Source organism: Oryza brachyantha, chromosome 6, assembly GCF_000231095.2.
Source record: "Oryza brachyantha chromosome 6, ObraRS2, whole genome shotgun sequence".
NCBI classification, from domain to species: domain Eukaryota; kingdom Viridiplantae; phylum Streptophyta; class Magnoliopsida; order Poales; family Poaceae; genus Oryza; species Oryza brachyantha.
The window spans coordinates 5,465,725-5,536,898 of NC_023168.2; the positions used below are offsets into that span (position 1 = coordinate 5,465,725).

General features: G+C 40.4%; 7 protein-coding genes and 1 pseudogene across 7 annotated transcripts; 6 read left to right on the top strand and 2 right to left on the bottom strand.

The window, feature by feature from the left end:
- Window positions 1-6,774: 6,774 nt before the first annotated feature.
- Window positions 6,775-8,239, top strand: LOC107304334 (BURP domain-containing protein 9-like). The gene is made up of 2 exons (XM_015838042.2): window positions 6,775-7,022; window positions 7,195-8,239. Exons 1-2 carry the CDS (start codon window positions 7,019-7,021, stop codon window positions 7,950-7,952), a joined length of 762 nt encoding a protein of 253 aa, XP_015693528.2. The 5' UTR covers window positions 6,775-7,018; the 3' UTR covers window positions 7,953-8,239.
- Window positions 8,240-9,502: 1,263 nt separating this feature from the next.
- Window positions 9,503-21,180, bottom strand: LOC102706569 (benzoate O-methyltransferase-like). Its single transcript, XM_015838861.2, is given in 10 exon segments — window positions 9,503-10,271; window positions 10,647-10,866; window positions 10,965-11,045; window positions 11,047-11,271; window positions 11,273-11,380; window positions 12,181-12,265; window positions 18,174-18,315; window positions 18,407-18,547; window positions 19,063-19,325; window positions 19,732-21,180. Coding segments are annotated over 6 exon segments (1,074 nt in total). The 5' UTR covers window positions 12,259-12,265; window positions 18,174-18,315; window positions 18,407-18,547; window positions 19,063-19,325; window positions 19,732-21,180; the 3' UTR covers window positions 9,503-9,909.
- On the top strand, window positions 18,194-19,515 carry LOC102715400 (annotated as a pseudogene).
- A 3,865-nt stretch (window positions 21,181-25,045) lies between the features above and the next one.
- On the top strand, window positions 25,046-27,354 carry LOC102706848 (anthranilate O-methyltransferase 3-like). Its single transcript, XM_006655896.3, has 4 exons — window positions 25,046-25,135; window positions 25,293-25,709; window positions 26,353-26,622; window positions 26,726-27,354. The coding sequence occupies exons 1-4, from the start codon at window positions 25,061-25,063 to the stop codon at window positions 27,089-27,091; spliced, it is 1,128 nt and encodes a 375-aa protein (XP_006655959.1). The 5' UTR covers window positions 25,046-25,060; the 3' UTR covers window positions 27,092-27,354.
- Window positions 27,355-35,606: 8,252 nt separating this feature from the next.
- Window positions 35,607-38,766, top strand: LOC102715674 (anthranilate O-methyltransferase 3-like). The gene is made up of 4 exons (XM_006656773.2): window positions 35,607-35,746; window positions 36,048-36,467; window positions 37,468-37,737; window positions 38,206-38,766. Exons 1-4 carry the CDS (start codon window positions 35,663-35,665, stop codon window positions 38,575-38,577), a joined length of 1,146 nt encoding a protein of 381 aa, XP_006656836.1. The 5' UTR covers window positions 35,607-35,662; the 3' UTR covers window positions 38,578-38,766.
- Window positions 38,767-42,236: 3,470 nt separating this feature from the next.
- Window positions 42,237-46,501, top strand: LOC102715951 (anthranilate O-methyltransferase 3-like). Its single transcript, XM_015838043.2, has 4 exons — window positions 42,237-42,370; window positions 43,520-43,933; window positions 44,747-45,013; window positions 45,906-46,501. The coding sequence occupies exons 2-4, from the start codon at window positions 43,547-43,549 to the stop codon at window positions 46,290-46,292; spliced, it is 1,041 nt and encodes a 346-aa protein (XP_015693529.2). The 5' UTR covers window positions 42,237-42,370; window positions 43,520-43,546; the 3' UTR covers window positions 46,293-46,501.
- A 9,871-nt stretch (window positions 46,502-56,372) lies between these two features.
- LOC102716225 lies at window positions 56,373-63,181 on the top strand. Its single transcript, XM_006656775.3, has 9 exons — window positions 56,373-56,999; window positions 57,097-57,234; window positions 58,347-58,426; window positions 58,914-59,326; window positions 61,135-61,319; window positions 61,534-61,619; window positions 61,798-61,931; window positions 62,033-62,332; window positions 62,499-63,181. Exons 1-9 carry the CDS (start codon window positions 56,433-56,435, stop codon window positions 62,684-62,686), a joined length of 2,091 nt encoding a protein of 696 aa, XP_006656838.1. The 5' UTR covers window positions 56,373-56,432; the 3' UTR covers window positions 62,687-63,181.
- Window positions 63,182-63,647: 466 nt separating this feature from the next.
- Window positions 63,648-66,274, bottom strand: LOC102716509. The gene is made up of 9 exons (XM_040525554.1): window positions 66,190-66,274; window positions 65,928-66,097; window positions 65,749-65,811; window positions 65,571-65,590; window positions 65,421-65,465; window positions 64,806-64,873; window positions 64,566-64,705; window positions 64,216-64,304; window positions 63,648-64,065 (listed from the first exon to the last, which is right to left on the bottom strand). The coding sequence occupies exons 1-9, from the start codon at window positions 66,272-66,274 to the stop codon at window positions 63,948-63,950; spliced, it is 798 nt and encodes a 265-aa protein (XP_040381488.1). The 3' UTR covers window positions 63,648-63,947.
- Between the last annotated feature and the right edge of the window lie 4,900 nt (window positions 66,275-71,174).

Sequence of the window (71,174 nt, forward strand, 5' to 3'; positions counted from 1 at the left end):
AATGATACAGATAGTATATCCTTTCATGATCTATCTACAGGCAGCTCTTGATGATCACAGCTGCATGGTGACTGAGCGAGCAAGCAGAGACAGCAGGAAATGGGATACGTACGTGCCCTAGCTATCTATGTACTGTAGAATGATCAGTTTGCAAACGTACGCGCGTGATGGGCTGCCTGCCGGAGATAAGGAACTCATGCATGCAGGAGATAGGGTTACACAGTGCCCTAATTGTCCTGGTATGCCCTACTCCAAGGACATAGGATGCATCAACCTCACCGCTTCCTGTCCTTCAAACTTTACATGCATGAAAAAATGGTAATATTATGTGAAGTTTTAATATTCCTTCCATCTATGTTTCTATATATCTATTATATTATATTATATATATATATGTATATGTATATATATATATATGAATCAAATTCCTACTCTTCATAAATACCTGTTGGATTAAAGAGGGTCGCTTTACATCCTTGGTGTATGCAGCGAAACCTTATATATATTTAACTGGAGTACGAATTCTGTTAACTTGAGGCTAACTAAAGCATACTCGCTAGGGGCACTCACAGTGCAGACCCAAAGGTAGTTTCTATGTATATTTATTGCTATGCCGCGTAAGTAATTTGCTGATGTAACAGGTTATTTATTGTTGAAGAGAAAGAGATAAAAATAAAGAATCTGGTTCTAGATTATGACTCAGTGTCTTTATGTAAAATAAGACTGTATGAAAGAGAGAAGAATGGATTGTGTGATAACAAGATACAAAAGTTATATTATGAAAGATATTTTCTTAACACAATGTCTTACAGTATAGAAACTATAATAGTTTCTAGCATTAATTGTGAGTGCCCTAACCGAAATAACTAATCACTCTGACTGTATCAACGCGGAGCTTTAATTAAACCAAACATTTAATTAAGAAATTATTGATGGTAGGAATTTAGATATTTAACCAAATCTTATTTTAAACTATAAATATTTTTTACCGAAGTGAGCAGTTACATAACTAGAAATTAGTTTCGTCTCTCCAACCAGAGTACCAGCACTAGAGAAGTCAAAGCCTATATGCTTAGCCGTGAGCTACTTTCTCCATCCCTAAATATTCGATGTTGTTGATTTTTTATACATGTTTGATTATTCGTATTATTTAAAAAATTTACATAATTATTAATTATTTTTATATCATTTTATTTATTGTTAAATATACTTTTATGCATATATATATAGTTTTACCTATTTTTGAAAAATTGAATAAAATGAACGGTGGAGATGGAGGGAGTACTGTATACCAGCTAAATTGCATGCTTCTGAAGCGAAATTAAAATGTTGAATCGAAAAATAAGCCTCCACTAAGCGCTTGTTCTCTAAAAGATCCATCAATATTAGTTTTGAAAAAAAAAACCTCGGATGGTGCTATGTTCAATGAACAGGATGGTTTAATTAGAATAGATTGGAACTCCTAGTCTATTATCTTCGCAAGTTACTTGCCTTCATTGGCAAAAACGACATTAGATCCGGACGAAGTGTTTTGGGACATTACAATTGCTAGTAGATGGCTGTCATGTCACACTCTTTAATTAACATATGAAATAATTACTAAGGGCTTATAACAATAATGGTTCGATGGTATTATTGATCTCACACAATCATGTGTGCAGTATAATTATATTCCCTATATTCTATATATATATTGAATATTTGTAGCATTGTCTAAATTCATCTTTTCGTTTATGCTTATGCTTATAAGCCAAAATTTAAGTTTTTAACCTTAAATTTGGGGTTTTTTGGGGGAGGGGGGTTTTATTAAAGTTTATTTTCTAACATTGGCTTTTAGATTGCTAAGAATACATACATACACATACATATACATATATATATATACTTTTTTATTCATAAATTATTTTTCTTGCAAATATGATGTTTGGTTTTTTTTTATGAAACACCCAAATAATCAATTATACAATATATTTGATTCATAAATGTATCTAGATAACCTTTTGTGACATAAAATTTTATAGATTTTGAACTATTGATGTTTTACTATATATATGATGACATTTTTATGGCATATATATATATATATTTTTATTTATATATATATATATAACTGTATACTCTTGGTTATTTTAAAAATTGGCTTTCAACAGCCACAGGAGATAGATAGGATGCCTTTTGTCCCCTAGTAGGAGGGGTGCATCTCATCTGGAGATATGTATTTTTAAGTTGTTCCACGTATCTCGAAGATACAGTCTTATAGTTTCAGAAAATGTTATCAAAATCTAAACGGCTTAACATCTTTCGCTCACAAAATTTATCTAAATTTTCATGTCATTAAGTTCCCGTAGATCAACATAGATGGTTAATCTATTCAATTTTTTAACAAAATAGCTAGAAAAAATGCCCGTGCGTTACACCGAGTTAAGTAAATTTTATTTTTTTTTTCAAATTTAAATTTCTGATTATTGGTTTACTTTTGATTATAGTATATTTTTAACGTACAACGGAATAGTTTTATTTTTATAATATGTAAAGATAATGTATGTGTGTTATATCGGGTCAAGCGTCTCTAAGTTTAAATTGTATTTTGTTATTAAAGATCTAATGGGGTTAGGGGCCTTAGGCTCGTCTCAATCCTTTGTGTGGATGCATAGGTGGAACATCAGTGCCGCTTAGGGTAAAAAAACCAACACCAAATTAAGAGAAAGGAGCCGATCAACCAACAAGCCAACCAGACAACCATCTCTCGCCATCTCCATTTCTCTCTTTCTTATCGTTCGCCATAGCTTGATTCTGTTGGATACGTAACGGTGTGCGATGGCAGAAGTATTTTTATTTGTGATGTGGTTGTTTCTTCGTGATGTATTCGATAATTAATCCGAGTCATTCATTAAAAAGGTAATTTAGTACTCTGTTAATTAATTGATTAGTAGTATTTTGTAATTTAGATATTTTTTGTCAATAAAAAATATATTACATACATGTATTACGTTCGGGAGATTGGATGCTTGGCAGAGTAGATCGTTTCTGCATCATTGGTCGCGGCAGCGTTCGCTTCAGCATCCCGTGGTAGTGTTCGATTCGTCCGTGTGCCCATCTGTCGAAATATATTAGGTTATTTAGGATTACAATAAAAGAAACGATATTATTACTTTAAATTTTCTACTACAGCTAATATAATTGGTATTATAATTTAATCATAGTCATTCGATAAAAAAGATAAACGGAATTGATTAAATTATACCGACAGTAGAATGCACCGGAGAAGTACCCTAATTGAATAACTGAATCAAGGTGACTAGCTTGTTCTTCGTGATGTTAGTTGAATTATTGAATCATGTGGATGTGAATTTTAGGCAACAACTCAAACCATCGGCTCAATGAACTCGAGCCGGCCTCCCTTTTTGTTTAACTCAGGGGGACCCATCCATACATGCGTAGGGCAATCCTCTATAAATACTCGCATAAATGGCCAGCGAGAAACATCACAGCAAGGTAGAACAACACACTACTCTGTCTTGGTGTGTTACCAAAATATGAAAGCAATGGCCAGTGGCCTCCTGCCACTGATCTCATTTCTTCTCGTGCGTGAGCCCATAAATTCACTCACTTGCATATATAGCTTAACTGACATACATACATAGACAATTAATTAACTCTCTGAAGTAGTAAATTAGCGCAAATAATTAATTAAATAACTAACCATTATATAAATATATATATATATATATTTCGGTGGTATATATTTTTACTAGAGATATATAATAACTAATGTATGTAATAAAATTCAGATCCAGGTTGTGGTGGTGGCTGGAGGAGATGGCAGTGGTGGGTATTCGTTGGAGGGAGCTATCGCCAATCCAGCGGAGGTGAAGGCTTACTGGGAAGCAACACTGCCCAACACTCCAATGCCCCAGGCAATTCTTGACATCTTGGCGCCGCTACAAGGTACACCACTTCTCCTTTGCATTATACTCCGTCCGTTTTTTTTGACGTCGTTGACTTTTTTGATTTACGTTTGACCATTCGTCTTATTTAAAAATTTTGTCCAAATATACAAAATTATAAATCATGCTTAAAGCTATTTTAGTAATAAATCAAATTATAATAAAATACTCAATAATTATATAAACTTTTTAATAAGACGAAGGGTCAAATGTAGATAAAAAGTCAACGGCTTCAAAAACAAAATCGAAGGGAGTATATATTAATCGACAAAGAGTCAAAGATGTATGTGTGTTGGTTTAGATTTAGTTTATTACAGACACAATAGTGTTGGCCTAAAACTAGGAGACGTCGGCCTAAACTCGTGCGTGGACGCGTGTGTGTATATGAATCAGGTTATAAGTTTAGTTAGTGGTTAGTGATCGGTGTTGCCGGTGATTAGTGTTACTGTATTTCTATAAATACCAGTGTAACCAGTCTATCTAGTGTGGGATAAAATAAACAGAAAAAGAGTGCTACGCACTAGCAAACTATGTGTTCTAAGTCCTTGTGTGTGAGTGTGCCTGCGTTCTTGTCCTTGTGTGATTGCGGTTGTGTTTTCGTGCGATTGAGTGAGTCATTAGCTTTGATTTTTAACAAGTTGTATCAGAATTGGGTCCACAATCTTGATCCATGCACATTTAGGTGGTGTAGACCCAAAGCCCAATAGACCGTGAGTGCTTGTGAAAGGCCGGTCAATGTTGAGAGATATCAATGTGTGACGAGACAGATCGTTAAAATAGTCCCATATTGGAAGTTTAGGGAGAGTTGGGCTAACTTAAAAGTAGGGGAGCCCTTCACTTCTTGGACTAGCTTTTGGGGTGTATAAAGACTTACTCTTGGATTTAAGTTAGCTGTACTCCCCCTAAACTTTTAATATTGTGAGACTATTCTAACAAATAGGATATATTAATTTTCCTTTCACCCAAGATGTTCTTTCTGGATCAATGCTATACCAACAGTAGTTCTGTTATAAATATAAACTGGATCCGACCGTCAGCTGCGAAAGCAAAACATATTGCTTCTGTGGTTATTTTGAATACCTTTCGTCCATGTCTGGATTTTTAATCATAAGTTTTCAAGACCAATATTAATCTAGATTTGCTATGGTTTTTATAATCAATGTCCAGATTTAATTTTGCGGTAAAAATAGCCATCCATGAGATTAGAAGTTAAGTTAGTTATATTAACTAGCCATTAACCCATGCATTGCACACTTATTGTTACTGATGTTAAAAATATTCAAATTTGATTTGTATGCTGAATATCTTAGTTATTCTATAAAATATCTTGGGTATTTTAACACAAAATTTGAGTATTTTAACAAGTAACTAACTATAATTTTAGTTTTTTAACATAAAATGCGTAAATCCTAAAATATGAATATTGTAGTCAATTTTATGAATAAAAAAATTATTATGTTAATAGTCCCAAAATATAAAATAAGTATTTTAATTAAACACAAATTAATATATAAAGAACTGCTTGATCATACATATTTAAATAGAATGAATTCTATAGTTTATAATTACCACAACAAGAGTTCTAATTGTTAGTTCCAAATTACAAAAATCAACTTTGCTACTAAAACAACAAAGAGTTGAATCCAAAGATCTTTTCTCATAATTATAGATTTAATTTTTTTTCAGATTTTACATACATATTGTGTACATACTTATAGATTTATTTCTTTCTAGATTTCAATGATGGAAATGACCAGAAATTTAGCAAGCTTTTGTTCTACAACCAAGGGAAGAGCAATGATAGAGATGATAACAAATTGGAGAAGCTTTTGTTCTATAATAAAAACCAAGCCAATGTTGGAGATAATCATAAGTTGGGCAGGCTTTTGTTCTACAACCAAGGGCAGAGCAACGATGGAGATGATCGAAAGTTAGAGAAGCTTTTAGTCTACAATAAAGATGAAGCCAATGCTGGAGATGACGAGAAGTTAGGCAAGCTTTTGTTCTACAACCAAGGGCAGAGCAACGATGGAGATGATCGAAAGTTAGAGAAGCTTTTAGTATACAATAAAGATCAAGCCAATGTTGGAGATGACCATAAGTTGGACAAGCTTTTGTTCTACAACCAAGGGCAGGGCAACGATGGAGATGATCGAAAGTTAGAGAAGCTTTTAGTCTACAATAAAGATCCAGCCAATGCTGGAAATGACCAGAAGTTGGGCAAGTTTTTGGTCTACAACCAAGGGCAGAGCAACGATGGAGATGATCGAAAGTTAGATAAGCTTTTAGTCTACAATAAAGATGAAGCCAATGCTGGAGATGGCCAGAAGTTGGGCAAGTTTTTGTTCTACAACCAAGGACAGAGCAACGATGGAGATGATCGAAAGTTAGAGAAGCTTTTAGTCTACAATAAAGATGAAGCCAATGCTGGAGATGACGAGAAGTTGGGCAAGCTTTTGTTCTACAACCAAGGACAGAGCAACGATGGAGATGATCGAAAGTTAGAAAAGCTTTTAGTATACAACAAAGATGAAGCCAATGCTGGAGATGACCATAAGTTGGGCAAGCTTTTGTTCTACAACCAAGGACAGAGCAACGATGGAGATGATCGAAAGTTAGAAAAGCTTTTAGTATACAACAAAGATGAAGCCAATGCTGGAGATGACCATAAGTTGGGCAAGCTTTTGTTCTACAACCAAGGACAGAGCAACGATGGAGATGATCGAAAGTTAGAGAAGCTTTTAGTCTACAATAAAGATCAAGCCAATGCTGGAGATGACCACAAGTTGGGCAAGCTTTTATTCTACAACCGAGGGCAGAGCAACGATGGAGATGATCAAAAGTTAGAGAAGTTTTTAGTCTACAATAATGATGAAGCCAATGCTGGAGATGACCACAAGTTGGGCAAGCTTTTGTTCTATAACCAAAGGCAGAGAAACAATGGAGATAATCGAAAGTTAGAGAAGCTTTTAGTCTACAATAAAGATCAGCCCAACGCTGGAGATGCCCGAAAGTTGGGGAGTTTTTTCTTCAAGAACAAAGGCCAAGATAATAGTGGTGATGTCCGAAAGATGGGTGAGCTTGTCTCTTCATTCTTTGAATATAGTATTTTAATTAACACATGAATACCAAACATATACGTTGTTGCTGTGCTAATGCAATGGTTTGTGTGAAGCTAAATTTTATAGTAGTTTTCTTAACCTTACTGTGATTAACTTATTTATACCTCGAACACCTTTTTGATTAGGAGAGGAGCATAAGCATACTCATAGTCGCACACATGGCCATGGCCATGCTGATTTCCCAAAAGGAGCAGAAGATGTCTTCTTCTTCGAGGACAGTATAGCACCTGGAATAGTTCTCACCACTCGCATACTTTCCACTAGATCAAGCCCTATTTTTCTACACCGAGATACCAACGACCACATCCCATTCTCCATGAAGAACCTGACCGACATCCTCGCCATGTTCCCACGTGCGTCGCGCACCATGGCCGACGACATAGTGGCGACACTGCAGATGTGCGAGCACCCGGAGATGGTCCATGGCGAGAAGGCCGGATGCGCTGCGTCGATCGAGTCGTTTCTCGAGCTCGTCGTCTCCCTGCTCGGCACGCACGACGTCCGGGCGCTGTCCCCCGAAGCTCCCATGGAGGGCGTGCCGTCGGTAAGGTACACCGTGGCCTCCGCCACGCCGCTGACGACGAGCTCCTCCGAGACCGTCCTGGTGTGCCATGACATGCCGTACCCCTACAAGGTGTTCTTCTGCCACGCCGCGACGCCGGTTAGGGCGTACCGGATGTCGTTGGTCGTCGCCGGCGATGGCCGCCGGCGGCCAGCCGCCATGGATGCGTTGGCGGTGTGTCACCTCAACACGTCCCACTGGAGCCCTGACCACCCTTTCTTCCGCCTCAAGCATGTGAAGCCAGGTCAGACGACGGCTTGCCACTTCCTGGCCAGAGGCAACATCATGTGGCTGCCGGCAGAGAAAGAAGCAGCCCAGTAAAATCTGTGTTGTTCCCAGTGTGTGCAAGTGCACTTGGGTGTGTAATAATTAAGAGATGTTGTAGTGCTGGCTCTCTTCAGTGGTAGATATACCCTGAATAAATAATGTGCACAGCTGCACGTGTGATGGATGTTAATTATCAGGCCCTTGATGGTTTGGGGCTAGTTTGTTGCACTGTATTAATGTATGCTCTATATATGTTGTTGCTTGTCATGTCATCATGTGTATGTTCGTGTATATTACTGTGGTAAACTGGTTTGAACTATTTTTGCAACAAGTTGGATATGTACCGGTTCTCAGTATCGATTTTACAAAAATATCGGGGGTCACTGATATTATGGGAATTTCGGATATTGGATTAATATCGGCGATATCCAAATACAGTTTGGTTAAAATTTGTAAAAATAAATAGCTTAATTTGTTTAGGAAATCACGTAGACCATTTGGTGTAACAAACAACAAACATATAAGCTATAGTCGACATAATATCATAATTTTTCAGCACACAGTATATATTTCATTGGTTGCTCCGCTCTCCTTCTCAAGACAGCAGCCACGAGCTTAATGTGTGCGGCTGTACGGCAGCCGTGGCATCCTTGATGCGCGACAGCGATGGCAGGCTTCCAGCGCGCGGTGGAGGTGGCGGCTTTGCCGTGCGGCAAATCTGAATTTGAGAGGATAGGTTTGTTGGGGGCTGCGGCTGGGATGTTTTCAGCTAGGGTTTTGACCGGCTGTTGTGTTAGTGGGCTGGGCTTAGACGCGAATTCTAAGAAAGGCCAAATTTTTTGGCCGATACATTATTTTATCGGGCCCCACCGATAAATGGAAATACTATATATATCGACCGATATATCGGCAATACAGAAACCATGCTATGCACACATAATTGTCATAGGTAATCTTCACATGATGAGTGGAAAGGGGGGTCGGGCCCGGAAGATTGGTGGGTGGCCGAGCGCCGGAGGGGTCAGGCTGCCCCCCTCGGCATGCGGGTTGCACGTGCAGGGCCCACTATGCGTCATACGCGGCGTGTTCTCAACTCACAACCACCGCATTTATGGTGTTGGGAGGGCGCCTAGTATGCCGCGTCATCCTCATGATGAGCGCTGGCGTATGCCTGGCCGCATTAAATGTGATTGCAGGCGCACGCCCCCGTCTGCGTCCCTCCCCGAGAAAAAGCGAGGGGAGGCAAGTTAACTCTAACTGTGCGGTGACATCCCTGTCATCGTAGGGATGGCCTTTCTCCCTCCCATCATCATCGCATTAAATGTTGCAGACGACCGCGTGGGAGGAATGGCGGCTTCCTGTTCGGATCGTTGGGTCTAAGGGACGCCTCGACGTACTGATCGATGGGACCCAACAGTGACAGTATGGTGATTTGTTGACTAACGGTAACCTCCACAGTAGTCCTAAGAAGGATGATCTCCTGCACACTGCAGGTGGAAAAAAACCATGGCCGTTGTGTTGTCCCCATATAGTATAAAAGGAAGCTCTGGCTAATGGAATGAAGAACAACAGAAGATAAGTAAAACACTCCCACATAGGCTTGTAATGCATTTACTCTCATAGTGCATAAGCGACAGGAGTAAGTTATTACGTCTCACGGCGGCCTAAACCTGTATAACTCCTCTATGTCCGTCGAGAGGCCCAACCCCCTAAAATCTTTTTTGCTTTGCACTCTTTTTCTTTAACGAGGCTTTCAGGCCCTAACTCGCACCCCTGGGCCAAACTAAAAAGGGGTCCCCCGGTCGACGAGCTCACCCTCCGACAGTGTATATTGTGTATATTACTCTCAGTATTTTTGGATAATTCGTAAACACCATAAAAAACAAGTAAATGAGTGGTCTTATTACTATCGTACTATCTGACCATTAGACTGGATATACTCTGCTCCCGTGATGGATTATGCAGAGACCTTTTTGTGTGAAGAGAGAGGACATTCATGGACCAAGTTCTATTATATCTTCTTCAGTGACATGACGATGACTGCATACTTTGTCTTCTCCCTCGCAAGGTGCTTGGCCACGACACACCAAAACTCTTGAAACAGCTCATCGAGTATGGTTTCTCCGAAATGGCTTGCTATAATGGATTCCAGCACTGTCCTAATGCCCGTAGTGATATTCAGGCTGCTGCTGGAAATGTCATGAACAACATCACCTTCTGAATCGTCGAAAGGGTCCCAGTTTGCCTCGAATAGTTTGATGTGATCCAAGTCGAACATGTTGCTCTGCTGAAGTATTATTTCCTTAACCTCATCAACTGATGGCCCATAGACAGGTAGGTTGAAAGATTTCACCTTTTCCTTATTCACAATACCTGTTAAAATATTAATTAGTACTCGCATATCACTTCCCATTATGTTTATTAGGTATATACTCTCTCCATTTCTAAATGTTTGACGATGTTGACTTTTTTATATACGTTTGACTATTCTTCTTATTTAATTTTTTTTGTAAAATATGTAAATCTATATATATATATACATAAAAGTATATTTAACAATAAATTAAATGATACAAAAATAATTAATAATTATGTAAATTTTTTGAATAAGACGAATAGTCAAACATACATAAAAAAGTCAGCGTCAAATATTTAGGTACGGAGATAGTATATCTCTGCTCTTGTATACCTTGACAACAAGTGACTGTAGCGAGTCTGCAACAAATCCAAACAAATGGTTGAGATTACCATTGTACACATCCTCATCCTTCCTCCCAAGAAGTGCAAGCACCATCTGCCCACCTTCCACAAGTTCTTCATGGCGGAGCTCGAGGAAAAGGGACAAGTTCTTCCGGAATTGCTCTTGGAACAATTTCACCACCAATGGTGTTGTGTTAGACTTAGACCTGATGTATATGTTCTCCTCATCTAAGGAAGACTTCCCACTAGTCACTAAACCCTCTGGCACCTAAAAGATGTATACACATTTATGTCTTTAATTAGAACATTTTATAGATCAATTTAGCTAAATGCATAAACAACTTGTAGAGATATCAATAACTGTACCTGGGAACGCCAGTGAAGACAGTATGAGGAGTGGAAGAGATGAACACTGTGGCGAGGAAAAAGCCTGGAGTAGTAGGATTTTTGGCAGACCGGATATGTAGTATGATGGAAGTCTGCCCCCCTTGTGATCTGCTGTTGCTGAGTTCTTGATGTTTTCGAGTGATCGAAAGAGTTGGTTGAAGTCATTTCCCGGTAGGTCGTTCAAGAACTGAAGTTCCACGGCATCATGTTCATCCAGCTTACTGCACAGGTCAGCTATGATGCCGATGATATGGGACATGAAGAGCATTGTGTTTGGTCCTGAAGACTGAAGAGCAGCCTAAGTCTGCAATAACCATTGTTTTGGGGAGAAGAGCCCTGTACACTTCTATTGTGGCTTTCTCCACGACTGGTTTAGTTTCATGTATAACAATTGTCTTGCAACCAACACATAAGAAAATTTTGAGTACTTAATCACAAGAGTTTTTTTCCCATCCTTGAATAGGTAACATGAGGTATTCTATGTAAAATTTGGTATTTTCTAGTACCTTAGATACTAGAAGGTACCAAATTTTACATAGAGAACAGTGGTACCTCTGGATACCTTCTCAAGGATAGTAAAATTGCTCTAATCACAATATAGATGTACGTTATTGTTACACACAACTTACATCTGAGAAAGGGCATGTCAACCTATTTTTTAATATAGGGTGTGAGTAATAAGATTCAATTCTTGAAATAACAGTTAGTCTAATATTTGAGTAGATTATTTTATTTGGTGAAAACAATATCATTGGATTGGCATTTGAATTTACTTTCCTAGGTTTATGCATGATTTCAGTATACGAGAAATATAAAGTTAAACATTAGTTTTAGAGACCATACCAAGATTGACCTCACCGGACAGGGGAAGTAGATGCTAGGTCTATCTATAACGGCCAGATTCATGACACATTCTTCTAAATATTTTCTCAAGTGCTATGAATAGTTATTGCTAATTGTTAATTGCAGCATATATATTCCCTGTGAGGGAAACTAACAGACTAAATACATAGGGCCATAGGCAAAAAAGATACTCAAGCTTTTAGCAAAAAGAAGACAACATTGTACATATATAGAAAATAACAATACCATTCAATTTTTTTTCTTACAAATGAATCTTTTTTTCAGACTGTGAGTTGTGTTTTGGTTACTAAGCTGTGCATGATACAGAAAAGTAAACTGGAAGAGTAATCACCTGACGCCTGGAGTACTTGGCATAGCTTCCTTCCCCTTCCCCACTAGCCATATGAAAATCACGTTCAATGTTCACCATGGCTCGTCTGGAATTAGATATGGTTGTCTCTCCTCAGCAGTACCAAGTACAATTGCAACTCAAGTGAGGGTAGTCTATGGCAAGGTGCCATCATTTATACTAGCCACTTGCACCCACGCTTTGCTGTGAATTTTTAACATGTAAAATATCTTTAATTGCTAAATGGACCCATATTGATCGTGGAAGGGCAATGAACCTAATATATAAGTCGGGAAGCCCTTCACCTTACTGACTAGCTTTTAGTATCAGAGTATGGGTAACTAGTTCAACATGTCTGGCCGATGTAAAGGCCTGATGGACCTTAGGTACCTGTGAGGCCGTATACCTAAGAGACCATTGGTGTATAGTGAAGAAACGACGATCAATTGAGGGAACATATGTAAAAGGAGATATTGTTGAAGAGTTCCACTTTAGTTGTGAAAAAGAGGGACCTAGTATACAAGTAATCTAAAACAAACCAGTCTCAAAGCCACTCAAGAGGATTCTCCATCCAGTATTGCGATTTGAGGGTGAAAAATGTCTCTTTTTTATGTTCAGGACGATAAATCTTACTCACTCGATAATTTAGAGGCGTAATTCAGATTTTTCCTGTTTTAACCAAATTGCTCTAAATGGTCAGTCCTTTTAAAGCCAGATAGAATTAGCATTTAGTATGCTAATTTAATATTTTCTCTTTATTTATTTGACATTTTTAACTTTTGAATTTATATTGACCATTCGTCTTATTTAAAAAAATTTATAATTATTAATTCTTTTGTTACGAACTTCAAAAATAACTTATAATTTACATATTTTCACGAAAATTTTAAATAAAACAAATGGTCAAACGAATATTTAAAAGTCAACAACTGTAAATAAAACCCATAGGGAGTATGTAGTATCGGTTCAGTCTATTTTGATCCCACATGTTCCGTGTTTTAGGGCTCATTTGGAACGTGTGAATGAAAATTCCGTATTTTAGGGCTCATTTGGAACGTGTGAATGAAAAAATACAGAAGTATGAAAAACGTAGAAATAGGATATGATAGCATATGAAAAACAAAAGATTGAAAAACACCGTTGACACACAGAAACACAAATGTAGAGATTTGGTTGTTGTGGTGAATGTTTAGATTATGATTATTCCAAGTAACCATGCATTGATTTGCATTGGATTTCTCAAAGGAAAATTAAAAAAAAGAGTTTCTAATGACTATTCAAATCCCTATGAAATTATGGGCAAAGAAAAATTTCCTCCAAATTTCGACTGCCCTTCATCCAGTCCAAATGGGTGAATAGTAAACAAAACCTACAGGGGTTGAATCTTTCAACTTTTCTTCAAGATTCCTACAATCTAAAGGAGGCCTCAGTAAAGAAAACCATTAATGCAACGTCCAATAGAATAGAATGGTTGATCTCTATTACTGTCAAACTTAATGAGCAGATGTAGCGCTTCATTCAATCTTATGCATTTATATTATGTATTAATTCTTGCTAGCGAACATCAACTATCTCCTGGGCACTTGACGCAACATTAAACATGGGTGGTGTGAGGATGGAATGCTAGCAGTACTGAACACGTGAGTGAGTATATGCTAAACAAATCACTCAATTAAATAGCCAGGCAATGAGCATGGGCCTCGGATAAAAAAAAAGGAAAATGTTTAAAATGACTGACCACTGTTGCTACATGCTGTTATAATTAAATAGCATGAGTTGACCGAGATACGGTTGGAAAAATGACCTAAACACTGTTGCTGCCTATTGGTTCAAAGAATCTTGTTAGTCCGCAAGCAAATTAATGTGACTGGCATGAGCTATAATGGCACTTGCGGTGCACATCTAAGATTAGTTTTTATCTGTATTTATTGCTATGTCAACTAAGTAATTTGCTGATGTGGTATGTTATTTTTATCAAAAAAAAGATAAAAATAAAGAAACGGGTTCTAGATTACGACCCAACGTCTTTACATAAAACAAGACTACCTATGAGAAAGACGAGTGAGCCATGTGATAACAAAATACAAAAGTTATATTATAGAAGATAGTTTCTTAACACGATGTACTGAAAACCACGGTAGTTTCTAGCACTGTGTGTGCTATAAGAGCTATAAGACAGGGCACCTGCGAGATGTATTTACACAGAAAAGAGAAATAAATAAGAGATCAAGGCGTAACATATTAGAGCGAGTGCGCTAGGTTAGAACTTCTACGTACATGTGGCTCATTTAGATTAAAAGTTATTTGAGCTAAATTATTTAATGTTTGTAGGATGAAAAAGGTAAAAAAAATAGTCTTTTATATTCATGGGTCCCACCTTAGTTTAAGCCAAAGGTCTAAATATTTGATATATATATATATATATATATATATATATATATATATATGACCAAATTAGCACATGATGATATGTATAGCATGTACTAAGAAAATATATATTAAAGATGTTTTTCCTAAAAATCAATTTGAGTTATTTATTTAAATATCGGACGAGGTACTAATCAATCATATAAACCATCACCAACAGTGTGTATGCCATAGTTTCTTTTAGTTTTCTTAAAGCCAGAATATCAAAAATTGGGTAAGGAGAAATCAGTGCCTATAAAGAAAAGAAAAAAGAAAGGGAAAATTGCAAGGATCTATTATAATTTTGCAAAATTAGAGATATGTCATCATGGCCCACATGTCATTGACTATGTGGGCCCTACATGTCATTGAGATACCAATGGCATATCTTCAACTTTACAAAATTATAATGACACATTTGAAAATTTCCTATAAAGAAAAGACTATAGATTGACGTATGTTCTAAAACAATATATATCTAGTTTTGTGGTAGTGACTTTGCGCTATATTTTCCATGTATATATGGTGTACGAAATGTCTGCTTCTCAAAAGTGATCCAGGAAGAAGGAAGAAACAATTCAAGTGTTACACTCAGAAAAATATACCACTTGGGTAGATCTAGGAAGAAGGAAGAAACTAGTAGGTAAATAAGATGTATTTATTTGAATATACATTATTATTTTGATGAACTCAATATGTTCTTATCTTTAACTTTTGGTTGCATAGACATGGGAAAGCATATGATATATGTCCAAACCAGACCCCACACCACCCACCAATAGAGCAACCACCCCGCTTATACAAGATACCGTTAAATTTTAACTTTTTGAATTACTTACGAGGTGCCCTGAATAAAGTGAGTAAGTTTTAACTTTTTCACTCAAATTTTAACTTACTGGAGTATGAATACAAGTTAGTGCACGCACATCATGCTGTTATACTATGAAGTTAAAGTTTAACACATGCTAAGCATTTGAGTTAATTTTTAACAGCATCAACCAGTAAACGCACACATTCCTTTCACGTTATCATAAGTTAAATTTTAACTCTGCAGTGTATCGTAGAAAACATCCTCACGCATATATAAGTTATTTTTTTAACTCAAACACTCGTACATATCAATTATTTTTTAACTCCACTAGCTTTGTTTGGGGTGTTGGGGATGAGAGGGGGTGGGCTGACGTGGAGGTCGGTTGGTTGATCGTTGTGTGACGTGCTACGTTGCTTCGTAGCACGCAGCACTTCTATGGCGCGCTGTGTAGCGGCTTCGTCATGTACCTGCGCTGCTTCACGAGTGATCGGCCTTGTCAGTGGCTGCGGTGGCTGCCCTGGGCTGAGTACACGTACAATACGACATACCAGTCTTCGCTCTGGGAGACCGTTCCTCGTGGTGTACGGCCGTGACCCGCCCACCATCCGCTCATACGAGCCCAGGGAGACACGGGTTGCTGCCGTCGCGTGTGACATGGCGGAGCGCACCGTCTTCCTAGCTGATGTGCGCTACCGTTTAGAGCGGGCCCAGGTGGTGCACAAACGCGACTACGACAAGCAGCTCCAGCCGATTTCATATGAAGTCGACTATTGGGCTTTACTTTGTCTATGCCAGCGCGCTCCGTCCTCGCTACCCCAGATGACAGGCAAGCTGAAAGCCTGTTTCCTAAGGACCTACCGCGTCGTTGACCTCATCAATGACGTCGCCATGCGCCTGGAGCTGCCGCCGTAGGCCCGCATCCATGATGTATCCATGTGGGCACCCTTAAGAAGTTCGTCGGGCCCCCACCGTCGGCTCCACCGCCGCTTCCCGACATCCACCATGGCGTTGTTGTTCCTGAGTCGATTCGAATGGAGCGCGTTTGGCACGCGGTGTCCACCACCTTCTTGTACACTGGCGTGGTGAGCCGGCATCATCTGCTACTTGGGAAGACTTGGAGGAGCGAGTTATGTGCTACATACCTAGATTTTCAGCTCGAGAACGAGCTGGATCTTGAGGGGTGGAGAGATGTCATGTGGAGACACACCTACGTGCGGCAGCTGGATCTTAAGGGGGAGGAGAGATGTCATGTGGGGACACACCTACGTGCGGCAGCATCGAACCCGTGACGTTAGGAGAGCCGTGGCCCGGGCGTCCGCAGCAGAGGAGGCAGGGCAAAGGATAGTAGCTATTTTAGGAGAATTATTTCCTAGTTTAGATATTTCCAAATTAGTAGTTTTCAAGTTTGTGGCCCGCGGCCTATTTATCTTGTACTTCACATAACAATTGAATCAAGTAAGAAATTATCAATACATCTCCTCTCTCTCTCTCAACCAAGCCTGCGGCAGGGGGAAACCTCGCCGGAGAAGACGATGGATCGAGGCTATGAACTGCGTAGCCGAGGGCCAGCTACCCGAGGGCTTGACGCCCTTGATACCCATCCTAGGCGCTCCCTGTCCTCTCAAGGAACTATTTCTATATATTGTAGCTACACCATACTCTGTTATGCTTATAACGCCATGCTTGGTATGGCATCATTTGTGGGCACACAAGGTGATGGTAATCACCTGCTTCCCATTTAGAGAAGTCATCCGCAGCACAAGGTGGGTCGCATTGCCAAGTGGGTTATCAAACTTGACCAATTCGATGTCAAGTTTCATCCTGAGAACAGCCATCCAGTCTCAATTGATGGTCCACTTTGTTGTAAACTAGAGTGTTCTAGTGGAATCCATGAACGTTATACCTGCTCTGGACAGTTGGACCATGATGTTCAACGGGTGTGTTCAACATTGAAGCAACATGCGTAGAAATAATTATTCAATCATACCTAAGGTTGCTAATGGGTTGGATGGAAATGGATTAAATGGGTTGGGTTTTAATTTGAATTGTCTTGGGTTGGGTGTAAATGGATTGTTACTTCAAATGGATCGAATTGGGTTGGGTTACAGAGACAGATGGATTGGTATGGACTGGGTTTGGTTAGGTGATTTTAGGTTTTAAATGGATTTAACCCGTGGAGGACAAATGGATCTTTTAATTAGGTATCTAATGGATAAGAGAATAGATATACGTGGGACCCACATGTACAAATTGATCAAAATTTTCACAAAGTTGCTCTTACACATAATAAATCATCCCGCCAAATTTTAGTCAAATTTGATAAATTTTTATAATGTGAACGTGAGTTTTAAAATTTTAGGTCCGAGTTTATACATACCAAATGAGCGCATCTATTCTACTAGAGTGGGTTGGATCCATTTTAACTAAATGGTTTGGTGCGGGTTGGACTAAAATTAAAGTTGAATTGGTTTGGATTAGATCCTAATAAAAAATAATTGGAGTGGGTTGGTTTGGTAGACTAGCTAGTAAAGAGATGGATTGGAGTGAATTTGGATTGGATCCAAATCCATTGGCAGGCCTAATCATACCTATCAGCGAGTGACTCAATACGACTTGAGTTCAGATCCACAAACCGCGTTGCCTGGTATAAAGGACTCAATACGACTTGAGTTTAGGACACTTTGTACTAGTAAATTACAAAGTTTATACCATTAAATAGCAATCATAAAAATCAGAGAATCATGTGAAGTGTAAGTTTGTGGTAGAGAAAACCACTTACACCAAGAGTTTTTGTTAGGCATGAAGATGGAACGTGACTTCCATATGGCAATAGGAGCAGCGGAGGCAAACTATGCCAACAACTCTAGGCTTCAGATTTGTCCTTGACTCCTTCCTGATCATGATATATCTTTAACAAGAACCTGCAAATGCAACTCTTTAACCAGGTGTTCCAGTCACTTCAACAGTTTACCAAATCGATTGCAACAGGATATCCCGAGTGAGTAGCGTTACCTCCGTTCTATATCTCTGGTCTGCCCGGATCCTAGTACACCAGGCTTTTCCCTTGCCAAAGTGTTCACCTTTTCCACTCCTCTTACTGTCTCCACTGGCAATCACAGGTATGCATCTCTATGGTGCTGTCGATGGCATGCACTGATTCAAAATAAGCATATTGGTTAGTGCATTGTGGATTTAGCATATCTATTAAGGAATACACTATCTTCTAGGCTTCTAGCATTACAAAGATTCCCAAAAAAAACAAAATAGAGATAATATGTGAAGAATTCAGTTTCAAATTTATACTACCTCAGTTATAAAATGTAAGCATTTCTAGGTTGCAGAAGCTTTACAATCCCTTATTACTGAGGTCTAAAGCTTAGTCTTTTCAAGTAACCAGCAACCTGCTACTAAATTATATGAGCCCTTTTATCATCTTTGAGAAGATATCCTGAGATATCACTTTTTTTTTAGTGTAAAAACTTGGTGCCTTTACATATTGGGTATTTCGAGGTACAACATTTTAAGTTAAAAATTTGGCAACTCTAGATATCTTCTCAAGGATCGTAAAATTTCTTAAACTATAAATGGGTGGTGAGTATGAATTATGCATTGTGTCTTTGTGTGTCAGGGCCTTGTGGAAGAGGAAAAGGTGAACTCATTCAACTTACCACTATATGGACCGTCCATTGATGAAGTGAAGGCAGTGATCACATGCCACAAGCTCTTTGGCATCAACCACATCGAGCTCTTTAAGTCCAGTTGGGATCCCTATGATGACATGGAACATGATGGCATGCGCACAAGCCCTCAGTCTGGACTGAACGTTTCCAAGTGCATCAGAGCAGTCTTTGAGACCCTGTTGGAAAGCCATTTTGGAAAATATATACTCGACGAGCTCTTCTAGAGATATGCATAGATTGTGGAGCGACACCTTGCAGAGGAGAATACAAAGTACTTGGTCATAGTCTTGTTGCTGAACCGAAGAGAACTAGAGCAGACAAATGACACTTGAGAATTGAGCAATCTAAATTGAAGCACCGTATAAGATGTTTTGTAATCCCCCCTGTATGTTTGCTCCCAATAAAATATATTTTGATTGTTGAACACTCTACACATCACTATCTAGGCATTCATTTCTTAAGTGAAAACAAAACAGCTGTTTATATTCAGATATCTGTTCATGTTTATACTACATAACTTCAGGTTTTAATTAAAGCTTCCAAGTTTAGTCATAGTACCATCACTCAATTAACTAATGTTGTCACTGGCTGTTTAGTTGCAAAGTCAGTAAACTCGACAGCTCAATCGGAAATTTACAATTGGGCAAAGAAAGGAACCTTTGATCATATCCGATCATCTTCCAAGTGGTAGAGTAGCCCCTTCTGCCGCGTGTTGCACAACCCGATGTCCTCAGCAGTACGAGGGATCTCCATGGTGGCATTTCATCGAGCATCTCGCTCGTATCAGAAAACCACCAACTCATCCAAAATCAAGACGCCGCTACACAGATTTCATTAGGCGGGCTCAGCAAACCACGATCGTGCGGCGGACTTCCTCCACATACCGGACCCCGCCGACGGGCGAGGAGAAGATCCAGAGACCGGCCGCGTGGCGCCACCGATGCGCGCGGGCCAGCTGGTGGAGGAGGCGGAAGACCCAGAGGGTGGGAGCTAGTTCCGCCGTGGAGGGAGCCGGCGGGGGAGGGAGTTGCGTACTTGCGTGTGCTGTACCCAGACCGCCTTCCTGCGGGTATCCCGGTCGCCGTCACCGTCGTCGTCGTCGCCGTCGCCGTCGCCGTCGGGCTCGCGCTTGACCGAGGTGTGCAAGTGGGCAAAGAAAAAAAAATACATTTATTTGTTTCATTTTGCGAGAATATACGCGTACAAGTTTGATAAGAGAACAGATCCATTGGAAAGGTGGTAGCTAAGGTATGTACCACTAGTGGTAGACTGGTAGTATCTATCCACCGTTACCATGTGCTGAAAATTATAATGCTCCATGTGATTATTCTTTTAATTTTTTAGATAATGACATTTGATCGAGCTAAGTATATAGCCAGCAACTCTTACACTCTAGGGCGGAGCTCGTATGAAATATATAGGGCTGCCACTCACTTGTCTTTTTAGTGTTTTTTAGTGTTTTGAACCAGATTTAGACTATCACGAGTCCTCGAATTTAGATTGAGTAAGTGCATATACGATAAAATAGATGAATTTTAGTTCAAAAAAGTCTAAGCCATGTTCATGTAACCCCCTTAGCTTCATGTAGCTCCGCACCTGCTTGCACTCATGCGGTGAAGATAGATTGGTACGTACAAATAATTAATTATGGTTAGAAATCATGTAGAGAATTAGGAAGTATATATATATATAGTAACACCGACACGAGCATTCAAGTCAATATGTAGACCCAAATTGTACCAGATTTGGGTACATCTCCAGATCTAAGAGCATATCTCACTAAATCAGTCACCCAACATACATACGAACTCTGCTATTGATATCCTACCTATATAAAAAACTAAGAGCAACTCCAACAGCTCCCCATCCTAACTTGTTATCTCTGTTTTTTGGCAAATTGCAAAAAAAGGTCTCCAACAGCTTGCCATCCAGGTTGCCAAATTTTAGCAAGTTGTCAAATCCTCATGTTTGCGCGCATATATGGGAGTCGGCGTTTCACTTGCATCCAGGAGAGTACGATGCTCGTGCCTCCACCAGGAAATTTCATCGTACTTTTTTTCTTGGTGCCGACGTCCTCCGGTCCCCCCTCCCCGAGCTCCGACGAGCGTCACGCGTCCACCCGCGTCGCGTGCCCGCCCGCGCCCCGGCGCTCGTGGTCCCGCGTCGCGGCCCGGCGCCACTCGGACACCCGCGCCGCCCCGCCGCTCGCGGTCCCACGCACGGGCCCCGGCGACGCCCGGCCGCCCGCGCGCCGCTACCGCGCCTTGGCACCTCGTGCCCGCCTGGCATCCCCTCGTCCTCGTCACGCTACTTCGAGTATGTTTGCAAAATTGTTGTGGTGCGGGTGGGGCGTGGGTGGAAGCGAGCGACGACGTGGTGGCACGGCTGGCTGGTGGCGATGCGGCGCTGGAGGGCGGAGGGCGACACGAGGAGGACGGGACGACGCGTTGGCAATCTACGATCTCATCAACTACCAAACGTTTTGGTGACTATATCTGTTTTTGGCAAGTGGGATTTGGCTAACTGTTGGAGATAAAATAATTTTTCGTTTGCCATATTGTTTACCAAGTTGCTAAAACAGCAGATTTAGCAAACTATTTTTGCCTAACTGTTGGAGTTGACAAGACCATCTTTTCCAGTTGATCTAGTCTCATATCAAATTTTCTTCTAAGCCATTAGGAATCGTCAAAACAAGAGGACATACAATCTGTCAGGGTATTGTGCCACTGTCTTTTGTGCCATGGGCCACGTATCGTGTTGGAGTCTTATAGGAACGTGTCCAGAGATTCTTGGTCGACCATAAACCCTTTTATATTCAGCTGTCATCATTGAGTTTGGGTTAGCTTTTGCTTAGATTATTATGACATCGTAGTTTTGCCGCTAGATTGGTTCGTATAACCCTAAATTCAAAAGCTTAATCATTCATGTGCAATTCAAATTGCATTTTCATCCATCTTGTTAATCTCTTCAACTATTTGTAGGACCAAAACCTTCGTAGTGAGGCAAGTTATGTGAGAGTGTTGTCGACAATGACTAGAAGTGCGAGTGTAGTGGTTGCGGGGTGAGTATCGGCTTATTAGAAGCATGAAAACATGAATGTCCTCGTGTCGCCAATTCGAACCTTTTGGAAGATCACTAAATCAGGCACCAAATCTCGCATCATCCCTTCTATGGCCATCTCCTAAATCTGGTTGTATGGTGAGGTGGTGGTTGTAGCAAGAGAGAGGAATGATCTTGTCGCCAATGTGCAGTGGTGGTGGTGCCCTAGCGTGTTGTCTTGGAAATGGTTGTGTTTCCTAGAAGAACACATGTGAGTAGGCATGGTCATGTTGGATTGTTCTCACAATGGTAATCTGACAGAGGTTAGGGCGAAATCCCACATGAGGATGTATGTTGGTGTTGCTTTACTTCTTGGAGGTTGTCGATAGTGATACCCGATTATGATATTTGTAGACATAGGGTTTGTATGGTGCCAAGGTATTTATGAGGTTTCAACAAACATAAATCAAAGATATTTTTATATAGGTTTAGACCCTCTGATGACGAGTAATAACGTTACTACTGTTTATGTAGTTTATATGTATTTGGGGAGGACCACACCGAGTACAAGGTGGGAGACTGAACTTAGTGGCTAGCAATGAGGTGGCTCCTTTGATCTTGACTCAACGGGGTTTATAGTCCAGTTATAAATATGACATACCCTATAATACCGCACTAACCTATATATAGGAATACAACATACCCTGTTAACTACAAACGAGTATCATCACACTCTGAAATGGATACGATAAGAAATGAGAGTTGTATTCGGATATGACGGGCAATCTAGTCCAATCCGAGTACATATATGCTTACGTAGTGTACTTCGCAAGGCTTTCCCTAAACCCTGTTTAGAAAGGAGGGGAGATTCTACTGTATAAATACAAGTACCTTGTGAGAGAGGAGGGAATCAAGTTGTAAGGCATACACAAGCCACGCGAGATCAAGAGTTCAAAAGCAACTTTATTAGTACCCACCTAATCCAATCTTGATGACATCTAGCTATAGGATAGTATAGCCAAGTAGATAGGTCCCATTCTTGTAATAGTGTGTTTCTTGCCTAGTTCATATAAAGGCAAAACCAACTTCGGCAACTGAAGTAGGGCAATTACCCATCCATGAGGGGCCTAGACCAGTATAAAAATCCATGTCTCCTTTTCGTCGATACAGTGTCATGCATACCTTGGCATCTGTTGAACCCTACATCCTCAAATGCCCTAGTTAGATCTCTATTCGATGACACTTGCCCTCCCCTCCTAGGAGGTCGCTATATTTGCACCGGCAAGTTCCTCTTCCCTATACAGCTTGGATAAGTCTTTAGGTAATACATCTGAGAAGGTTAATTTGTATCCGGATAAGACTACATAATTTTTCCTTAACCAAGTATGATTTCCCTCCTCTACCATACGCCTTCCTTCCTATAGGGACACATGTACATATTTATAGACTTTTTTTTCCAGTATATGACTAGGTATGCAGTACTCCTGCTAGGAGTGGTAATGGGCCAAGGCCCTTGGGTTCTTTCACACCCTATTTAATTCTTAAAAATTTGTAGTTTAAAACTCTATATAATTTTATTTTCAATCCATTTTGAACCCGATCCTTAAATTTTATAGGCAATGGTGTATGTCTATGTGATATCTCATACCTAGTTACACTAATAGTAGCCCTTGAACTCTACTCAAATAGAGATGTCGGTCAATTCAACTGTCTCTAGGAGTTAACCTATCGGTGACTCGGAGTAGGCTCACATAGTCAGCACTCGTAGACATACTTGATCCTTTCACCCAAAAAGTTGTCTTGCAACAGGTTATAATATTTGAGTAGAGTTAAGAACTTTGTCCATCCAAGTGTTTGCATAAAACTTTGGCAGAGTACCCATATATCTGCTTTTCTTTATTCAACTTTATACAGGAACTTCTATTATTTTTTTACACAAACCCACCATGTGGCACTTTAGAAAATATGTCATAATAAATACAAAAAAAAAAACCCAGCCGAACAGTAGTGTTTAGAAGAAGCCTAAGAGTGAGGCTGTCGTTCGGCTGATGGGCATAAGTTAACTTATGCCCTGACACGGAAAACGTAATAATAGATTAGTACATGATTAATTAATTATTAATTATTAAAAAAATAAATTAATTAATATGATTTTTTTAAAAACAACTTTTCTATAGAAAATTTTTATAAAAAATACCCTATTTAGCTGTTCGGTAAGCGTGCGCGTGGAAAACGAGAAATGTAATTTAACTTACCCTGACCAGACGAACGCGGACTGAATCGAAGATATAGCGGTACGGTGCTGCTTTTATAGAAGGTGTTCCTAGTTTCCTACGGATTAATTCAGGAAATTAGCCTTTTGATCGGTATGCCTATATTCTTCTTGTTGTCCTAAACAATATGGTTCAGTACTCAGTGGTTTTGTTAATGATTTAGGTTTAATGGTTCTTGAGCTGGATTGATGACCAGGCGGATCTGTTTGCAACTCATATAGAAACATTACCTGAGTAATACTTCTTTCTTGAGATTCAAATGTACCGCGCTTTCTTTTTCCACCACCGAGCCTCTTTCCATATCGTCCCAATCCTCCCCAAACTCCAGATCTCCAGGCCTATCTGCTTCCCCATTCTTCTGGAATATAAATTTGATAGATGCTCCGTAAATAATTGTCTTTCAGTGGAAAAGAACTGTCCTGAATAGACACATACAATTCATTATTATCCGCACCAAACGCATGGAGATTTAACTAATAATAATAAAATGAAATTATGGTTGCAGAGCTGAATATATTAATGACCTTTCATGATCAACCAAGATCTTGAAATACTTCATGTATTGTTCATGCAATATCTGGATCGAAAAGCAAACCTCTCCTCTGCTCTACATATAGAACAAGCCTACTGAAGGAAGATGCACACTCGTTTCACGTAAGCATACCAGCATAGCCATGAATTTGGAGCGTGACTTCCATATGGCAACAGGGGAAGCAGAGGCAAACTATGCCAACAACTCTAGGCTTCAGGTTTGTATTCTCGATCAAAATTCTCACTCACACTGACCATGGTGTACCTTCACCAAGCACCTGCAATCACAACCCTCTAATCTCTTACCACATCCTGATTCTTGCATGCATGTACTCCATTGCTGACAAGGCATTCACTTGCATTTTTTTGCACTAGCGAAAGGCCTTACTCAAGACCAAGCCGCTGCTTGACAAGGCTGTGAGACAGGTGTACACGGCTCTCCAACCTCCAACTATGGTGGTTGCTGACCTAGGCTGCTCAGTCGGCACCAACACTCTCCTCTTCGTCTCCGAGGTCATTAGCACAGTAGCTTACGCTCAGTATCAGAATGAGCTTGGGCGCCATCCCATGGAGCTCCAGTTCTTCCTCAACGATCTACCAGGCAATGACTTCAACCAGGTGTTCCAGTCGCTTCAACAGTTTACCAAGTCGATTGCAGAAGATCATCCCAAGGAAATAGCACTATCTCCGTTCTATATTTCTGGGCTGCCAGGCTCTTTCTACACCAGGATTTTCCCTTGCCAAAGTGTTCACCTTTTCCACTCCTCCTACTGCCTCCATTGGCAATCTCAGGTACGCATTTCTATGGTGATGTCGATGTCATCCACTGTTTAAAAACAAGCATAATGGTCAGTGCATCACTGCTATGGAAATATGGAACCCACCATCTTGCAGCATCACAAAGATTATAAAAATAAAATGAAAATTAAGATCACACAAGAAGAGTAATGTAATGAATTCAGTTTCAGATTTATATGAGTAGCTGATATGAAAACAAGAAACAAAGAAATCATTGTCCTTGTTAATGGTTCTCAAAATCTCTGTGTTTTCAATCAGTTTGTTCCATGAGTATGTCGGTGCTCCTCAAAGATCTTTTGGGCTGGGATTTTTTTAATGTACCCTTCCGTAACTATGAGCCGTTCGTTACTTTAGATCCAACGGATCTAATTTTCTTATACTACGCTGGTAATAGTGTAGTAGAAATTTTATAGAGGTAAAATTAGAAGTAAAATATATAACATTGCAATAAATTTATGTATAATAATTTATATTAAAATAAATTGCTAAGTATATCTTACCAAAGTTTCAAATTAAAATATTTAATATACTTATGAAAATATATGGTTAGATTTAAATTTTACTACACTACTACCCTTCCTACCGAAGGTACCGTTACCCAATTCGGGATGATGTTCAATTGTTCATTATTACTCAGATGATCAAGGACATGGACGAAAGTATGGCAAACCTGAATGGAGGGAACATTTACATTACCAAGAGCACGCCTCCGTCAGTGGTGAAGTTGTACCAGGATCAGTTCCAGAAGGATATGGCCCTCTTCCTCAAGCTGCGCCATCAGGAACTCATGCCTGGTGGGAAGATGCTGCTCACATTCCTTGGAAGGAAAAAACAGGACGTCTTGGATGGAGATATGAGCCATCTCTTTGGATTGCTTGCAGAAGCTTTACAGTCTCTAGTAACTGAGGTCTAAATTAAGCTTACTATTTTCATGTATAACCAAAGAACTGCTGCTAAACTAATAGAGTACTGACGAGTACGAATTCTGCCTTTGTGACTTTGTGCATCAGGGCGTTGTGGAGAAGGGAAAGCTGGAGTCATTCAACATACCAATGTATGGGGCATCCATTGATGAAGTGAAGGCAGTAGTCGCATTGAATGAGCTCTTTGACATGGACCACATTGAACTCTTTGAGTCCAACTGGGATCCATATGACGACTTGGAACATGATGACATGTGTAGCAGCCCTCAGCGTGGGGTGAATGTGGCCAAGTGCATAAGAGCAGTGCTTGAGCCCCTGTTGGTGAGCCATTTTGGAGAATATATACTCGATGAGCTCTTTAAGAGGTATGCACATCTTATGGACAGGCACCTTGCAAAGGAGAATACAACAAAGTTCTCCGTCATAGTCTTGGCATTGAACCGAAGAGGTTAGAGAAGACATATGGCACTACAAGAGATGATTTTCTAATATCTTCTTTATGCTTAGTTGGGATTTTCCATCAAGGGGTTGTCATGCTTTTATCATGTAAAATTCGAAAATTGGCTGTGAAATTTCGATGTGTGTTTCTTAAACCCAAACAATTGAACGACGCAGGCTCCAGTAGGATTTTGATTTACGTACTACACAATTATGCTTATGCATCCCGTCACAGCCCCACCCATCGAGACAATCTCACAGAAAGAAAGTTTGTCAAAAACAAGCTCTGAATGGTCAGTATAGCAGAAAATTCAGATTATCTACATATTCATACTTTTGATTAAATGAAATTCTGAATGCTTATTTTGAGGTGTCTGTTAATATTCAGATTTTGCTGATATTTTTGTCAGTTTAACCATACTACCATTATTCAATCAGCTTACAGTGGCAATAACTGTCGAATCGCAGTAAACCCGTTAGCACAATTTGAAATTTACAAGTGGGTAACGAAAGGAACCTTCATATCCGAGCATCTTCCAAATTCTACGTCCTGACTCCTGAGGTCGTACGCACTTAGCAGCTCCTTATGCTATGCCGCACGCCGATGTCGAATCTTCTTGGCGACATTTCATCGAGCACCTAGGCCGTGTCAGAGGACACCAAGTCAGCGAAACCCAAAACGCTGTTGCTTCATAGATTCCGTCAGGCACCATGAGCTTACCATGATGATGCAGCGGGGGCGGCGGTCTTCTCTTGGCTGCGAGGCCGGGACGGGAGGCGAGGAAGGAGGGGCGGTGGTAGGGTCCCCCGCGCCATGGCCGCCTCAAGGTCGGCTGGGCCGTCATTGTTTCCGGAGCTGCAGGTCGCATGGGATTTGGGGGGTTTGACGTTTAAGAGAGCGAGCGGGCAGCCCTATTTTACACGGGCCGTTAGGTTTAATTTAGCGTGCAGCCTTATGATCTTTTTGGCTAGTTTAGGGTATGTTTGAGAAGTTTTTTCCATCTGCAGTTTTTTCTAAAAGTTGTTTCTATTAGAAGCTTTTTCAAACGGTCCAAATAAATTAAGAATTCAGAAGCTGGGTTTAGGAACTTTTCTAAATTATCAGAAGCTGGATACCAAGATCTAAAGCTACTCAAACCCTTAGTTTTGATTAGACTAGAGCCAACTTTTTGTCTTCCCAGTATGCTTGGTAGTGCTCTTTTACTTTTCATCCCTCTTTGCTGCCAAAGTTTAATCTCTCTCGCTTGTGAGAAGGGAGTGATAAATTTGTTGCTACCTATTCCTAAGGTAAAAAATTTAAAATTTTTGGATAAATGCTCGCATCAAAAATTCAAAGAGAAAATCTAATAAATATCATTGATAAACACTTAATTCTAAGAAATATAATCGACGAGTCTAAGTTATATAAAATACCACCATACCAATCTAGGCTCCTTTCGAAACATACTATTCATCAAATTATTGTCATGGATTATGTAATCATTATATGGATAAATTGAATATCTTGAGAAATAAGAACATACAAACAATGCAGCTTAAGAAAACTTATTTTTGAGGCATGGAACAAATAATTTGCGGAAATCCATGATAAAGTTGGCAATATATTAGCAGTAGTGATTGGTACTCACTCCGTTTTCTGTTTCAAGTTATAAGATTTTTTGTTTCAAGTTATAAGATTTTATAGTTTTTCCTAAATATATCTACACCAAATTTTATGTATATAATATGTTATGTATATACATAACATATTTTATTTATATATATATAGATTTATTAGTAATCCTATGAAACTAAGAAACTAAAACATTTTATAACATAAAACGGAGGTAATAGTTATAAAATTTAAGAGAAGGTAGGTATCTGCAGTTCAGTTTTAGTAACTACCTCCGTTTCATAACGTAAGATGTTTGACTTTTTTGGTTTCTACGTTTAACCATTCGCCTTATTCAAAAATTTAATACAAATATAAAATATGACAAATCGTGCTTAAAGTTCTTTTGATAATAAAGTAAGTCACAAGCAAAATAAATGATATTTTCATAATTTTTTGAATAAGATAAATGGTCAAACATTGAAAAAAAAGAAAAGAAACGGAGAGAGTATCATATAATCTTATCTTATAAAATTTTTAACATTAAGTTTTAGTACCAGTTACCTATGACATTCAATTGGCAATCCTTCCATTATTTGCCCCTCAATTCACGTCTCCTTTGCAATTTGCCACCTAGGAGGCTAGGATCGATGCGATTTGTTTAAAATTATGTGTAATTCCATCCATTCGACTGACAGTCCCTCCCTCCTAACTTCCATTCGCTCGCTGCAACCGCACGCAGAAGTGTTGGTCGGCAGCCGCACTATACCAAAAATTATTTTATAGACAATGGGACCTGAAAATTACCATCAGGTAAATCATTGGTTGCTCATGAAAAATAATCTAAGTGATTACTGTATTACGCGCGCCTCCTGATGAGCCACCTGCGAAATATTGGTATAAAGTGACATGTCTGCTACTTATAAAAAAAGATAAAATCATATATTCCACGCTCCTATTGTTCACACCCTCTCTCACCTTTCCACGCACTCTGCTCACCTCTACTCCACACACTCGTTCTCTCATCAGTGGCGCGCGACGGCTTAGTGACAGTGGCATGAGGATCTGACGAGAGGACGATGGTGGCGTAGGAATCCAATAGAGGCGGCAACGAGTAGCATGCGGCAGCTCAACACACCCATGGAGGTGGCTACGATGACGGCGACGAGCCACATGGGGTCCAGCGTAGGCTAAGACGATGAGAGCAACTGGATCCGATTGTCATGACTATGAGGAGGCTAGATCCGGTGGAGGTGATGAAGATCCTGATGACGGCATCAATGGCGATGGCGAGCTAGCGGCTAACGCTGGGGTGGAATGATTAGGTGATTTTTTTTTTCAATTTTTAAGATTCTTTTAGATTTTTTGTTGCAAAAAATTATTATTACAGCCGATTCTCTTTATCCATTGCCTACAAAAATTGATTTTTTGCAAGCGGTGGACAGTACAGGCTGCCTGCAAAAAAAATGCATATTTATAGGCGGTGGATAGGTGCCCCGCCTATAAAAATGTATTTTTATAGGCGGCTGCCTAACCAGTTGCGAAGGTGCTCACAAGCGATCTACTTCTTTCAACATAATGTCACTCCCTCTATAACTGTTTGCGGAGTAGTGCTGACCTCCATGAGAGAGGGGGTAAAGGATCTCATGCGAGAGGGGGAAAAGAGGCCATAGAATGATCTACAAGCTCATCAAATGTACTCTATTCCACAGGTCTTTTGGTCAGAGTCATCGAGGACGCCGCCTCCTTCTTTCCCAAGTTTTTTGAGGTTGGAGCTAGCAGGTATATATTGAATGAACGCAAGATTGGCACCAACAGTGGCGCTTAGGTGGATCCCAACTTGGCAACGGGGGCGGCAAGTCATCGGCCTCTGGTAGTTGTATCAAGGTCGCGGATGAACGATGCCTGATGGACTAGTGATCAAATGGATGAGTGGTGCCAAGGAATGGAAAACTTCAATCCCAAATCGTAAATTGAAAAACACACAAGATTTGAAGGGTAAATTGTGGAAGACTCACGAATTGGATGACATATAATGAAATTTCTCCTCATAAAGTCACCGGCACGTCAGCTAACAATTTTGCCACCACATTTGACCCCAATTACCACATGTAGAGTAGAAGGATGTATATTTGCCACCCAACTATTAAAAACAAGCTAATGTTTTTAATTTTGCCACTTGACCGGTTTGCCACTTGTAGGGCAGAAGATTGTATATTTGCCACTCAACTATTAAGAACAAACTAATGTTTTCCTAGTCAATAGGCATGACCATGAAATAACCATATTACCCCTGTTCGTTTCTCTTCTCTCCCCTATGAATAACTGTTTTCCTATGGTAGCTTGCCTATAGGGCAGTGGCTGCTCTGCACAACACGATCTCATATGCTCCTATGATTCTTGAGGCAGGTAGTGTCGTACCCCACTCACACCTACTGTTAGTCATGCCAGCTGATTTCTCTCATTGCAACGAGCCTCGTGCCAGCGAGCTCACATTGTACCATTTTCTTTCTAGGTAAATCTCCTTAAAATCAATAGAACCTGATCAAAAATAAATAAATTCTGGTTTTTATGGAGAGAAAAAATAGAACATCAATGGTGATTTGTGTAATTCCCAGCTTTGAAATTTTATCAAATTTGATTACAATTCAGTTGAAAATTTTAAATTTTGGTTTGTCAAACAATTCTGTCACATCCATTTTTTAAATAATTTTCACATTTTATAATTGCTATGTTTTTACACGAAGCTAGCACTCATGTACGAGCAAAGAGCAATACAATCTTTCATAAAAATATCTAATTGTCAACTCACAGCTAGCACTGATGGATATAACTTAAGAGCAATAGGAGATAATTAAGAAAAAACTCAAAGACATTCATGGAAGAAATAGAATAAGAAATTAGGCACATACAACGAATTTTCTGGAGAGACAACATGCATGAACCACTTGTAATGAGATCTTGGTAATGCTGCCAGAAGGTCAAAATTAATCCAGCATTTTTGTGTAGGAGGGCATGTGGGAATCTCGACATAATGGCCAGGAAGTGTGGGTGTTTTGCATATAAAATGGCAAGCAATCCGGGACATGGACTGGATCGCGTCGCTGAGCTAGGCTGACCAAAATGGCACTGCTCAAGTCTCACATAATTAAGGCAGGAAAGCACGTGCCTTTTGCATTTAAAAACACAATAATCTTTTTGGGGGAAAAAATGCAAAAAATTCCCCCACAAAGTCACTCTTACTTTAAGATTCTCGCATATAAGTTCATGCGTTGCAAATAACTCCCTCCTAAATCATTGAAATTACTCACTATTGTGGCCACTTATGTATTTTTCGTGGGTAGGTAGTACAGTTTGAGATATTTTTCAACCAAACGAAGACAATGTAGGATGGGTTAGTGAGCAGGTTAAATGGGTTATTCGTTTTATGTTTCTCAGCATGAACACCATGGTTATTCTTGATGAGTTTGGTGCAATTGAGCTAGTTAACTCCTACTCTGGCGCTAGGAGGTCAACTAAGATGATTTATTTCTCGGCGTTATAGACAAATACTAGGTCCACGAGTCGAGCGTGCACATGGACAATATTATTGGGCAATGACACTAAATATGAGCATAATAAGTGCGCAACAGCATGGATGGAACTTGATCATCCGAACATCACTGTGAGAGCTGCTCGACGCACGTGACACCCACATCTAGCTCCTGCAGCAGCAGGAGTGATAGCTGCTTACCAAGATCGACTCATATAGGAAGCTTCGTAAATACGTTGACTATGAGATGGACTAAATAATATAGAACATACACATAAGCAATAGCCCTAGGGGTAATCTCAAACAAAAGTGAATTAGAATGAGGGTGTTTGCAGTAAATCAACTTACTGGGAGGGATCTTAAACTAAGAGTATTATTTGGGTGGAAGTTTTTTTTCAATTATTCTTTCCCACCACCCCCCACCCCAAATGCATGGAAACTGCGCTCATCAAACATCACTCCACGCGCGTGCCGCCGCGAAATCCACTTTATCATTAGACTGAGACCCTCCTGATTAGGGAAGTTTTGCGGCAAAATGACAAAACAGCGCACGTCTAAATTTGATGCCAGAAGACAACACGGCAAGCTGAATGGTTTACTCAAGAAATGGTTTCCATGCATCTATCGTCCCATTCTTAGCGCTGATTTCGTAATTTAGTCGCTGCAATAGTATGTACATCTCCTCTGGATGGCACTCTGGTTTTGATTAAAAATATGCATATTTTCCCTGACCTATCACGTGTAGTCTGAAAATGCATGCAGATCAGGCTTATCGCGTGCAGAGAACCTGGGCGCCGCAGCTAGCATTTGTTCCCACCTGACCATATACGACCTCTGCGTAGACAATGTAGGGGGTGATCGGTATATTCACAAAGAAAAAATAATTCATAAATAAAATTTTTAGATGCGTATTCTTAGCGATGTAAAAGTTAAGGTTGAAAAATAAACTTCGGTCAAAAAAAAGCCTAAAATCAACTCTAAATTTAAGGTTAAAAAAATTAAATTTTGGCTTATAATCATAAGCAGAAGAGAAGATGAAGACGGTAGTATTTGGCTACGTGGAAATGGCAAGCTCACATGTTCAATTGCATCTACTGTCTACACAGTATGGCAAGCAAAGCAGAGTGGTATGGTCAGGGAATAATGCTGGCTGCGCCCATGGTAAGAAAACTAGCCCCCAAATCGATACCTATAGCTAAACATGGAGGTGATCATAATATGATATCCAATCTTGACGACGACACCGAGACACGATATTTGTTAACGAGGTTCGAACAAGCCTACTCCCTAAGACACTAATTATGAGCGCTCCTCCCCGATTCCAGCATAATTACAGCTTATTAAGTATCAATGACCACGGTCTGTCGGCTATGCCGCTGTCAATTGCTCTCTAAGCATATGTATTCTACTATTGCCGTGTGGTTACAAAAGATATATCTTCCTATTTAGAGGAGACCCTAGGATAGAGTCCGACTCCACTACTACCTACTACCTTAACACCTAGTACAACTTTAGGTCTTAATCATTAATTGACTATATACACATATTCAACACGAACTCTAATAATAACGTTCTTTGTTCCGATTTCAGGGACTCCGGCCCTGACTGACTGAGTGTCTTTGTGTATGGTTGTATAAAAAATTAGAAACATCTTATACCCAAGTGAAATGAGCCTGCGCAATGAATTTTATTTTGTCGTTATCTGTGATTTGCTATACTCCCTTCCATCTTAAATTATATCTACATTTAGATTTACATTTATATTAACATTTAGCCCATTACTCCCAAGTCCCAACCATAACATTAACCCCATTACTCCCAGCCCTATGGCATCTCACAGAAACAATTTGGATGACATACTCAAATCGCTTAAGATTGTCATACTCTTTTAGCTAGCATATCTTACCTGTGGCCAACAAAATCATAGGAACACTTTTACCATAGTTTTTATGAGTCAATAACATACGAGACCATTATAATAATGAATGAATCCTGCTACAATTGTGACATGAAACAAACAGTCGCCTAAGTGAGTCAAACCTGCCTAAATTAGTTGTTGCATGGTGATATAAATTGGGGTAATGAACCAAATAGCCTCTTAAAGACTCCACACATTTACTCAAATAATCAAGGGGTACTTGGGACGGAGGGAGTAGCTTATGATTGCTAGAGCAGCCGTTTGTTGGGTGTTTGAATAAATTGTGAATTACCCACCAAGATTTATTACGTATGACATGTGGGATAATGAGAAATGCTAGCAGAAGAAAATCAAGTCAGAGCAGAGGAGAAAGGCAGACAGAGGGCGCGTTCGGCATGGGTAAAGGATGGGTTAGTTAGCGTAGTATATGATTAATTAATTATTAAATATTAAAAAATATAAAATAGATTAATATGATTTTTTAAAGCAACTTTTCTATAAAAAATTTTTTGTAACAAATACACCGTTTAGCAGTTCGAGAAGCGTGCGTATGGAAAAAAGGAATATGAGGTTAAGTAGTCTAAGTGCCTAACGTAGCCAGAGCCGGATAGCTAGGAGAATAGTGCTCAATTGAGACAAATGGACACCGAATGATAAGGTATGGTCACCAGAAAAAAAACATCAGATTAATGCTCTGGAGCCAAGTCTCTGCTCACCAGATATACCACTAATTTCTAAAGACAACAAATAAACATATTGCAAGTACAATGCAGTAAGGCACAAGAAAAAACAACACTGGATATATATGTCTCAATTTTATTTTGTTGGAGTCACAGAACACACTATCTGGAGTATATATAAATAACATTTGGACGAATTATTTTTTCTATTTTATGTAACATATAAAATATAACACATTTAACTTAGGATTCATAGCTGTGCTAAACATGGTCTTGAGTTAACATGGTCTTTTTTGTTGTGGATATAATAGCTTTTGGCATTTGCACTAACTAGGAATGCACATAGCCTTATTAACAAGCTTTTTTCATGGAAACAATAACTTATGAAGTTTGAATCACTAGAAACACACATAACCATATTAACAAGCTTTTCTCAAGGGAAGAACAAATTATGAGATTTGCATCAACTAGAAATACACCATAACAATACTAACTAATAGTGGGAACTGGAATTTTGAACTCTGGTGAGTAAAATCACATCACACCTTATGAATTATCCAGTGGTACTTCCTATGGATTATCTAGTTATTGACAGGCTAGCTAGCTCCTGGTTATCAGTGGTCCTTCCTATGGATTATTTAGTTATTGAAAAGCTAGCCCCTGGTTACTGCAGATCTAGATCCCATGCATTCTCTGAATCTGGAATGCAATTGGAAGATGGCAGAAAATTAATTATGGAATTAAACATCTCTCCTGCTCTATATATAGGGCTGGGATATATGATGCACATCAGCACATGCACACTGTTTCCAACAAAGAAAAGCAGGAGAGATCAATTGCGCAAAGAGAACCTTTCTTCGTAGCCATGAAGATGTTGGAGGAGCCTGCTGATTTCCATATGGCAGTAGGGCAAAGTGAGGCCAACTATGCCAACAACTCTAGGCTTCAGGCTCGTACGCACTCCTAGTTGCTTGTCTCTTTGTCAAACCACAGTGATCGTCTGTACTACACCACTAGCAATCAGGATGACATTCCTAACGTAACTTCCGTCTGACTTGATGGTTGATATGTGGGCCGAATGACTATAGGTCCATATATCAGTTTCTATGTTAGAAAAAAAAAAGTCACATGATCTCAACCCAGCAATTGTTCGGTGAAAAAAAAACCATCGATTGCAACACTCTGCCTACCACATGTTGCAGCATGTACTCCAAAGCTAACAAGGTTTTTCACATGTCCATTTCTATTAGCAAAAGGCATTGCTCAAGACCAAGCCAGTGCTTGACAAGGCTGTGAGGCAGGTGTGCAGTACCCTCCTTCCTGGAGCTATGGTAGTTGCTGACCTAGGCTGCTCCGTCGGCGCCAACACACTCCTCTTCGTCTCCGGGGTGATCAGCACAGTAGCAGATGGACGACATGGAAATGAGCGCATTCGTCGGTACCCCATGGAGCTCCAGTTCTTCCTCAATGATCTGCCCGGCAATGACTTCAACCAGGTGTTCCAGTCGCTTCAACACTTCACCAAGTCGATCGAGGCAAGTCATCCCAAGGGAGTTACGTTGCCTCCGTTCTATATCTCTGGGTTGCCGGGCTCCTATTACACTAGGCTTTTCCCTTGCCAAAGTGTTCACCTTTTCCACTCCTCGTACTGCCTTCAATGGCGCTCTCAGGTATGCACAGAGGTGATTGTTTGTGTGTTTTATAGAAAAACCAAATAATATATTTGCAAATGAAAAATAATTTGTAAATAAAAATTTTATAAAAGTATTCTTAGCGATCTAAAAGCCAATGCTAAAAAATAAACTTCAGTGAAAAAAAACCCTCAAAATCAACTCCAAATTTAAAGTTGAAAATTTAAATTTTGGCTTATAAGCATAATTAAGCATAAGCGAAAAGACAAGGGTGAGTATTAATGTCGACGACATGTGTTGATTCATATTAGGCAAATTGTTAGTACATTTGGGAGTTAATTGGTGTCTCTATTAATAACATGTCGATTCATATTAGGCAAATTGTTAGTGCATTTGGGAGTTAATTGGTGTCTCTATTAATTAGCGGCGCCACTATCCCATAATGGTTGAGAAGTGCTAAAGTAAAAATACATTGAACATAGCACATTCAAGTTATGTAATCCATTTCATTCCAAATTATCCAAATGCTTATAAAAGTGGAAAATGAAGGTACCAAAGTGATGAGAAAATAACTTGTTAGAGCAGGTACAATAGTAGGCTATAAGTCAGCTATAAGTATATTTTAAGATGATAAGAGAGGAGAGAGAAGAGCAGCGGGCTACATATTTGTAGCCAGCTGTAGCAGGACTCTAAGACACATGTGTGTATGATAGGTGAGACCGAATATTAATTGTGTAGCATATGACTATTATATGAATTGACAATTAAGTTGGCTATAGATAATTTGTAGCCAGCAATTGGCTATACTATTGAACTTGCTCTTACTGTGAAGCTAAAGGGTACAGCATATCCTGGGGATCACAAAAAGCCATTAATAATCATACCTGATATTAAGAACCTAAAAAAATACAATAATCACTGTATTCTGTTAATAGTTCTCCTAGGCACCAAGATTGTACTCCACGAGTAATGTCTGTGCCTCTCAATCCTGTCTACAAAACCACCCAATTAAGGATAATGTTTGTTCATTGTTACTTAGCTGATCAAGGACATTGACGAAAAGACGGCATACCTGAACGGGTGTAACATCTACATCGCCAAAAGCACACCTCCATCGGTGGTGAAGCTGTACCAGGATCAGTTCCAGAAGGACATGTCCCTCTTCCTCAAGCTGCGCCATCAGGAACTCGTTCCCGGAGGGAACATGCTGCTCACATTCCTCGGAAGGAAGAACCCGGATGTCCGGGACGGGGATCTGAGCCATCTCTTTGCACTGCTTGCGCAAGCTTTAAAGTCTCTTCTCACAGAGGTTTAAATCTCACTCTTCTCAGGAAGCTCTCTCAGCTTGGGATTATTATAATCCAGATTATTGGGAGTAAGATGAAAGAAACAGACAATTTATTGAAGTAGTTTATTATAATCTAAAGTCTAGCTTATAATAATCTACAGACAATTTATTGAATTAGCTTATTATAATATGAAGTCTAGCTTATAATAATCTGATAAGCTCATTTAGATGAGCTTTTTCTAAATTATTGGGTGAAAAATTACCCACCATATCACCCCACTCATCTTTAGACTTGCAAAGCCAATAATCTAGCTAAGCTCTAATAAACTAGGAAAGAAACAACTTACAGTTTATTCTACTACAGATTATAACAATTTAGTTTATAGTAATCTGATTTAATAATCTATATTATAATAATTTTAAGCCGAAAGGAACATGGCCTAAATTATGGATGGCTAATGGCGATGCTCTGTGATTTTGTGTGTTCAGGGCCTTGTGGAGAAGGGAAAGCTGGAATCATTCAACCTACCGTTGTACGGGCCATCCATGGATGAAGTGAAGGCAGCTGTCGAACAGAGCGAGCTCTTTGGCATTGAACACATGGAGCTCTTCGAGTCCAGCTGGGATCCCTACGACGACCTGCAGGAACATGACAGCACGCACAGCAGCCCTGCACGAGGCGGAATGAACGTCGCCAGGTGCATCAGAGCAGTGTACGAGCCTCTCTTGGCAGGCCATTTCGGCGAACACATGCTCGACGAGCTCTTTCGGAGGTATGCGCAGCTTGTTGGGAGGCACCTTGCAAGGGAGAAGGCGAAGTTTTCGGTCATCGTCTTGTCATTGAACCGGATCAGAGGCTAGACCAGGCGCGGGCAGCAGATAGCCCTTGATATTTCTCGAGATGAATCTTGCCTTTTTCACAAGTTTTTAAGGGATATCGTGTTTACTTGTGAAGAACCTAAGAAGAGGCACTACACTAGAATTTTTCTAATCCTCCCTGTTATGCTTGCTCGCAATAAGATTGCCATTAATTGGTACTCGAGCTTTTACCGTGAGAAATTCCTCAACGGCTAAGGATTTTGATGTGCGTGTTTCTTCCAGAACAAACAAATACGCAACGACGTTAATTAATTCCTCTTTGTCGTGTGCTAGGGGCATTTCTAGTGTGGGTACTTCGAGCCCTCCTATCCGCTAGATCCATGTAAAAAATAAGAGGGAGGTATGAAAGAAAAAGAGGGAAAAGAACCAGAGTAGAGGGGCTGAAGGAGGAAGAAGAATCAGCTACCCTTCTAGTTTACTATGTTGGATCTACCACAGCGTGTACCAGTCTACCCTGAAACTACCCGTTGATGCGATCGTGCATCCCCTTTTGGAAAGGTTTGGATAGGGAGAAGGGGCATGATCACCAAGTCGGGCATGTTGTCATAACACGTTGGCTCCCGAGCAACCCATATGGAAGGCCTTGGACCTGGTGTGCTGCCATGCGTCGGCCCCTATGTAGCCCATATGGAGTTAGGCATGTCCAAATCACCTTTGTTTCATAGGGCTATAGGCCAAGTCCTCTTCTATGGTTCATTGGTTTTGCGAGGGCCACTGATGGCGACCATGCATTCACTGCGTCGGGACAAGCCAACAGTGACATGACAGGCTCATACTCTCACCTTAAACGGGTCTTGTCCTCGTCAGATATATGTGGTCATTGATAACTATATGTATCTCTGATAGGTAACGTCCTATCAAAGGTAGATATATTTATAACGGGTCTTAGAAAACATCCGTCACAGGTAATCACTTATAAGCGTATTGTGTATTATTACCACCCATCGTAGGTGTGTTACATTTGACAGACCTTAGGGTACACCCATCCAAGGTAAAAGATACTTTTGATTGCGTTTGCTAATTAAGATCTGTCACAGTGTATTAACCAGCGTGCTATCTATTATTACTACCCATCAAAAGCTTAGTTCATACCTGTCATAATTGACCTTCTTTCACAGGTTTCTTGTAAAAGCTGTCACATGTAGCTATCACCAGTGATGGCTTTTTATTTATACCCATAAGTACTATGTATATTCAAGAAAAAATAGGTTGTGTTTATTGTCTAGCCTCGGGAATCGTTAGACATGCCCTCCTAAAAGAACACATAGCATTTCCCAATATTGCTAGTGCGCAGTTTGTCCCCCATCATATATTCACATCCATAAAATTCACGTATCCACAGTTATTCACATCCACACAATAGACTTATCATTCAATGAATCTGTACCGGTGAAATAAAGAATGGTGTTTGTGATATTTTTTATATCATATGATGGACTATAGTGGAACCCCACAATTTGTCCTCTTATCTATCCTAGATATATCGGCTAAAATATCCATGTCTTGTCTGTAGAAGGATAATATAGTTAGTTTGTCAATACAAATATTAAAGTGAATTAGAACGAAGATTCACTCTTTGAATCAAACCTCAGGATTCATGACGAAGACCTAGAGCATCACTGCTGACATGTTGTGGCAGAAGTGGAAAACCACATTGATCCCCGATCTGCTGCTAGCATTTGAAGTTCTTTTATGATACAGGTCTTCATCGTTCACTTTATATTTTTGTCCTTCTTGATGTAAGTCACCCATGCAATGTCAATTGCATTTCGAAGAGTTGTATAATAATATTTACCCGAATAATTGGAGTTTATGTAGTAAACCAAGTTCCATTTTGTTACTATGGCCAAATGAATCCAATGACTCCTTTGAGAGTTAGATGTGTACCCGTAATTACACTGCGCTATACAAAAATAAAGTACAAAAAAAATTGAAAGTGACAAACGGAAAATATAAATTCCTTTAATGTTGATTGTGTTCCATGTGCATTTTCAGTCCAGGCTTCCCAAAAGAACCGCCTTTGAACTTTTCAAATGTGGTAGTGTTGGCAAGGACTGTTACCCATTTCAATTTTGGATATGGACATATGGGTGGGGTGTTCCCCAATTCACCCACTTTATCCATATGTATATATAAACTCAGATATAAAATTTTTAACACATGTTCATATTAAAATATCAAATTAAACTCAAACACGGAGAAATGACTTATTATGTTAAATATCAAATTTTGGTCAAATTCTCTTAAATATTGGATTACTCATACCCATTGGTAATGCCTATTTAGTTGAGTATGGGTAATATCTTTGAAAATGATTATGGTAAAAAAAAATAGGTATGGGTATGAGTTACCCAATACCCTCTCGAGAGGCAGCCCAGCATACACCTAAAAAACTCCATTCTATGCTTCAATTTTATTTTATGTGTAAATTTGACAAAATTATCGATACTATAACAAAATTATCATAAAACTACATATTTAAGGTTGTTATTACAAAACTATAAATTTAGCACCAAATTTATTAGAAAAAATCATAAAACTACAAATTTAGTAGTGAAGCTATCCCAAAACTACGTATTTAACCAAGCGAAGTTTTAGAGTTGTGATATTGTCTTTTTTAAGTTACAGAAGATATCTTGCTACCAAACTACCAGATATCCAGCTTGCATGTGTACCACATTGTATAGATATGCACCACCACATGCTTCAATCTGTACACCATTATTTTTTTTTGAGACGCTGTACACCATTATTGGTGGTGTGTTTCCATCGTCATGTCACGAAATTTCAATTCACACATCAAGTGGGATGTCTTTTCGTCTTTCGAAGAAAAATACCAAGCGGTATATTTACAGATAGAAAATAATTTTGAACGAAAGTTTATATTTGTGTTCTTAGCAATTTAAAAGTCAATTCTGAAAATAAGCTGTGATGGAAAAAAAACTCCAAAATCAAACCCAAACTTAGATTGAAAATTCAAATCATGGCTTATAAACACAAGCAAAAACGAAAAGATCAGGTATAGCCGTGTAAAAGCTTGCCCATCAGGGATGGCCAACATGTGGATGGGGACATGGGGTGTTGTACCTCGTACAGTTGCTGTCTGACTCAAATGATCGGAAGTACGTGGATCACACTAATGCAGAGTCTATGTGTGGATGACAAAGTTTCCAGGGTCATACTCTTCACGTCGAATGTCTCAAATGCCATGTGTAATACTATGCACCACCTACCGGTGTGCTAGCGATTGTCCATACACATCCGAAAACAGTAGATGCGCTTGTGGAAGCAAAGAGGGTAATGGTACATGGAAAAATTCAAACAATATATTTGAAAATAAAAAAATAATTTGTGAGTAAAAGTTTATATATGTATTCTCAGCGGTCTAATAACCAATGCTGAAAATAAACTTCAGTGAAAAAACACAAAACCAACTCTAAATTTAAGGTTAAAAGTTTAAATTTTAGCTTACGAGTATAAGCGGATGCGAAAAAAAAGAGGTTAAACAATCACCATCTCGGTTTGTGAGTATATCATTGTCACTGTGGGTGCAAGAAACGAGTACTATACAACCACAATTTGGCTCTATAAATGTAACGGAAAGGTGCATGATCTCTACTTCTGTGTTGAAGCTCCTTGTTGCGTACACCACTAGTACCAAAAGGAAATTGGATCCCTGAATTACATTGTCGTCTCCCAGCCATGGAAATTGGCTTTGGCATGGCTGAAGGGGGCGGAGAAAACAGCTACGCGAAGAACTCTAAGCTACAATTGCGTACACACTCCACCAGCCTCTTTTTACAAAATTGCAGATTTATTTCCGTAGATATAATATGTTCCGGGAATTTAACTATTTGTCACTTTTAGCTTTATGTCCTTTTTAAATGTCCATCTTATATTTGCACCTACAGATTACCACCGGTTAGAGAAACATATGTAATTATTTTTTGACGATGTGGAGCACCATATAGAAGCGCCAATGGATGGTGGATGCAAAAAGACCATTTTACCCATTACATCCCAGCAAAAATTCTAGCAAATAGACAACTAGCATGTTACTATAATTTTATCAATTCATCATAAATAAATCAAGTCAAATTAATACAAGTATATACAATAATATATTGGAAAAATGGAGCACTTCAAATGATTCACGAATATAATAGGAACAACTAAGTAAGTAAATTTAACACTTCAAATGGTGTTCACGGGATTGTACGTGAGGAGGACATGTCGGTGTCGCCGTCGCGGTGGAGAGGGTACGATGAAACAAAACGAGGGACGAGAAATCGATTGGGGGAGAGAACGTTATTTTGGCTAGGATAACAGGGGTACCCAGATATTTTCATATCTCTATCCACGTAGGGCAGTCCAACATAGGCCCTCCACATGGTCAAAAGTGGCAAATAATTAAAAAGATTCTTATTTAAAACATCTTCATATACACATAACTTAATACTATGGTGAATGGTACACACATGACCATAAAATTATTTTGGTTGAATATAGCTATGATAGATATGATAGAATTGTGCAATGTCTGAAATATAAACTTTCTTTCAGTTAATTGATTTTCGTTATCAATTGTCACCGTTGATTAGCAAGATATATTTCATATATGACTTGAATTAAATTAAAGTGCAATTAGACCTATTTTAGAAAAAAAATAGTCTAACTAACATGAAATTAAATGATATACGAATATAAATATTATGATACTGTAGCGTTAGTACGGGTATATTGATAGTTTTCCTTAGTAGAACTATATTTATCACGCATTAAAAATTTTATGGTCCATATTATTTGTGTGTGATTCTTTTGAATCTTGAATAGGTATTATAAAATATTCTAGCTTGTGTATGCAGTTGTTCATTCCAAACAAATTTAAGTAAATTGATTTATTTAATGTGCACGTGAATGTTAGGAAAAGGCTTTGGTTGCGACTAAGCCCATGATTCAGAAGGCCATTCAAGAAGTATACAGTGCAATTCTCCCTAAGACAATGCTTGTTGCTGACATGGGCTGCTCTTCAGGGCCAAATACACTAATGTTTATCTCTGAGGTGATAAAAGCGATCAGCGAATACTGTCAAAGGATAGGCCACCGCCCTGCTGACATTCAGTTTTTCCTGAATGATCTACCTGGCAATGACTTCAATTACCTGTTTAAATCTTTAGAACGAGTAGATAAATTGCTTGCCAATGATCAAAACAGAGAAGAAACCATCCTACCTCAGTACTATGTTGCTGGCTTGCCACGATCCTACTACACAAGGATTTTCCCTGACAACAGTGTTCACCTCTTCCATTCATCATATTCCCTGCATTGGCGATCTCAGGTAAGTCTAAATTAAAGCTTATCTTGGTTGAGTGGTTAAAAGTACTTTCTATATGTATTGAATATTTTTTACTGGTTATATATTAGTGTTTTCTGCCAATCTCTCTCTTTTATATATATATATATATATATATATATATATATATATATATATATATATATATATATATATATATATATATATATATATATATATATATATATATATATATATATATATAACTTTTTCTTATGATATTTGATCATTGGTCTTATTCAAAAAATTATGGAAATATCATTTATATATCATTTGTATTGAATATTTTTTTACTAGTTATATATTAGTGTTTTCTGCCAATCTCTCTCTCTCTATATATATATAAATATATATATATATATATATATATTTGACTTTTTTCTTACGATATTTGATCATTTGTCTTATTCAAAAAATTATGGAAATATCATTTATTTTGTTAGTGACTTACTTTATTATCAAAATAACTATATACATGACTTGTTATTTTTTATATTTGTACTAAACTTTTGAATAAGAAAAATAGTCAAACGTTGTAACCAAAAAAGTCAAACATCTTACATTATGAAACGGAGATAGTATATATAGTGCAAGTTTCCATTGTTATGTATGTATACCCGTAATGTCTCTGTTCATTCATATGATATAAAAATGGTGAAATGAAAGTAGTAAATGAATTCATTGTTTGTTGCAGCCCATGGTATATATGTCCAAGCTAGTAAATTTTCTGCTAACATTATTAATTATGAGTTTATATCATCAAGATGTGTTTATACCTTCCACTATTTCTGTGCCTAGATGTTTCAGCAGAGCAGCACAGGGGAATTCCTAAATGAAGGGAACATTTACATCGCGAAGACGACCCCGGAACCAGTGATAAAACAATACCAAGAGCTATTTTACAACGATTTCTCGAAGTTTCTTGCGTTACGCCACCAAGAACTTGTGCCTGGTGGCCAGATGGTTCTCACCTTTCTTGGAAGGAAGAATGGTGATGTGTTTGATGGGAATCTGAGTGTTCTTTATGGATTAATTTCACAAGCATTACAATCTCTAGTTATGGAGGTAATTAATAGTCTATCCTAGTGACTAGGAATATACTCCCATTTTCAGTTACCATCAATTTCTGTTGTTTGGATATGGAAGGCATGAAGTTTAGTGTGTTGTCTACTTCTAGTTATTAACTAGCCTCCCTATGTCCCTCAGGATATTTTCGGAAGATGTTGAAGTTTTTTTTTAAAGAAAACAAAGTGATTAATTTGCAACGAGAGCTTAAATTAGGACAATGCAAACTTAATTATTAGGTTTTTAAGGTACACTACCATAACTATGAACCGTCCGTTACTTTGGATCCAACGGGTCTGATTTTCTTATACTACGCTGGTAGTAGCGTAGTAGAAATTTTATAGGGGTAAAATTATAACTAAAATATATAACATTGTAATAAATTTGTGTATAATATTTCATATTAAAATAGATGAATTGCTAAATATATCTTATCAAAGTTTCAAATAAAATATTTAATATACTTATAAAAATATATGGTTAGGTTTAAATTTTACTATACTACTACCCTTCCTACCAGAAGGTACCCTAAGAGTGCCCTAAACCCTAATACTGCAGTAAAATTTGTTAAGAACGATAACTATATTAAATATAAATATTAAGAACCATAATTAGTAGAAAAAAATGAGTATTTATTAAGAACCATAACTAACAAGATATGTGTCCAACCCCATTTTTTCCGTGCTGATATTAATTTCACATTTCCAGTACTACCTACAAGATGTGCATGCATGATTGCTTAATGCTAGAAAAAGTCACCATAGACGAATAACACTACACATCATAATCCGTCACAAGAAAGCATATATGTCATCAACACACAATTGGCCTCCAGAACAATACCAACAGAAACACATCACTTTCTGCCTAATTTCGACGGCGCTGCATGCAGGGTCTCGTGGAGAAGGAGAAGCTGGACTCCTTCAACGTCCCTAACTACGCGCCATCGGTGGCCGAAGTCAAAACCGTCCTGGAATGGAGCCGGCTCTTCACCGTCAACAAGATCCAAATCCTGGAGCCGAGCTGGGATCCCTACGTGGAGGACGACGACTCGCAGCCACGGGGACAGCAGGTGCGGCCCATTGACACTGCGAGGAGCGGCGTGAACGTCGCCAAGTGCCTGAGAGCCGTGCTGGAGCACCTGATCGCTACCAATTTTGGGGCGTCCGTGCTCGACGTGCTCTTCTCCAGGTTCGCGCGTAACGTCGCCGAGTTCCTCGAGAAGAGGGAGGGGAAGCACAGTGTCATCGTGCTGTCGCTCACAGCGAGAAACAATTGATCGAGATCACCAGGACGTACGGGCGCAGGATTTAAATTAAAGCATCGTTATTCAAAATGTTTACAGGGTATAATTTTGTACGTCTAAACTTTTATAGTTGGCTGGTATAATGTCATACGCTCCGTAATCGTACTATATATATCATAAGGAAAATTCCTTTTATGCCCTCCAAATATTAGCCTATCCTCAATGTGCCTCTAAATTTTGCTAACTCCATTACATGCTCTTGAATTTTGATTTTGGTCCCTTTTTTATTTTTGTGATAGTAGTACCATAGATTTGCTACATATTGTATAACTTAAAATGATATCCATAACTTAAATTTATTATGGTTACCATTTAAAATCTATTATGCTACCCATATTGCTTTCTCATACATCAAACTTATTGTCATACAACAAACTACTATATTTTTTAATGTGTAAATACTTTATTTCCTCATTCTTTATATATCTAGGGATAAAATCAACATTTTTACACTTATTTAACGGTCGACTCATGATAAGGATATAGAAGGGATAAAAACAAATATTCAGGGGTATGACCAAAACTTAGGGGTATAAAATGCATTGGCTAAATTTTTTCAGGGGCATAGAAGGAATTTTCTCTATATCATATATAACATAAAATGTTAAAATTGAGCCAAAGTCATGTTTCATTGAATTATTACACTATAATATTACATTGTTTGGAACTAACAACATGTGAAACACATTGTAACACCCCAAAAATTGGCTAAGTTTTAAAACCGTTTTCTGGTGAGTTAAAAAAATCACACGTCGAGTTTTTCGTTTCGTTCAATTTTGAAAAGGTCGCTCGTTTTTCCTGTTCATTTTTCTTTTATCGTTTTGTTTTCTTTCGAAGTGCAAAGTTCATCTTCAAATTCTTCCGTTAACTAATGATCCGTCCTGTCGCCGAGCTTCAGCCCATCATTCTTCTCCTCATTACCGATCTATTTTTCTTTCGTTTAGCCATTCCGTTAATTTTTATGTTTTTCTATTCTTTTCCCCTTCCGACCTAAACCGGCCCGGACCAAGTCGGCGTGAGCCAGCCAGTCCAACTCAGCTCTGTCTCTATCTCCAACGAAGCAGAGCTTATCTACCGGCACCGTTGCAATCGACGTCGTCATCCGTCGTCATCCTTTCTATGGCCACGCACTAGCTTCACCCGTCCACGCGTCACCCTTGTGCGCATAGCTTACAACCGACATACTTGAACCGACTCAAAGCGGAGTATATAAAGATCATCATTTTCCTAATTGTGTCGCTGCTGCTGCTTCCTCCAAACTCCCTCTCTGTCTCCCCTCTCTCGCTGCTGCCACGCTCAGGGAAGAAGGCTGCAGCGATCTCCTTCTTCATTCCCTTGAACCCTCGCCGCCTCCCACGACCGGAGTCGCCGCAGCTCGTTCAAATTTCGCCGGAGTTCGAGTTTTGGTCGCTGGCGTTCCACCGTGAAATCCGTCGCTCTCACTGCTCCATCTCTAAAATTAGTGGTAACAATGGAACCTAGACCTTCCATCTCACCTTTCCCCTCTCTTCCCCGGTGAAATCGTCGCCGGAATCACGCCATTACCATCGCCGGAGCTACCGCCGGCATTCCCCTGTTCGCTGCCGTCGGAGTGCATGGCGCCCCGCCGGTCTGCACCTTCCCGCGCTCGGCCGACGGCTCCTATACCGCCGCCACCCTCCACTGAACCACCCAGGCCATCGCGCCCTCGCCGGAGTTCGCCGCAGCACCGCCGGAACGGCTGCCTCCGTCGCCCAATCCAGGCCGCCGCCGCCAGCCCGGCAGGTAGCCTCCCAGCCGTTGCCACCGAGGGGAGTGGGACACCCTCGGCCTCCTGCTGCCGGAGCTCGCCTCCCCGGCCGGAGCCATCCCTCCAATTGCCGGTGCCCCCAAATCCAAGACCCATTCTAGACTTCTTGAATTATTCCGAGTCCAATGAAACAATTTTCATCGCCATCCGAGCATCTGTTGATGCGACCCTAATTTTGGCTTCTAGGGTTTGCGACCGATAAAAATTCCAAAATTCATTCCTAGGATTCTTTCCACATTTTTATGCACTTTCTAAAGTTCTGGTGTCTATTTGGAGTTAATCGCTTATCTATTTTATTTTATTTGTGTATCGATAGACTACGTCGTCGTTGATCCAGAAGGGGTTGGATCGGAGTTCGTCATCGACGCCTATGACGCCGCCGTTGTAGGGAGTGAAGCCTGGAATGAGTACACTGACCCTGAAGGCAAGTGAAGCATTCTTTGATCATAATTGAACCTAATCTGGAGCTAGGTCATATTTTGAGTAGTCGTACTTACCTTCAAGTACATATATAGCTTGCATGTGTTAATTAATTTAATTATCACCTTAACTAGCAGTTACCCATTTATTATTTTGTTTTACATATTGCCATGCCTTGATATTGTGCCTGTTATGCCTTGATAACCCTGGTTTAGAGCAGATAATTATTATATGGTTATCGTTATTTTATGTGAAAGCATGGATTTATGTGATTTATTTGAAAAGTTATAAGGACATAACCACCTTGTGCCAGTATATGTGACATAGTTTACACTCATCCACACGATCGAGATACTTGGCCATAGCATATACTACTCCAGTGAGTTGATGATCTGCAGCTTTTCTGTGTATATGGCAATATCGGTTTTAGGTGTGTACTGGCCACTGAGTGTTGTGAGTATTGTGATTGTTAGAGTGAGGGTACTGCGTGTACCCATAAGAGGTCAGGAAGAGCTGGTGTGCCTCTAAGACGCTCAATAGTGGGTGGAAGTTGTGGTGGGGTTGGAACACACCCCCTCCGCGTTCAGGACGGGGCCAATAACCACAAAATCCTATAACCCGCTAGGCTTATCTTAGATAAGCTTGGGGCAGTATTGTGTTGTGTTATTCATAGTCTGGCTAGCTGTGGGTATCGTGTGTGTAAAGCTGGGTAGACGCTGTAGAGTCGTTTGGTATTCGAATACGCCGTACTTCCGGTTAATGGAGATATGTCTATGGGTGAATCCAATGTGTCGGCAAAAAGGTAGATTTGGAGTTATTGTATAACATGTAGGTGAATAACATAAAATGATGGTTATATTTGATTATTATACTGGGTTATTATTTGGGTTTATTTGTAAACAACTGTTAAGGTTAGAGAGTTGAACCAGTTTCCTTCCTTTGTTGACTATGTATTACTATTTTACTTTTTCCCCGCTTAGCTTGCGGAGTACTTGTGTACTCAGTCTTGCATACTTTTGGCTCCAGTTGGTCAGAGTGAAGTTGCAGGTGAAGTCGAAGAGTCAGAGAACCCACAGGAGTAGGACGAAGATGAAGGCTTCGACTTTTAGGTCGACTCTACGCTCAGGCTATTCTTGTGGTGCAGAGTTGCATCTTTTGCTTGTGAAGTGTAAGGCTGTAGACCCATTGCGTGTGTTTTAGTTTAGTTGGAGTTGTACCAAAACTTTGTCGATTTATATAATTAATCAAAGTACTGTTTTTGTAACATTATGCGCGTAACTGAACTTTCTGGGCAGTTTACGTGAATCGAGAGACGCTTGGATTCGGTCCAGGATCGAGCCCTCACACACATAGAGGATGAAAAATGATGAAATGATTAAAATTTTACAATTAATGGCTAAAATAAAATATTGGAGACTGTGTCAGAAACTTACTAAGTTCTATATTTTAGGACGGGGGAGTAAAATAAAGTACATTAGTTTTAGTCAACAATTTTGACGAGAGCATGCAGCATTTGACTAAGATTTTCATAAGCTCGGTTAGTTAAATCATTTACATAGCAACGTCAGGTCATCATCTAGTCTAGATAATTAATTATTAAACATCATTTTTCGGACAACTTCTGATCATCACCATGTCGATAATTAATTGCCCAAACTACCGGATGCACTAGCAGTTGACATGCAAGCAAAACAAGGCCATACACCAAATGACACCAAAACTAACAAATTAAACCACACGAGGAAGAAGAGAAAGTAAAGTGTAATGGCTGGAATGGTCGCACCTTGGCCTTGCCCCTGCCGGCCTGCCCCGGCAGTGGCTATTGAGCCAGTGGGCCTTTCACAAAAACTTGGCTACTGGGTTGTGGCGCCTCTTTCCTGCATGAGAACAAGGTTGTTAAATTAGAAAAACTTCACTCGAATACAGGGATAGAACCGGGGTGAGTGATTTTCTTCACTCTAGGGAAACTAGTGACATGCCCTGCTAACACTACGGTGCCATAATATTTTATGTAATAAATCATTAAATTAAATTTCATGTTAGTCAAATTAATTTTCAAGAATTAGTCCAATTGAGCTTTAATTCAATTAAGGTCATATAACAAATGCATTTTTAAAGCCAAATACAAAATATCATATTGTGTTTTTAAAAGAATTAGTTCAGCACCATCACAATTACATATAATCACTCTAATACATATAGGAGGACAATATATGTCCACACGTGGTGGGGAAAATTTTGATAACAAGTTATAGTAGTAAATCATGATACTCATTTAAAAACAATACATGAACAAAGACATTCATAGGTTACTTATCGTGGCATGAGCAATCTTAAGCCACCCAACAATAGAGATAACATACTATATCTAGGTATTCTAAAAGACAACTCCTTCAACGGTCTAGCTCTTAGCAAGTAGCTCATAAAAATATAAAAATACAATGATTGTATTTCCAAACGACGGTAGGACAACTCGTTTGATATATATTCATCTCAGGTCCAAGATATACTTTTATAAGAAATGAGCTGCCATGGCCATGCAAGTTTAAACAAAATTTAAATTTGTTAGCTTGACGTTTAAAATAATAATAAAATAGTAGCTAGTCTAGTCTATATATTTAATTGATATACTAGCTCATGGGAGAGTTTTTAAATTAGTATTGGTAAAAATAATCATAGTAAAATTGGTAAAAACATGTATTATAAATTCAGATCTTACGATCACAACATAGATCGAGTTCAGGTCCATAATATCCCAAATGAGGAAAAATGGGGAACAATGTAACCTCGTACTGATTTATTTTTTCTTTTTTTCCAACCATATGTCCTTTTCATGAAAATACTGTATATTGTATGTTCTGGCTAATTGCTTCGTATATCTATAAAATATGTCATTTTTATTCTTCTTTGTGCCTTTTACGGTATCTTCTACTTAAGAGGTAGTAGTATAGTAGGTATTCATTTTGATGGATATATTCGTCATTTGCTTAAGTGAGGTGGAGGGTTAATTTAGTCATTTAAACTAATTGGGTTGAGTTTGCTAGTCAGAGGCCCAACACTGTTGTGTTCGATGCAGAAGGTAAAACGAAAAAAAAATCGTACGTCGCCACTGCTCGTATTTCTGCATTGATCTCCCGTCGCATCCATCCAGCTCCGATGCCGCCTCCATCCACCGCTGGCGCCCGCTTCTGGATCGACTCGTCTTGTATAGAAGGAAAGAGACAGGATGACGAAGGCGGCTCGGCTGAATCCAGGAAAGAGGCAGCACAAAATAGGCAGTAGGACAGGGATCGTAAAGCAGAGGAAGTCGGCTCGACTGAACCAATATTCGTAATTAGTGCATGTTTTGCTCCGTTCGGCTGTGGTCGGTTAACCTATTAGCTCAACATTTTGTTTTGCACGCAAGATGATAAATGTAATTAGCATAGGGTTAGTTAAGTATTAATTATTAAAAAGTGGAAAAATGAATTTGTTTGATTTTTTTTGAGCAACTTTTATATAGAAAACTTTCATTAAAAAAAAAGCTAAGTTTAGCCGTTTGAAAAGCGTGCTAACAAAAACGAATATCAATTTAACCCAAAACAATAATAAGAACAGGCGAATAAAACTCCTCTTCAACCTGGTATTGTCAAATACTTTTTGGAATTTTAAATAAATATGGTGAAAAAAATATCCCTTCACGTATAGTTTTTGGAAATTTTGTACTTGTGATAACAAAAGGAAAAGTTCAAATATATACTTAATTAAATTTTGACAATTAAGTTCGGTCCAAAATTCAAACCATGTGTGCTCATAAGGAAAATTTAAAACTAAACAATCCCAAAATTTATGTACAAATAACACTTTTATCATGCCGGTAAGATCACTGAAGCAACGTTAGGCCTCTCACAATAGGCTGATCTAGCCCATCCCTTGAGCCCACCACGTAGGAAAGAGAAGGCAAAAAACACCGTGAACCACAAGGTCACTCGAGTCTTGCAGGGGATACCGGTTTCTTTGTCAGTTTGCGCAGGGGAGAGGGAGACTCCATGGCTAGGGCACCGGATTGTGGGCGTCGTTCCCCCGTGCTCGTGTACTCAACGACGCAATCCCCCCAAATGCCCCTGGCTCCCGTGCTCTTCTCCCCCATCCCGCGTGATTCTTTTCCGCTCCGCTCCCGCGCCAAAATCACGGCATCTATTCCTTTTCTTCCGCCCCCATGATTTGCAGAGCAGCACATTGCATCGAGACCGAACTGAACATCGGCAGCTCCCCTTTCGTCTCCGGCGCACCGACTGTAGGCTCTGGTATGAGCTCGAGTTCCCCCATCGCTCATGCCCCCTTGGTATGAGCACCGACACGAATGCATTATAGACCTTTTGCTCTATAGGTTCTTCGGCCTATTTTTTTTTCTAGATCTACGGGTCTCGATTGCTTGGACTGTGAGACGCCTTATGTGGCATAGCAGATCTTACGGTGCTGTCAGGCCCTCTACGTTGTGTGGCCCATGATATACATACATGGAATACTTCCTGTACGCCAGATGTGGCTCCGCAATCACACCGCCGCCGCCGATGATCACGTTATTGACCAGTAATCAAATACCCTTCATTAATTAATTATTTACAACAGTGGCATGAAAATAATTTCCAAAAATAACCATCTACTACACTATTACCTGATCTATGAGTCGTAGCATCAACTTAATAAGGATCATTGAATGAGCTATATTAGACAACCGATCTACATCTTAAGGTACAATAAAAAAATCTATTTTTTTTCCAAATAACCATCACTCTATGAGTCGTAGCATCAACTTACATGAACCATTGGATGGGCTATATATTGGACAACCGATCTACATCTTAAGGTACAATACAAAATCTCTTTTTTTTCATATCAAAATAGTCAACAAACAGAAAGCAATATCATGCAGGAACCTCTACGAGGTTATTATCTAAAAATTACAGGGTATTGCTGAAAATTATAAAATCAGGTTAAGATAAGATGCTTATCAAATTAGAAAATCAATAGAGGGTTCGTATATGCATAATAGAATAATTCAGAGCATTTATTTCTCTTATTCTCCCAACAAAAAAAAATTAAGGGCCCAAGTTAATAACGCACATCGCTGAACATTACTGTACATTGATTACACAGTGACTAAAGAGAATATTTGCATCGATATTTTTAAAAAGGGCTAGAATATTATGAATGGAAATTGACATAGAGAGATTTAACTGAAATGAACCTCTCGTGACTTAATTAGCAGTGACTTGGTTCAATAAAATCACCTCCTCGAAGAAAATAAGATCATGTGTATTAATCTTTGGTAAATCTTTCAATAAGAAGTTTCTAGCTTACAGATACATGAGAAAGATGAGAAAATACGAGGTAAATGCAAACGATTGCTAGTTGAATCGTGACAAAATGTAGTCTTTAGTAGGGAAATCTTCAATGGATTCGCATTCAAGAGTGTGCATAACATATCCTAGCTGAGTTTTACCGATCCCTGGGCACAATGACAGGGTGACAAAGATCGACAAAGATTCGGCATTGAAGCAACATGGATGGCAGCTACAAAGGGGCACGGTGATGGCTTGGCCAGGGACGACAACCACCCGCTGCTGAACATGCACCCATCGGAACCGGGCAGATTAGATCGGCGAGGGGGAAGAGATCTTCCTGGCCATAGCGCTCGGGACGCAAGGCCGCTAGGGAATCAGTGGGTGATGGAGGCCTTCCTGGTGGCGGCGTGCCGGCGTTGGGGATCGAAATATAGTCAAGTCGATGTCTGTGCCTGGAGGTTCCACAGCGACGGAGATGGCAATGGGTTCATGCAATGGGCGGTTGTGTTTGTGTCCGGCGAATCCACGAGGCGGCAATGACGGACGAGGGCAATCACCAGCGGGTCGGCTCAAACAGCGGTGAAAGCTGGGTTAGAAGGAGCGCGTTGGGGTTTGGGAGCAACATAGGAGATTGGGAATACCGCATCACGGCGTGAGGAACGCAAGTGATGACGGTACGGATAATGCATTGTGTGTGGGGGAGACGAGCAACGACGTGGACCATCGGATGAGGTGGAGATGATTTAGGCCGTTAAATCTGTCCAATAAGTAAAATGAGTAAACTGAGTTGGTGCATTATAGGGTAGATAAACTCGATGTATGGAACCCAATGAGTGCAATCCCGTTGCCATTCTTAGAGATTACCTATATCACTTGATAGTTTTTTTTAATTAAAATCACATAAATGCAATTTTAGTACAAACTCTCCCCTCCCCCTACCCAATCGTCTAGCCCTAACCCCAAAAACCTAACCTTAACCTCGAAATCATAATATGTGGCTGATCGGTCAGAGTTCGGGGGTTTAACGGTGATCGCTTGAGGTCACCGAAGATGAAGTCAGAGCACAAATATTGAAAAAGACACAAAGGTCAGGAATTCATGTGGTTTGAACGTATACCAAAATCCCAAATTGTTACCGTCTATCCCACTAAAACATGACCCGTTATGGCTATCGAGTTAAAAAAGTAGCAAGTTAAACAGAGCATATCATCCGTTGTTTTGATAAATTGACCCTTTTGATAAACTAATTTTAAAATCGATCCCTGACAAAAGCTTTATCAAAAATAAGTCGTCAGCTCTGAGTCCCAACGCTGTGGCGCCAAACTCAGGAGGCACGACGAAGGACCCGTCGTTCGGCTGTGTCGTGATGTTGTGCTTCGTTCCTACGAGTGTTGAAGCGTTATTCGTTAAGTCCAGACTCCAGAGTGAACCCAGGGGCTAACCTACATGTGCTTACCTGATCCTCAGACCCCAAATAAATTATCCGATCCTTACTTAAATTATATCATATTGATTAGTGTATAAATATAAAAATTAGATAATTAGTACGGACCCGATATTTTTTATTCGTTTGCCACTGAGTGAACCACAAGGCGAGATTACCTCCGAACCGCCGCGCGTGCGTACCCGTCGTAGACGCCGAACAAGCTAGTGTGCCGGTAGCCGGAGCACCGTGGCGTCGAAGTCCAGCACGTCGGCGAAGCGAGGCACGACGGCGCACGCGCCCTCCATCTCCGCGTCGCGGCACGCGCAGCCCCACAGCGGCACGCACTCCGTGAGGTACACGCTCCTCTTCCCGGGCCGTGCCGGCCACACAGCGCCCCGAGCTCCTCCACCGCCGAGATCGGTCGTCGCCGTCGGCAGCGTCTCCAACACGAGCCCCGGCCTTGGCGGACGGCATGGTGGCCACCGGCCCACCGCGTAGCCGCTGGCGGCACGGCAGCGAGGTCGGCGTAGGCCCCAACAACCTTGAACGACGCAGAGCTTGGGGCCGGCAACGAGGGCGGGCTTGACGAGGAAGGCGAGGGTGGCGTAGTCGTTGGAGTTGGCGCCCCCGATGACGCAGATGACCGGCAGGTTCTCGCTGTAGGCGCCGGCGATGGCGTTGAGGACGCTGACGCCGCCGACCGTGAATGTGACGGCCGGTGCATGCGCCGATGCCCCGCGCGTGCGCGTATCCGTCGGCAACGTAACCCGGCGTTGAGCTTGTTGCAGCAGCCGACGACGCAGAGGGCCAGCTGGGCGATGAGGTGGTCGACCCGGAGGTCAGCGCCAAGGGAGGTGGCGCTGTATCGTAGTACGTACCCGACGAACTGTTTTTGGATGAAGTTTTTATCGGAAACAAATTTTAAAATAAGTTTGTAAAAGGATCAATTTATCAAGAAAAAAAAAACGGGCAAATCATTATGCCACCCTCTCAAACTCAGCCTTGGGCCGGCCCACCCAACAACGTTGTTCGCTCAATCCAACACCTTTTAGCTTCCCGTCCCACAAAATTCCGAAAATAGAAAATCGGGGCCAGCCCCCAAAAACCCTCGCGCCGCGGCCAGGCGGTGAGCCGCCGCCGCCGCACGCCCCATGGCGCGGCCGACGTTCTCCCCATCTCCCTCGCCCGTCGTCCCCGTCAAGAGAGAGCTCGTCGACGAGGACCACACGCCCCTCCCGTCGTCGCGTAAGAGACGCCGCCGCGACCACCTCTCGCCCGCCGCAACCCCAACCCCAGCCCACCTACTCGTCACGCCGCAGACCGTCCCGTCGGGGAGCTCGAGGCGCGACTTCTTCGAGGGGAAGTCGAGCGTGCTGCCCGGGCTGACTCCGCCGTCCTTGCCCACCGCCGTCAAGGTCGAACCCGACGGCGAGGCCGAGGCCGAGGCCGAGGGCGAGGCAGGGGCTGCCGCGGACGCCGACGCCGGTGGCGACCGGGATATCCGCAGGGAGGTGGTCAGGGTAGATGACAACTTCCAACCCTCGAGGCCTGCGCGGGCGGAGCCCCCTACCCTCTGGGCCAACCGCCGCCGCCTCTCCCGAATCCTCCACGAGCTCGTCCGCGCGCACCGGTGGCGCGACGCGGCCGGGCCCTTCTCCGCGCTCGTCGCCGGCACCCGGTACCCGGAATCCTTCGAGGAGTTGCGCAGCGTGTTCGCGGTAAGCAGAGCGTGCCTGCCTGGTTGAAATCTATGTAGCATCAATTTGGATGGATCGATTATGTGTTCTCTAATTTGGGGGAAATGCTGAATGGAAGGTCGGCATGGAGATCCATAGGCGGCACTTTGAGAACGGTGGTATGAAGCTAGGTGCCAGGAGTCGCTACTACCTCAGGACGCTGAAGCTGTATGATGTTTGGGTGCGAAGGCTAGGTTGGTTACTCACTTGTGCAAATGTAAGTTTCAAATCATGCTGTTAAGTGTACCGACTACCGCATGTAATTCTGTTATTGTCATTATTAACTCATTACCTGATGCTACTATGGTTAAATTTGGAAGTTACACTTGTTGCCGCCCCTCAATTTTTTTTCTTGGGGGCTATGAAAAGCTATTAGCTTGGTGTTGGCCCCACTATTTGAACCTGATGCTACTATCCCTGTTGGCTGGCAATAGCTGGTTGCTAACATAACTACCTATCCCTCTGAAATCTGACTGCCAATTTCACTTATTTATGCCACAGGTCCCATCGTTGATCTAGCTTACTATAACCAGATGTTTTTAAGAATCTTTTGTAGAACATGTGGGTTAAGATTAAAGGGAGAATTGGAAACTGAACTTATTTGACATATTCCTTTACATCCTCCAACCTTGAAAGCGAGCACTTGAACACTTCCTTCATCCAAGATTATAAGGACATGTGGAGTTTTTGAAGAGATTAAGGTTGAGGTGATGGATGGCTGTGATTGGTTGAAATGGGGAAGTAGGTGAGATGAGGAAGTAGGGGGGATGTCCTTATATTTCTTGACAAATCTGAAATTCTACATCTCCTTATATTTCTGGACAGAGGGAATACCATTTTCTAAATAGCGTTTTTGCTCTGGATTTCATTTTTTACTTCTCCATATCTTTCATATTTGATCCCAGCGCCATTATCTAATTTTTTTGGTATTTGACAATCCTGTTGGGTGCAGAGTTACACATCAATTCCTGTATTTTCCTTGTGTTTTTGGATTCATTCTGTAGATTTGGGGAAATAGATAGTGTTGTGTGCATTTTTAGTTAGGTCATCTTTTCATTGTATTGTTAGTTTGGCCCTTATGTAAGCGGCAGTTAGCTGTCCACCTGTACTGTGACAAAATTGGAAATCAGGGGATAAAAAGCATTGACATGTAATACTAACTGCTTATACATTATCTGATTAATAAGATCATGTCATCACCTGAATAAAATATTTTATTGTAATATGGTTCCTTGCTGACTTTTATTTAATGTTTCATTAAATGTAAATGTACGGAAGATCATCATTAATGTTTTGCTATCTGTCTAACCCTGTTGATCTATTTGACAGAAACACTTGGTTAAACTTGAACTGGCTCTCTTTTATCTTTCACAAGGTAACATCGACAATGCATACAACACAACAAGAATGTAGGTGAACTGTTTGCTCTGTCTACTTTTTGGTGTCCCTTTTACTTATTGATCTGTTGTGTTGTGGATATGGCATTTCAAAGTGTTTGGTTAAAAACCTACTTCATATTCCCTTCTTAATTAGTTTTATGGAACCAAATATATGTTAGCATCTCTAATGAAATTATGGTTTGCAAAGATTATCAAGCATGTGACAGCTTGTTAATTGTCAAATGTATCTTATCTTTTTTTTTAGTTCCTGCATACTGTCAATAATTAATGAATTACAAATGTCTTTAAATACACATGTGCACATTTTAAAAGGCTTGTGCCCCTTAGTGCTGTGGCTGAGATACTTCTTAAGTGCCAAAGCTTTTGGGTAACTTTTGTGTTTTTCTAGTATTGCTTCTCTTTGCTTTTTTTTTCCAGCTGTTGCTTCCCATCTGACATGTACTTTCACTATTGAGTATAATGTGAGAACTTTGTTGCATTTTGTTTTTGTTTTCAGTCTTATTGCTATGGATGGTCTACAGACAGAGCCAACTGTAAATCTTATACATGGACTAATATCATATGACAAATGGTACTCTGGCTTGCCTAAAGATATGCAACTTGAGGATTTTGATGTTTACGGTCAATCATGCACAGTTTCAACGGCAACACATGGCTGTGATGAAAATGGTCAGCAAGATAGTTCAGATGACAATTGTAGCATTGATAGTGATTCTAGTTTTGATGGTTGCTCTTCACAAAGTTCTATCAATAATGGGAACATAGACACACAAAGGAAGATTCCCAAGAAACCTGGTTTTGTTCATTCTACAGAGGAAACTGGTTCACTTGGATCACAAGTGAATGAAAAAAATGTCGATACAGATTTTCAAAGTGTATTTTTCAATGCCTCCAATAGTCCTACTTGTGGTAAGTTCCGTTATGTTTTTTTTATTCGATACTTCATCAAACACTTTTTTACTAAGTATTATTGTAGTCATAGCCTTGTATAGTTGTATAATGTCTAATATACAAACTAGAAATATACTAAAGCGCTAAATGTGCTGCAACCTCATCTGCACACAACACTTTTGGTGTTCCATAGTGTTTACATGCTAGAGAAGGGATCCACCATAATAATAGTCTCCCGTGAGGCTGTGCCAGGTAGCTTCTGGACCCACACCTGCAAGACTGGACTTTGGAGTCTTGGGCATAATGCTCAAGCTAGTTCAGCAAGCTTAGAAATTTTTTAATATTTTTCTGGTTAGTTATTGTTATGCCCATGACAGAATTAATTTGGCTACCAAGTTTTTCAGTAAAATGAGTTTAAGGTTTTTACTAGTTGGGTATGAAGCAAGTAGAGAAACTTGTAGATTTTTTAAAAAATTTTTGAGATCTGATTGGACTATGTTGTTTCAATAGAAAATTTGGAAAGCAAGTAGATTGTTTTTACATTCTTGAAAAATTCTAATTAGAATTATCTAATGAAGTTTCTAATCAGAAAGTTTTGTTACAATGTTAGATTAAAACTTTATCAGTTGAAAGTAAAAAATAAAAGGAGGTACATGCACAAAATGGCTCAAATTAAGATGCGCATGTCTGTGGTTTTGCATGGTGTTCAAGACCATGATTGTTTGCCACTAAGAACAGAAGTTAGTAAGTGACCAACCATCTCTATGGAATCTTGGTTGAAATAGTGCCTACTGCCTGATCAGGTGGGGGGCCACCATCAGATTGGACAGCAAATTAAGGAAGAGAGGAAGGCAAGAAGCAGCGTAGGCTGTGGGACCACTTGGGATGTAGGGAAGAGGAGATAAATCAATGTTAGGTTGCATAGCTGTGGAGAAGTGTTCGCCAGCTTGTTGTTTGCGAGCGTCGCTAGTTAGCATTCCTCACAAAACACTGGACTGGAACCTGATAGAGCTGTCACAGAGAACCAATGCTAGGTATATGTCACAGTTAGTAAAATTTTCTTTGGTGCTGAGGGCACTAGTTCACATGTTATTACTGGATTATACATTTAAGCACACAACGCAATAATCATTTATTATTCAGAATTATTTTTTTGCCAGGATGGCTGAAGATAGACTACCCGAATTTCATTAAGAGAATTTACAGAGACCAAAGATCCAAGAGAACCAAAAACAAAGAACCCAGATGACATGGAAGCTGACTGATAAACAAGAACTCAGTCTGACTTATTCAGAAGCATTTCTCAGTCCCTTGAGGCTCTGATGCTGTTCATTCCGATCTATATTTCTGGATTATTTAGAATCCAATACCTATCTGTTGTTGTCTGTTATGATAAAGAATTCTGAACTATGAAACACCCTTTTTAAGGTATAGGTTGTGTTAGAAATGTATCTCCACATGTAGGCATGACGGCCTCCTGTCAGATTTAGTTTAAGACTAACTAAGAGCAAGTTCAATAGTATAGCCAACTACTAGCTTCAATTCATCTATAGTCAATCTAATAGCTAATTCATACAATAGTTACCTACAAAATATCAATACATGGTCTCATATGTCATATACACATTTTGTCTTAGAGCCGTGTGCAGCTGGCTACAAATTAATAGCCCATCTCCCTTCTCTCTCCCCTCTTATCTCTTTAAAATATGCTTATAACTGGCTTATAGCTTGCTATTGTACCTGCTCTAACATTGTTAAACTGAACCTGTAGATTCTTTACGCTATTTTCTATTTGTTTCTTGATCTCTTTCATTTTCATATTGAAGGATTGGAAAAAAGCTTGTTGCCATTACGTCTAAAGCATTCTGATGGGGCTTCAAATGCTTGCTTTGATTCATATTGGAAGTACAAGTCAACATATAATGCATTCTATGAAGATGCAGAGAAATGTCTGAGAGTGGCTCTTTATTCAACACCACCAATAATGGCAGCCTTATTGCCATTAATACAGGTGTTTGTCACTATCTCATTCTGATACTTATTAAGCATTATGTTTGTATATACAGATAACCTGAGCTGAACCAAATATCCCTACCAGCTAACTGGCATAAAGGCGTAACATTTGTATATGTCAATATGCCTTTCTCTCTGAATTGTGCCCTTTCTCTCTGAATTTGTATATCTAGCTGTACACATTTCATCTTGCTACTTGTGTTGTGTAACAGATTCTCCTGCTGGGTGATAAACTGAAAGATGCACTTGCTGAGCTTGAGAAGATCTGCCACAGTTCAACTACACAACTTCCTTTCAGGTGTTTAAGATTCCATATTATTGGTTATTTTGTAAAATAAGTTTTTTCACCCCATTCCTCATTCAATGTTTACTGCTTCAGATTACATCTTTGTGCTATACTATCTCCTGTTTTTTTGTCCTGGTTAACATAAAGTCTTTGCAGACTAATTACCTGAAGTTTAATTGTTTCTCTGCAGATTGAGAGGTAGATTGCTGGAATATTTTGACCAAAACCAAGTGTCAACCATTTCTTCTTGCTATGATGAAGCTTTGAGAAGAGATCCTACATGCAGCTACTCAATGCAGAGGCTAATCAGACTGCATAGAAAAGGTTCTGTCTGAGAATAAATATATTCTGGAGTGTTCTACTACTTGATTGCATTATTATTTGATCTTCAGCGCTGATTTACCACCTCTTGTCGGTTCCCCCAGGTTATTATAATACAATCCAACTACTTGAGGCGATAGCTTTACATCTAGATTCTGTCAATGGGAAACTTTGCATCTGGGAGGAACTTGTTGCATGCTTCCTTCGGCTATTTTCTGACCAGACTACTGACTGTGGGGATTGTATGTCATGTAACGTGCAAGGAGATGGAACCTTCACTGCTTCTAGTAACTTCGCCTGTGTCTTTTTTGAACAACACACAAGAGAAACATGGAAGGTCCGGTGCAGATGGTGGATGAACCACCATTTCAGTCAAAACATTTGTACATCAGAAACCGTAACAGGTACATGCTTATTCCTTGATGTGAAATATTCCATTGTGATCAATTGGGTCATGCAATAAAATGTCATCAGGCTTTGCTTTATACTCTTGGTTAGCTTGTGAGTCCCTGTTTTCGTTAGACATGTGATGTGATCAGGATACAGATAAAAGTGTTCCCTGTGTTACAGGTGATTGCAAGCTCCTGGTTTCGAAGGCTGCTTGTGCCTGTCATTTGTATGGACCGGAGTTTAGGTACGTCAAAGCCGTTGAGAGTTATCTTTCCGGGCAAGAAGCCAATGACGAGATCAATTTCTTATCCAGAAATATGCAGAATTCTGTAAGACTATTGCAGACGTTGGAGAAACTAACTTCATGATTCATTTTATTTATTTATTTTCCGTTTCATAGCGTAGTTCATGCATGATGCTGTAAGTAAAATTTTGGTGCAGTTTTGTGCCGGTGCCCCTCAAAATGAGGCTCATTATTTAGTATGACGAGAAGTGTTGTATCGAATATAGTGTGTAGGGAACTAGGGAATTAGTTTTGGCGCTGGCGAACCATTTCATTTCTTATGAATGTAGGGAGGAAAAAAATCGATGCTGAAGTTTAATATTCTATTTTGTAGTTTTGATGCCCCTCTATTGGAGGAAAGCAAATGAGAGTCAGAACTGTTCTTGGATAGGGTATTGACGGCATGTTTTATGCATTATTGCGAACTGAAACTGGGGCTGGTGGTTCTCAGAAAAGCCTAATTCTTGTGCATTCCTCGGGGTTTACAAAAAATCGTTATCACATGCAAAACGGCAACCAATAATCAAGCCGGGGAGGTGAAAAGGCCCGCGGTGACAAAAACAACTTTAAGGCCATTTGCTGTAGTGCTGTAGCCAGTAGGCACCATGCAGTAGTACAAGTGTTGACAATAGGCACAAAATCGAAGATGCCATGTAAAAAGGCATGATTAGCATATTATTAATTGAGTAATTGAGTATTAATTATTAAAATATTGAGAAATAGATTTATTTAATTTTTGAAAACTACTACCTCCGTTTAAATGTAAGATGTTTGACTTTTTTGGTTGTAACGTTTGACTATTCATCTTATTTAAAAATTTTGTATAAATATAAAAAAATGATTAAAGTTATTTCGATAATAAAGTAAGTCGCTGGCAAAATAAATGATATTTTCATAATTTTTTAAATAAGACTTGATCAAACATTGTAACAAAAAAAGTCAAACATCTTACGTTATGAAACGGAGGGAGTACTACTATATAAAAAAAAGTTTTCACACGAAATATATTTTAGCTTTAAAAGCATGCTAATGAAAAATGGGGGAGTAACTAAGCCCAAACAGCTAAAAAGAACGGGCTTGTGTGATAACACAAGGATTCAACCTAATGCAAACTGCAAACCATTTTAGTGATATTTCATTTACCATTTACCAGCCAATACCTATCTCATCCTTCTATCCATATCATGTGGGAAAGGCAAACGCACACTGCTACTCAAGCAGCACGCTCTCAGCTGAACAATCGTAGTTTTTACCTGAAGATTACTCGACCCATAACTCGTTCAGCAGCAACCATTCACACCCATCTCTGTCGAAGCTTGTCTATGCACAGAAACTAGGGCCCTTCTTCAGCTGGCCGCCTCCTCCAACCCAACCATGTTGTTGACTCCACAGCCAGGGCACGTGTACCGCCTCTGCAACTCATCTGCAAGTGAAGCGTGCGCTTTCTCCATTTCGGCTGTCCGCTTGCGTTCAGTTAAAGACGACCCTTTTTTGTTCATATTCTTGGAGAAATGGCAGCCCAAACACCTCACGGATTTGCTCAGGGAAGTAACGATTGATGTAACTAGATCTAAAGAGTTCAGAAGCTACTGGGAGAACTGAGAAAAAGGATATTCTCCGAGCTCCTGCAGTTGCTTCATCTCTCCCATCACGGCCTCCATAAGAGCTCTCTTCGCCTGGATATCAGCCAACTCCTGACGAACCTGCAAATGAAGACAGGGAGCTTCTCTGATTTATATCGGCACAATAAATTAATAACACATATTGCTGATTGTCAAGCATTAGCATTGCACAGTAAAATTGAAAAAGAACTGTTACTAGTTCCAAACCCACGTTAGAACAATTTATCAGCAGATGCATATACCAGAAAGTAATAAATATGTTTAGCTTTGTCAAATGTAAGCTGTGATTGATATTTGAAACCATCATCTTCCTTTGCATGTACAACACAAATAGAGATAAACCTTATCATGATCGCGCAGATCTTTTTGATACTCTTCTTCTAACGTGTGCACCTCAGCATTGGCATTGTTCACCTTGTCGATTAAACCTTTCAAAGTATCTTCTGACTCCATGATGTCGCTCCTGTCTATGAAATGTTGGCCTACCAAGTTGAACATCTCAGCAACGGTACTTGTAAACACATACAAACAAAACTGTGGATCAATGTTAAGCATGCACCATGAGCTCCTTGCCTTGCGTACCTTCTCCTGATGGCAGCTCAGAGCACTTCTCTCCTTTTAATTCGACAGAAACGTTCTTTTGAAACTGCCTGCACAAGACGAATATAGTGTCTCTTTTGATAGTAAACAGGAGGATCTTCCAAGATAAATTTCAGCTATCAAGCAATGTAAATGGACATGAAATGAACAAGCAGGAAACCAGTGCTGTTTAATTGTTCGGTAGCACAGAAAACAACCTGGTGTCAACTTGGTAAGTATCCCTCCACATAAGTAGTCAACCTCCATGATAAGGAGTCCTAATCATGGTGATTTGTATTGCACAAATAACAGTAATAAAAATTTAGCATCGCTATTCTCCAGTGCTCTGCTCCTTAATTCATGCACATCTGGAATTTTGTGATGAAGAAAGTACATCCATTGGTAATTTGATGTCCACAACCAAGCCCTAGGCTAGAGTTAATATCATCGATTAGCAGTGTACTAAGGATTTTTTGAGAGTATCAAGCATGGGTCAAGTAAATGAAGCAAGAGATGCAGCATCCGTTGTAGCAGGCTACCAGGTCGAATGTGCAGGAATACACCATGTGGAAGTCCTCACGGATTTGCAGGCAACCAGGAAGAACAAACATTTAATACCTTATCTTTGTGTTTAAATGATTCATCTGGTTGATAAACTCATCTCTGCAAGAATAAGGTTGCATGTCTAAGCTGTTTGCAACACAATTATCCACCGAAATGCAATCAATGGACCAGCAACAGAGAAACCAACAAAGCTCCCCTACTCACCTCTCAATGTCTGCCTTGCACTTTTTCGAGACATTATATCATATCAAGCACCAAAAGCGCGTCCACCATTTCCAATTGCAATGATGCAAACCAGCATAAACACATCAGCCCATCACACTAAACAACAAATTCCAATAGCGAACACTACAGTATGTAGATGAAACCCGAGGTTTCTGACCTTAAGCGCGTCCAGATCAGATCCCTCCTTCGATATTTCCTCCTGCAGATGCGAGATCGTCGCCTAAACCCACCGACACAACACAAACCCAACCGAATCAGGCGAAGTGGCCATGATCGAGGGAGAACAGGAGATAGCTTCATCGATTCCCATCGAGAGATGAGGAGAGAAACCGAGACCTCGAGCGCCTGGACGGACGCGGCGGCGATGGCGACCTGCACCTGGCTCCCCCGCAGATCCTGCTCCGCGTCCTCCCGCGCGCGCTTCGCGGCCCCGAGCTCCGCCGCGGCCGCGTCGGAGGCGGCCCGCACGTCGTCCAGCCGCCGCTTCAGGTCCGACACCCTCCGCTCTGCAAACGGCCGGAGGCGAAACGGATCAGCCTACCTCACCGGCGGCCACCGTGGCGAGGGGAAGGCGAGGGGTGGGGAAGAACTCGCTTACCGCCGTGGGACTTCTCGGCGGCGAAGTCGCGGATGATGGAGAGGAGCTGCTTCTGGGGCTCGCCGCCCGCCGCCGACGCAGCCATCAGGAGAGGGCGGAGAGGAGAGCGGAATCGCAGAGAGGCGAAAGCGCGGCGGGTGGGGAGTCGGGGACGCCCTTCCGGAAGCTTCTAGAAGGTTCGGGAGAGCCTTTCCCGCCTCGAGAGGAGCGAGAGAGATTTGGGAGACGGGAGCTAAGTGGGCTTCTTGGGCTATTGGAGAAGAGGCCCAATCATTGCTTCCTCCCACTAGTTATAGCCCTAGTTCACGGGCTCTCTCGACGCCACGTGGAAGTAACCCGGTAGGCCCACCAAAAATCTATTGAGGCCTTGTTGTTATGGCCCAACTCGGCCCGTCAAAGTAAGCCCAATTAAGAATTTTTGCTCTCTTGCATCCGCCATTTATTTCGTCGTATATTGGTCATTTGAGGTGATAACATGTTTTTTTAATTATATTTCTTTGTGGAAAAAGTTTTAAAACTTTAAATTATAGTCTATAAACTATCCTAGGGCCACGTTCGGCGACACAGCTAAGTTAACTTAGCTCTCTCGTTTTTCACGCGCACGCTTCCCAAACTACTAAACGATGTATTTTTTGCAAAAATTTTCTATAGGAAAGTTATTATAAAAAATCATATTAATCTATTTCATATTTTTAATAATTAATAATTAGTTAATTATGTACTAATATATTACTCTATTTTCCGTGTTGAATAAGATAACTTACCCCTCCGCCACCGAACGCGGCCTAGGTTAGATGAGAGTAGCATTTAATGCACATCAGATAATGAAATCAACCTAGGTTAGATATTTGGATTTAATTTCTCTCGCTAAGCACCAAAACCAGGCAGAACTCGTCATCTCTCACAAAATTTGGCCAGATGGCTTGAAATGGAGTTCGAGACCAGACACCAAATATAGGCTTTTTCAACTACACAGGAGGTTATCTTTTATCTTTCTAATGAAAACTAAAAAACCAAATATACATACTTGCAAACAAACAATAATTTGTAAATAAAAATTTTATATATGCCGTCTTAGCGATCTAAAAGCCAGGACTGAAAAATAAACTACAATAAAAAAAATCCAAAATCAACTCCAAATATAAAGTTAAAATTTTAAATTTTGGCTTATAAGCATAATTATAGATAAAAAGATGATGGTGATAATTGGCCTCCACACTTCAATATAATGCACACAAAATTATATTCCGTGACGCCGTGTGGGTCTCACGAGCCGCATAGAAGTATATGAACACGAGTACAGTAATGTGCATGCAAACTCGATCACTCTGATGGGCCGAAAGCAATTGCACACCTGTCGGTCACCTGCTAATCATGCCTGCAGTGCCCCGTTAGTTAGCCGACACAAGCAAATGCCTATACAAGGTGTTTAGCTTAGTACCTTCGTTTGTTTTATTAAGATAATGAGTACTCACTCCTACGTACACTCGTGAATTAATTTGTGTCTACATCAAACACTTCCAGATCGATCCCCTCGATCCTATGCTGGAGTAATGGAGTTAGTTGCTATTGGCTGGCAGAGAAATTCGAGTGTTTTTTGTTTGTTTGTTTTTTGAAATATGAGAAACTCGAGTGTCTTTTTGTTTATTTGTTTTTTGAAAGATGAGAAATCCCAGAGTGCCTGTGAGCTGAGAGGCTGAGAAAGGCGCTGAGAAGCCCACAATTAACAAGCTCACGAGGCCCAGGAGTACCAGAGAACACCAAAATTAATAAGCTTCTCAAAGTGTACTTACCCCATTTTATCCAGTGACACACATGACGCAACAGAGTATATATGCACTCTCTGAAAGCGTACGTGAGTGTTTGAATCTAGCTACGACAGTCGGGACGGCTCACATGCTGATTGAACTGTTCATGCCGTCGCCCATCGGTCAGCCATGTACTTACAAACACAGCCTTGAAAAAAATGAACGGTATATTTATAAACAAAAATAGTCTATAAATAAAACTTATATATATATATATATATATTAGCAATCTAAAAAACTAAAGAACAAATTATAATAAAAAATATTTAAAAACAAATTCAAATTTAAAGTTAAAATTTAAAATTTTAGCTTACAAGTATAAACAAAAGCAAAAAAATGAGCCGACCGTCCTACCAAAGCAGCAACAAATAGCAAATGGAAAATGGCATTCCGAGTATACGGAGACTGTAGTTGAGTGGGGGCAAAGCAGCCGGCCTAGAGATGGCAACAGGAAATTCGCCGTCGGGGATCGCTACCGCGTCCCCGTCCCCGCGGTGAAAAAAAATTCCCCGTCCCCGTCCCCGTCCCCGTCCCTGCCAACTCCGACGGTGCTTATAGTTAACCCATCCTCGATCACCGCGGTGATTTTTTCACCATGGTTTTCCCCGCCCGTGAGACGATGCGTCGACCGTCAGCGGACGGGCAGAGAGGGAGAGGGCGGCACACGGAGGTGGGTGGCAACGCGTCGGCGGGTCGGCGGTCATGCGAAGAGGAAGCGGGGTGCCAACGAACGGCAACTCGAAGTTGTCCGGCGAACGCGTGGATAAGGGCGGCACATCGGCGGGGACCTGGGCGCGCGGGCGAAGAGGGGCGGTACAGCGGGAGTCGGAGTGTCGGCGGGGCGGTAGTCAAGCGAAGAGAACGTGCACCGGCGTACGGGTGGCGCGCCAGCAGGAAGGCGGGTGGGCGGAGAGGTGCAAGAGCCACTCCGGCGACGGTCCGGCGGATGGGCAATGCGCCGGCATGAAGGCGAGCGGGCGGAGAGGTGCGGAAGCCGCTCCGGCAGTGGTCCGACGGATGGGTGGCATGCCGGCGCCACGAGCAGGCGGCGTGGCGGCGGCCGGGGGTGGGGTTAGGGTTAGCTGGGTTAGGTTTATATACTTTGTCTTGTGGGCTTTATTTTTTTGGGCCAATCCATATCAAAGTCTAAACTACATCCCTTCATAGTGCAAACGGGTCACCGCGTGGAACGGGGATGGAGAGTGGTGCACCGTCCCCGTCCCCGTCCCCGCCATCCCCGATGGGGATTAAATTGAGCCCATTTGATTTTCCATGGGTGGCATATATCAACCATCAGCCCATCACCATCCCTTGGTAGGTAAATTCATCGCGGGTAATCGGGTATCGGGTCCCATTGTCACCTCTAAGCCGGCCGGGAGGACAATCATATCCGGCATTGGGTAGCGCGGCGAGTAACTTCCCCGTCCGGCTGTCCGCTGCCCTGCGCCGACGGCGGAATCGAAGAAGAAGATTGCCCAGAAAATGGGCCAAAAGGCCGGCAGCTGGAGCTGGACCACGATCGTTTTCTTCTCGTCGTTCTTTCGCGAGTACGCGAATCAATTGTATTGATTAAAAATTGTCCGCGTATTCATCGGGCGTTGATCTAGTGGTGCATCATGCATGCTCGCGTTGCCACTCAGGTTATAGCTTCGACGCACTACGCGCGCGGCACTGGCACTGGCACAGGCATCGGCGGGGCCGGATCCAGCGTGAGGCTGCGGGAGCTCCAGCCCCCTCTATACGTTGGATCTCCTTACAAAATAGGAATAATGGTAAGAATACCATTATAATTTTGTAAAATTAAAGAGATGTTATTCTGATCTACTTGTTATTAACTCATGCAGTACTATATGTTATATATTGAGATATCAATGGTATATCTCTAATTTTGTAATACTGTAATGATATGTTTGCAAATTTCCTAAATAAAATAAAATAGGGGAGAAAGGAGAGTGAATAAGAGGAGAGGAACAAGAAGAGGAGGGTTGAAGGAAGAAGAAAATAACCAGTCCTTAGCCTTTAGACCCTAGATCTGGGACACCGGTACATACGTACGCACGGCATGAATGTTGAAGGTATTTGCGTGGTGCGAGCTTGATATGGTGCTCGATCTAGTAGCTAGCAGCCGATCGTCTGTAGTTGTCTTGCTTGGCCTTCAGGTTACAATTACGATATCCTCGCGCGTGGCAAAACCCAGAAGAAAGCGTGTTAGCTGATTGGAGTGGTGAGTTACTATCCAGTTTGATAAAAGAACTTTCGTTATCTTTTCTCGATTCAGAATATATATAATAATTTAATTAATGAATCTAGACAGCGGCACGAGGTCTTGTGATGATGATGGGAGTCTTACTTGATAGTCGATAAAATACAAAAGATTATATGATTTATATGACAGCTATTTAATGATATAAACAATGAAAAACATTACAAAGTTAAAAATCCAAGTTAAAAAGGTAAGATGCTCTATATAGAAACTTTTTAAAATATATATATATCATCTAATTGTTTAAAAAGGTACACGTAAAAGGTAAGGAGCAAAATTATACCAAAAGAATGTAGCCTGCAGGAGGATGCTGCCTTGCGCCTCCCGTTTTCGCTTTCAAATCATGGGGGAGGTAGGATGGCGGAGCAGAGCTAGCTTTCATGGCAGCATCTTACCTTTAATTCGATCACATACGCGTTACGCTAGCCCAACTACGAAGAAGAGGAAGAGCATAATTGAATGCATGCTAGGGCTAATTGAAATACTACTATTGAATATCAGTTTCGTCAGTGTCCATATATGTCTTTATGTTTGGGACAAAATTAATGGATCTTAATTTGAACCCCAACCGGCCGGTGTCGGCCAAAGAAGGATGGCACTTACTCCCTCTCTCCCAAAATAAACCAATTTTTCATTTTTTACCTTTAATTTTTGACTCTTCGTCTTATTTAAAAAATTTTGCGATTGATATTTTTTGTTTTTATTATATGATAAATCATAAATAGTACTTGACGTGTGACTAATTTTTTCTAATTTTCTAAAATTTTTTCAAATAAGACGGATGGTCAAAAGTTGGACACGGAAACCGGAGAATTCGTTTTTTTTGACAGAGGGAGTATATAGGACTCCCCCATTCCCTCCGTTTGATAATGTAAAATGTTTGATTTGTTTTGTTTTCAATGTTTGACCATTTG

Excerpts from the sequence above, each read along its gene's own strand:
- LOC102715674 (XM_006656773.2), top strand. The coding sequence starts at position 35,663 with ATGAAGATGTTGGAGGAGCCTGCTGATTTCCATATGGCAGTAGGGCAA. Across the intron at positions 35,747-36,047 it reads CCAACAACTCTAGGCTTCAG|CAAAAGGCATTGCTCAAGAC; the intron begins GCTCGTACGCAC and ends CATTTCTATTAG. Across the intron at positions 37,738-38,205 it reads TAAAGTCTCTTCTCACAGAG|GGCCTTGTGGAGAAGGGAAA; the intron begins GTTTAAATCTCA and ends TTGTGTGTTCAG.
- LOC102716509 (XM_040525554.1), bottom strand. The coding sequence starts at position 66,274 with ATGGCTGCGTCGGCGGCGGGCGGCGAGCCCCAGAAGCAGCTCCTCTCC. Across the intron at positions 66,098-66,189 it reads CGCCGAGAAGTCCCACGGCG|AGCGGAGGGTGTCGGACCTG; the intron begins GTAAGCGAGTTC and ends GGCCGTTTGCAG. Across the intron at positions 65,466-65,570 it reads TGCAAGGCAGACATTGAGAG|AGATGAGTTTATCAACCAGA; the intron begins GTGAGTAGGGGA and ends TTATTCTTGCAG.
- LOC102706848 (XM_006655896.3), top strand. The coding sequence starts at position 25,061 with ATGAATTTGGAGCGTGACTTCCATATGGCAACAGGGGAAGCAGAGGCA. Across the intron at positions 25,710-26,352 it reads GCCTCCATTGGCAATCTCAG|ATGATCAAGGACATGGACGA; the intron begins GTACGCATTTCT and ends ATTATTACTCAG. Across the intron at positions 26,623-26,725 it reads TACAGTCTCTAGTAACTGAG|GGCGTTGTGGAGAAGGGAAA; the intron begins GTCTAAATTAAG and ends TTTGTGCATCAG.
- LOC102716225 (XM_006656775.3), top strand. The coding sequence starts at position 56,433 with ATGGCGCGGCCGACGTTCTCCCCATCTCCCTCGCCCGTCGTCCCCGTC. Across the intron at positions 57,235-58,346 it reads GGTTACTCACTTGTGCAAAT|AAACACTTGGTTAAACTTGA; the intron begins GTAAGTTTCAAA and ends TCTATTTGACAG. Across the intron at positions 61,932-62,032 it reads AATCAGACTGCATAGAAAAG|GTTATTATAATACAATCCAA; the intron begins GTTCTGTCTGAG and ends CGGTTCCCCCAG.
- LOC102715951 (XM_015838043.2), top strand. The coding sequence starts at position 43,547 with ATGATTCAGAAGGCCATTCAAGAAGTATACAGTGCAATTCTCCCTAAG. Across the intron at positions 43,934-44,746 it reads CCCTGCATTGGCGATCTCAG|ATGTTTCAGCAGAGCAGCAC; the intron begins GTAAGTCTAAAT and ends TTCTGTGCCTAG. Across the intron at positions 45,014-45,905 it reads TACAATCTCTAGTTATGGAG|GGTCTCGTGGAGAAGGAGAA; the intron begins GTAATTAATAGT and ends CGCTGCATGCAG.